Source organism: Adiantum capillus-veneris, chromosome 30, assembly GCF_014529385.1.
Source record: "Adiantum capillus-veneris isolate H3 chromosome 30, ASM1452938v2, whole genome shotgun sequence".
NCBI classification, from domain to species: domain Eukaryota; kingdom Viridiplantae; phylum Streptophyta; class Polypodiopsida; order Polypodiales; family Pteridaceae; genus Adiantum; species Adiantum capillus-veneris.
The window spans coordinates 73,384,635-73,456,723 of record NC_140960.1 but is presented as its reverse complement, the minus strand read 5'-3'; the positions used below and the strand labels follow the sequence as shown (position 1 = coordinate 73,456,723).

Sequence of the window (72,089 nt, the reverse complement as noted above, 5' to 3'; positions counted from 1 at the left end):
AATGTTGTTGGTTCGATTCCACTATTAAATGTTGTCGTTTTGGGTGAAGTTATTGGCACACCGTAAATATGGACATCACATGTAATATTGAATCTAAAGGAGAATACATGAATAATATCAAGCGCAATACCAATAGATGATGTGTGGCTATTTAATACTTGGGTCAAAATGGAAGAATCATGTCTATTGGAAGCCAAATGCGCCAAAGAAGGTGTCACCATTGGTGTTTGTTCCAACGATACTTTCACCGCGTCTAGCATGATATTGTTAATTTTTTGCAATGACGAGCGTGACTTTATTATTTTATTGAGCACGAGGAAAACATTATCATTCCATGAGTGACTAGCTAGGAAAGCACTATCGATATCATTCTAAATGAGTTGCTCAAAAGATGCATTTTGGTTGCTTGAGGAACCCATGTACATGCAGTTTTTCCCCCCCTTGGGCTATGGGGGGGAGGAAGACAAGTAAATAAAACACACACACATTGAGAGAGAGAGAGAGAGAGACAGATGGGAATTTACAAGATGAGCGATGGAAGAAAACAATATAATATAAAGAGTGTTTTTCTGTGTGGAGGTGATGGAGCTTCAATGTTCTAGAGAAGGAGCGCTACTTTGTCTCTTTGACAAAAGATGTGACAAGGCCTAACTTGTTGACGGTGAATTTGCTAGTTCGGACAAGGGAGGCTAGCAACTACCGTGCATCCTGTACATCAGAAGCATATAAGTCAACAAAGTTTTTGTCAAGATGCAATGCGTTGTCAACTACGTCACCAGCTAAGGAAACGTCAATTGGGGAAGCTTTGTTGGTTGAAATCTTTCCTTCGAGCTTGGGCACCAAAACAACAATTGTAGATTTTGAGCAAATAGAGCAAAAGTCTGCCTCTTGTTGGTGATGAATATATGTAGATTTGCATTGACTGCAAAACGTTCCACCAAAATTGAGTTCACATTCACAAAGTGAAATGTGCCAATCACCTATGTATAGCCACTTGACGAGTTAGAGCTTTCTTGAGCTATTACCGTGAAAAAGGAAAAGAAAGATCAATACTTACTTCTTGATTGTGACCAACATCAAGAATATGGACCTTATATGCTTCCTCCAAACAATGCTTGAGACGACGAGAACTTTTGACGCATGCTAGGATAGTGATATCCAAGACTGAGAGTGTATTGCTTCGGCATGTGAAGGAACCTCTGTTTCGTGCAATAAACATAGGATGCACATCGATCTCAAGAGCACGAAAGATAGCGTGGTAATCGTCTTTGCGTGCAATCACGAAGCTAAGCTATGATGGCAACAGAGGAAAAATATTAGAAAGCAACAAATCTATAGAAGGGCAAAGGTTACAGTGGCACGGTCCATCCGCAACAACAAGATCACTTTGGGAAAGACCAGTTTTTGAAGTGCTAGCATGGCCCTGTATAACAACAAAGGCTATAGTTCCAAAGTGCGTACGAGTGCCCTATGCATGCAAGGGCTGTGCCTCATCCAAAAATTGACACACTTTGCTCTCTGGGTAGAAACTAAGGTTGACTTCAAAAGGCTTTGTCTTTTCTACAACCGTGGAAGCGTTGAAGAATAGTACATAAGGAGATGTGCAACCGTCTGACTTAGTTTTTTTTTTCACATTCACATTCTCAATGTGCACGACGTCTCCTATAGCAAGAGTGTCAATAAATTGCGAAATAAATTGATTGCTATTAGCACAAGTGATGGTGTCAGTGTTGAGTGGGTCAACTAGGTCTGCCTTAAGGTAGCGCATATACTTAACGACTTCTGGGCTTTGTTTGTAAGTCCCATATCGATGCAGTATGCACCCCTCAAATGCAAAACGAGGGAAAGTCTCAGTGATATCAACAATGCGCAATAGAGGGATTTTAGTGGGAATATAAGGCACAAGGTAAGATGAACTAGCGGGAATCACATCCTCATGGTAACACTCAGTAGTAGTATGTTCATCTAGGTTGGCACCCTCTGTAATGCTCTCAGTTTTTGCAAGTGCAGGCACTGGACCCTCTAGAAAAGGTTTGGCTGCCACAACAAAAAACAAAACTCTTAAGGGTTGGACACAACAATAGAATATCTATGGGGTGCAAGCAAGCCTTACTTGGTGCCGTTGTCGCCTCGCAAGTCTTGAAAAGTGTACGTGCCACCGTACCACTTTGATTCACACGCTTGAGGGATTTGGGCCCAACGCCAAGAGAAGAAGGAACATCAAGCTTAGGCAGACTCGAAGCGCTCCTCATGCGGAGTGGAGGCACATGATCAAGAATGAGGCTACTATCGGGCTCCAAGAATGACGCAGCCGTATCACAGTGCACTATCTTGTTTAACTCTGAAAAAATAGAAAGCAAAATCGCATTATTGCCAAGCATACATCAAGCATTTTCTATAAGTTATCAATCTATTGAGTCACCATCTTCAAACTCCATCGAGCGAACATCACTAGATTCATCGCACATAGGTTCTGCGTTGTCATCATAGCCAACTAATGTCCATCGAGTGGATTCCGCAAGGACAAAGAGGCAGCCATATTAAGAAAGGTGGTAAATAATATCCACGCAACTATTACTTGGCGTGTCCAAAAGAAGCAAAGAAAAGAACATTCTTCAGCTAAAGGATAAATAAGCTCATAGAAACAATACTTCACACAGTCACAGAGGGATCTTAGGATCAATAAGGGAAAGGGATAGTCTTGAACAAATTTTTGCAGCAGCAACACTACTTATATACTACAATCTTGCCTTCTCTTTCTCAACGTTCACTAAGTCTTAATGCTAACCTACTATCAGATCTATTAAATAAATTTGACACATATTTAAACACATGCAAGAGAACATCAAATTCAAAGGCATTAATGAACTAGTGGACAAAGGTACACCAATCAAAAAGGGTACCCCCACTTTATCCATTCATACTCTTCTTGTCCATAGATGATAGACTGTGCAATTTCAGGTGGCAAGTTGAGTTAGATCCAAGAGTATGTGTTGGTGGTCTAGGGTTCCCACCATGCTCATGCGTTGAGCACCATAGAAACAGCAAAAGGACAAGCCTAAAATTTCCTCTTGGCAAACTCAGCGGAAAGAAGTTTGCATGCTTGGGGAGATGAATTTTCCCGAGCACTTGGAGGAAAAGGATTTTTGAAAAAGCAACGTTCGTGGGGAATTGTGCCTCGACTTAATAGCGTGCCGGTTTCAATCTTGAAAATGCCGGTTAAGGGCACAACAGTGGTTGGAAACAAGGCACAACCTTTGGACTCAGTTATTGTTTTTTTTCAATAAGAAAAGGCTTATTGAATGAGTACTTGAAAGGAAAACAAGCGCTAACATCGAAGGTGACTCAAATTTCAATTTTCAAAAAGCTCAAAACCTTCTAATGTGCCTACTTAATACGTTTTGAAATAAATTTTATTTTTTTGAGATAGGGGGGACCTAATGCGCTTGTAATTTCCATTAGGGAGAATTGTTGGGAAATCTTTCCTGGTTCACCCCTTGGAACTGAGAAAACGATCATACTCAAACACACAAACTCTTGGGTGAATGCCAAAGGTTCATGCTCTGTGACATAAACTCTACAAGAAAAGCCATCATGTGTGCTCGTCTTCCTTGCTCACATGCCTGCCGCACTACCCAATCTCCCGACCTCGCCTGAGCACTCACATCGCATTTGTAACTTATGGGGCGGTGCCACCATGGCATTCCTCACCATTGGTTACCCGCCTGCCACTTGCCTCCATCACCTACCACCCACCATCGATCCACCTTGCACATGCGTGTTCACGCCATTTGCCACCTTAATTGTCCGCTCTGAGCGCTGAAATTTTCTATAGTCCCCCACTCCCCCCCCCCATTAAAAAAAAAGCTTTCAAAATCGTACCCCAATAATTTAATTATTTGTGGCCATTTGTTGTATTGTCTTAATTTTTTTGCAGTTAGCTGATGGAAGTTAGCTTCATTGGTTGAGTACTTGTCCTCCTTCACCCGAGTGCGGCCGTGTGACGCTAAGAAAAGCCCGTCGACACACTTTATATCACCTGCCACTAGATGTGTGGGCATTGCTACCAAAGAAAAAAGCTTCCTATAGTTAGCGGACTTTGTTGTAATTTTGACTATCATGGCACGAATATTGCTTGCGATGAACAATGTTACTACTTAGGCTCCATCACATCTCGGCTGCAGCGCTGCTTATGGGACTCGCGAGGCGGACATGTATGCAGCACGACATTGTGGCAGTGTGGAGATTCGATAAGGCGTGCACGTTACCTCTGTCCTGCGCTTGGCCTTCAGCCAAATCCCTCAAAAGATGATGGCGGTCTACATGGACGGCATCCTTCAAAGTACGCCCAACCCAACACAGCTCTAAGGCCTTTCCTTAGCAGGTCAAAAACCCAAAAAGTAAACCTAACTTTCTAAATTTCCTCTTGGAAAATTCAAGAAAGAGATTTTTGTATGTTTGGAGAAATGATGTTTCCCGAACACTGCATCTCTCTTTTTCTCTCTCTCACACACAGGCGTGTGGATCCATTGGATTCGATGATGCACGACATCTCTGTATGTCCTCTCACAGATGTGAGGCAGTCTTGGTAGTAGTTGGTACCATGATTCACTGTTCGGGAAAAATGTATCTCAACTTAATATCGTGCGGTTTCAATTTGAAAAATGGCCGTTGAGAGCAAGGAGAAAAGGAGAAATGCAGTCCCAAAATAGAGAAAAATAGTGTAAAAACCTGGAAAATTAATGTGATTTTTGAAAATTTCCTCTTGCCAAATTCAATGAAAGGAATTTTGTACGTTTGGAAAAAGGATTTTTCCCAAACACTGCTGGCATGATCTCTCTCTCTCTCTCTCTCTCTCTCTCTCTCTCTCTCTCTCTCTCTCTCTCTCTCTCTCTCTGTGAGTCAGAGGCAATTGACTCATCCGACTGTGTCACCAACCATGTACGAACCCTTGCGGAGCGCCGTGTAGCTGTAGCCAGTTACTGTGAAGAGGGTACTCGTAGAGAGAGAGCTCGAAGACCTCATGTTCAAGCTCTGCAGCCGTGATGTCGACAACCAGAAAGAGGCCTCCCTCGCGCTCCGCAACCTCGCAAAGACCAGTCACCAGCGTCGTCCACCGCTTCTGCATCGACTATCGAGCCGAAGCTGGATGCAGTCGTCGAGTACAGCTGCAGTAGTAGACTCGCTTCTGCATCGACTATCGAGCCGAAGCTGGATGCAGTCGCCGAGTACAGCTGCAACAGTAGACTCGCACACGCACACGAACTTCTAAGGCTCTATTATCCAAGGAGAACTCCGCACGCAACTCCGAGAAAAATCGCACGCCGTCCTCGCTTCTGCAGCCCTTGCTGTACAAACTTGTTGGCCGTCCACGTGGACGCCAGCGGTACAAGTACGCCCAAGGAAAGCCCAGCACTAAGGCCTTTCCTTAGCAGGCCAAAAACTCTTTTGTAATCCACTTGACACACACACACACGCGCACACACAGACACACACCGCCCCCTAAAGATGGAAAATGGTTAAGTACAATAATGAAGCCCAAAATTTTATGATCAAGCAGCAACTTGAAGGCAAAAACAAAGAAGCTTTGAGAGGTGCAATTAAATATAGAAGAAAACATTGTGATTTCAATGTTTAATGGCGTTATGGAATGGTGTCGGGAAGAGCCTTGCACACACACAAATTGCACAAGGCACCGATGTCTATAATGGGAATAGCGGTGCGATAAACGAAGCCAAGATGAACACAAAAACACACAAAATTATGCACACACACAATGTTAAATGCAAAATTCCTCTTCACCTAATCACCAAAGGGTAGTGGAGCATGCTCGTTCTCAAATGGTGATTGGGGATTGGGATTATTAAGCTAAATGCAAAATAAGATTAGTCAATACTAATTGACGAATGCTAATCACTAACACAAAAGCATAACAACGAATCTAGCTAGCATAACCTGGACCTCTAATACCACTTGATGGGAATGGGATCGTGGTAGCTAGGGTGGATGAAAGAGAAACATCATGCACACAAGTGAGTGTGTGTTGGCTAGATTATCAATCAAGCGAATTAGGTTCCAAGATCAATTAACTTGGACTCATAAACACGATATTGAGTATTTTCTAAGCCATCACAAGCTCACCATAAACAAAGGAGATGTAATACAAAATGGAATTGGTTTATTATTCATGAAATGAGCTTTAAGTAGCTCTACCGCCTTGCAACAATACATGTGGGATAATTCCACCTCTTCTCTCCTTGACTCACACTCTAGTGACTCTAGGTCAAAGCTCACACCTTACATGATTGGTCCTCCTCAAGTTGTGTACAAATGATGCCTAAGGTTTGTATTGGCTCTCCTCAAGTTGTGTACAATTGCATCTGAAAAAAATCTTGTTTTCCAACTCTGCATCATCGGTTTTGACAATCGACTTGTAAGCTCATCATTCAAGCTATCATCTTTACCTAACTCCCAAAAGTTGGAGCTTGTATCATCACGTCATCACCATAGGCCGATTCAGCGTGGGCATCTTCATCTTCTAGCCTTGTACATCATCTTCTTTTGCTTTAAGAACCTTGGCATTTGCAATCTGTCTACATCCTGCTACCTTTGCATGCATTAAATTCATCAGAATAGGCTCTTTTACTTCGTTATAATGTCTTTCTGGCTTCAAGTCCACTTCCTTAATAGCCTCTAGCAATGGCATGGTTGCCTTGACCTCATCTATTGTATGATTGACTTCACTCTTTGCCACCTTCAAATATGCATATGTTATCTTCTTCCCATGCACACCCTCTTTGATAAGACCCTTACCTTTGTTGATGAGGTCATCTACGTTGGATATAGATGCATAACATAATGGCAGCACCAATAGTATAGAATCTAAGATAACTCTTACCCATGTACGCTCTACATGTCAGTAACTTGGAATCACCTTCGGTTGCACCACATGTTGCGTTGTTGTTGAAATAGGAAAATGACTTGCAAGCTTCAACAAGCCCACCTTCGACTTTCCCTTTACCTTTTGGCTCTTCACTTTGGCCAAATATAGTGCATCTACATAGCTTCTGCACCAAATTCTACACTCTCTCTAATCCTCAAATGTAGACAATCCAAGCAATTTGACACTTTGACAATTGGTTTACTTGAAACTTAGTAACTGCCAACCGTCTCCAAAGACTTTCAAATTCATAAAGAAAACTGTGAAGTCTTTACTTATGTCTTGAGTCCGCAATTCCTGCCATGTACTTCTATCGCCACTCTCCAAATTATCAAGCCAAGCCTTTGCTCTACCATGCATCAGCAATGGCACCATCTACAACTTCGCCTCGTCAATTGTCATGTGCATCGGCAACATCCAGAGCTCAAAATTTGCTACCCGATCCTTAAGATCTTCAACTCATGTGAAAATTGGATCGATTCTTAGCATCATCATCTTTGTCAACTCTTGAATTGACCACTGGACATTTTATTAAGAAATTAGATATTCTCCCCTATGGTGGCACCAGAAGATGGAGCGGGGAAATCGTTGATAACACCCGACAAAAATTGGATGGCCTCTCTACATCTCGGAGCATACACAACACCCCAAACCACTCAAAATTCTGAGTCAAAAATTCTAAAAGATTGTTGATCTATTCATGGCTCTTTTACTTTCCTTAGAACACAAATTTTGAGAGCTTGATAAATCCATGAGGAGAGGAGCAACAACGGTGTTATCCTAGCTCTCAATATAGAATAGGAGATAGCTCTTACCCATGTATGCTCTACATGTTGGCAACATGGAACTGCCTTTGATTGCACTGCGTGTTTCATTGCTATTGGAATAGGCTACAAGCTTCAACAAGCCCAACTCCAACTTTCCCTTTGATTTTTTGCTCTTCACCTTGGACAAATAGACTGCATCTACATAGCTATTCGCACCAAATCCTACCTTCTCTCTAATCCTCGGATGTAGACAATTTAAGTATCTCAACTCTGAAATATTAGGTGCCTCAAAATCAAGTAGCAACATCCAATTGTCTTTAACGACTTTCAACTTTCTCAAGAAAAACTATGAAATATTTACGTACATCTTGAGTCTAAAAATCTTTACTTACATCTTGAGCCTGCAAAACCTACCATTTGCTTCAATCTCCACTCTTCATACCATCACACTAGGCATTTAAGTGCACAGCAGCAATGGCACAATCTATAATTTTGCCTCGTCTGTCCAATCAGCAACATCCATAGCTCAATATCTGCTACCCAATCCTCACGATCTTCAACTCCTATGAAAATCAGACTAGTTGTTAGCATCATCAAATTCATCAAATCTTGATTCCACCAACGAAAACTTTATTGAGCAATCAAGAATCCTTCCCTATGGGGGCAATAGAAGATAGAGAGGGAGAACCATTGATAACACCCAACAACAAATGGATGGCCTCTCTACAGCTCAAGGCATACACAGCACACCCAGACCACTCAAAATATGATTCAAAAATACTTTACACTTCAAATTGCAACCAAAATTGCATGCACAAACAACCACATTTACAATCGCACATCAATTTTTACTCTCTCTCTCTCTCTCTCTCTCTCTCTATATATATATATATATATATATATATATATATATATATATATATATATACACACACACACACACACACACACACACACACACACACACACACACACACAAATACACATACAAAACAGCTTGAGAAATGTATAATTGCTCATGACCCACCACACATAGCAAAGCAAATTGAAGAGCACGACGAGACGATTGCACATATAAAAATTGGTTTTGATTTGGACTCCAGGAGCTCTAGGTCTCCATTAAAAATTGCACACAATAGAGGTCTTCTTAATCTTCTCCTTCCTCAGCTCCCCAAAAAACAGCCCTTACAATCCTTTTTTCCTTTTAAAAATACAAAATTTGATTTTTGGGTGGTTCGTCTAATTTCAGACTCATACTATGCATGTAGGTCCTCTTAGATCTATTTTTGGACTTCCTTTTACTTTTTAAGGAACTCAAGTTTTGAGAGCATCTTTTGATTAAGATAGTGTCCGTCCTTGCTCTCTCTTTGATATTTTTACTTTCAACTAGAAAGGAACTTGACCCATTTGGAACTCAATCGTTTGCATGTAAATGCGCCCCATATGAGGGTTGCCTCATGAGCCACCCGCCGCCTAAAACCACCAATGGAGCAACCCACACATAGCCACTTGCCACCCATGCATGGGAGCAGGGGAATACTCCATAGTGAGGGAGCTCTCTCTATCTTCTCGTGTGACAAATGAGAGGGGTCTTCATTCTTTATATATAACACGATTTTAAGCTTTCCCTCTTTGCATATGGGAATTTTGTGTGCCCCATAGCATGGCCTCAAGGATTCCCCAAAATGCAAAGCCAATTCCCTTTAATTCCAAAGCTTTTCCCTTTTTTTGTAAAACTTCATGATGACCATACTTCTTGCCCAATGATCCGATTGTCAAGCTGCAAAGACAGGGTAAAAACCTTCATATGGAGCTTCACGTTTGAGCACACGCCTCACCTCTGGAGATTTCCACCCATTTGTACTAACTCTGCCAAGATTGACAAAAATCAAAGTTTCCACCTTTCCTCGTGCACTACCAAAGTTCAACCATGAATATGTCTGTGCTCATACCTCCAATCACCAATCCATCACTTTTGTATGTTGTATAAATTGCATACCATCTCCAAAAACCTTGGTGAAATGAAGAAAATTTTTCGGATGTATGCACTCCAAGGAAAGTAGAAGTGGTGCAGACCCCTGAACTCTGATTCGAGATCCAAGAAGACCGGCATGGAAAGAAAATTTCACACTTTGAATCCATATCTTCATATATCATTCGAGCCATGATCGCATGTGTACTGTCCGATATAGATATGAAACACCTTGACATTCAACTAGTAATATCTTGCACAACAAGGCTCCAATTGACAACCTATTTGGACAAGCTTGGAACGCACTTCAAAAATCACAATATTCACCTTCACTTTCTTCAGCATCAAGCATCCATTCTCTAATGGATTGAAAATATCAAAACATGGAACCAGTTTTTTCATGTTTGTTGTTTTAGTACTTTTGTATTATGCACAAAGTTGTCAACGGTGAAAGTATTTTTTATGTTTTTGAAGTAATCCATGGCTATTTGTGAATGTAAAGGTCCATGGGGACCTAACAAAAGATTCCCTTAGCAACACCAATGAGCATGGTTATATGGTCTTTGATGAGATGTTAATAGAATGGAAAAAACATAACTTTTTTTTAACCTTATTCTTTGTCTCAAAACAAAATTGGTGAGGCTAAAAGAATAATATGAATGATCAATAACTCATTGAATTTTATGGGGAAAATTCTTTTAGAAAAATTCTCAACCTTCTTGGTATGCAAATGATTACAAAAATTGTTGTTTGGAGTAAAATACTATGGTACATCCACTTTGGAGGCTTACCGTGACCAAATAATGAGGAATTCTCAAAGTTGTTCATTTTTCCCATGAGTAATGGTATCTTAACTTGAGGCACAAGAGGGATTTTTAAAAAGAATGGAACTTGTATAAATTTGGAGGTTTTTTCAAGACCTTGAAAGGACACTTTTATGTCATGTTAGGTTACCAACCTAGTGTTAAAGACCATTCTCATCATCTCCCCCCCGCCCCGCCGGTGGGTTTAGGCTATGAAACATAGTTACAACTCATTAGTGTCAAGATGGCCCATAAATTTCCATGTGTCAAAGATAGCCTATATCATAGTTGCCATGTCCAAGATGCCTCGTGTTATGATTGCCATGTCAAGGATGGTTCATATTATAGATGCCAAATAAATGGTTCATAAGTGCCTAAAGGGTTCATAATCATAATGTCATGATGATTCATAAAAATCCTCCCCTCAAAATGATGCTCACAACCAAGATCAAGCACTCTCAAGGTTATCTCAAAAGTGATACAGTAAATAGGTAATCATATGTGATCTACAAAACGTTTGAGATCAAAGGAGACAATGATGTACACCATTGATTTTCTTCTTCATGTCCTCAGGCCTTCTGAAACATTTGTCAGTTTTCTCTCTTCGATGTATGCATAGTGATCTTTATAAGGGAAGCAATTGGTTTTGTACTATTATTCTAAAGGTACTTTCCAATAGGGCCTATCAAAGGTGGTTGGTCAAAGGGTTTTCAAGTGCTAAAATGGAAGTGCCAAGTGTGGTCCTTGAATTGTTCTCCAAGCTGGTTTACACGGTTCTTCAATTGGAGCCACGAGGTGCAAGTTATTGCAATTTGAAGGTGGAGGTGGTTTGCTAATCCCCGCCGGGGTAGACAAGTGTGGCAAAGCATTGAAATCTATGCGAGTGGCTAGATCTAAAGTGTTTGATTTATGGAGTATGTCAGTCATTTTGAATCGACAATCGGAGTCCAAACGACCAAGTTATAAATGGATGAAGTTTTGTCGAGGGTAAGTTCTATGTCACTTTGGTCGCCTCGCTAAGTGTGCCATCATGAAATATCTTGAGCTCACCAAGGTTTGCAGAGTTGGTATGTTGCATATGGAGCTAGCCGGAAGTGACAGGACGTCAATCGAAGCTATGAGTGGCAAGCTATACCCAATTGAAGTTGGTGGAAAGTAGCGATGTTGAGGTGTTTGATGACTTTTTGCCACTCCACGGCTCGTTGTTGGAGGGCACAAAAAATTGAAATGCGGCGGAATTCTTGGGACTCGAAGTCAACAAGGCAAATTTTCAACGGAGCTTTACAAGGGAGTCAACCCATTCAGGAAAACCAAAATTTACTATTCCAATGTGGCATTAAAAGCAAGGATTTTCTTGAAGTTTCATGGGGTCTTTTAGCTCTGGAAGGGGTGGAGGCACTGCGAACTACCACGTGGCAGAGTATTATCCCACATGAGGAATGCGTACACCAGGGCCATTTGTAACCAAGAGAGGGAGAGGGAGGAGCTCCCACGGATCCCCTCGCGTTTGTGCATGGCCTTGGCACTGGCACCGCTTGGCCACATTGTTGGCATCCGTCGGTGGTGTGGTGGTGCGACCACGCTATCGTGGCATTGGTTGGCAGTCTTGATGCACGCCCGTAGGTGCCGGTTCACATGGGTGTGGCCGCCCCCCCCCCCCCCCCCTCTCTTATTGGAGGCAACTATGGACTTGTGCTTGGGGCCAGTGGTGTCGGGAGCCATTGCTGGAAATAGAAGGCCCTTCCCACATGTGAAGAAGTAGTTGAAAAGTCGGTTAAAGTGGATTCTCATATGCATATATGCTAAGAACACTACCGACCAATAGAGGAACAAGTCACTAAAAAAATAAAGAACGCCCTATACTTGGAAATTTTCTGCACGTTTTAAAGGATTTTTGCCTAGCAACTAGTAGGGGAACCATAAGAATTGTAAGAGCATGTGTATAATGTGGTGATAAAAGAACTCCATAGCTTCTTCTTTTTCATGTCTCTTCCCCGTCCCCTTCTCTCCTTCATCTGTTTTGTGTTATGGTGACGGTGTGTGAGCATGTGTGCCTCCCAAGCCTTTTGTGGTGTGCAGAGTGAAAGAGAGGTTTTTTGTGCCGCGATGATGTGTGGGATTGAAGCATTGAGAACGGCATATGGATGTTGATTTCGGTAAAGGTGTGCATGAGTTCATCATTGTGCAACCGAGCGTGTGTTTTATTGGGAAGTGTTTAGTGATTTTGAGTGGGTTGGGGTGTTGTGAGTACCTTGGGCTATAGAGAGATATTTTTGATGTGTGTCAAGGTGTGTTCCCATTCCCCCTCTCCAATGTAGTAATAGGCGTTTTTCTTTGTGCTCAACTTCAATCAGTGCACACAATTCAAAATAGGCAAACAATATCTCCCCCTTTTCCTTCTAATGGCATTAAACCTAGCTCAAAGTCCACCCAATGGAGCATGATATCTTTAAGCAAGGCTAAAGTGAATTCTTATAGCGTTAAATCCAACTGAATGGCTTCCCATGTCACAAAAAGGACATACTCAACCATTGATGTGCTATTAGTATCTATCTTTTTTTACAATGAGCAACACAATTTCAAAGTCAAGTCTGTGAAAGCTGGACAATTTGATTGAGTAATGCTAGATTAATACAAAACAAGTTCAATAGAGCAAGCAAAACGTTTGACATTCCAACAACAAATGTAGCTTATCAAAATCACCAAAGCTACAGAAATTAGTAAACAAGCTCCAAACTGAACTATGTAAGGCATCATATTTTTAGACACCTAGTCGTAAGCTTAAACATTGTGGCAACAATCTCTATTTATCAAACCACACCAACCAGCATAATTTCAAATAGCAACAGAGTGAAAAGTTGGGGCTGAAGTAGGCTACAAACATTGCTTGCCATAACCAAGTTTTTTTTTTATCTTTAATTTTTTTTAAGCAATGAGTATGAAGCATAGAAATTTCAATAACATAGCATGCTGATGTGGCTACAAATCACCAATTGAATTTCTCATAGAGTTTAAATGCATTGGTTAGTTTGGGAAGTGTCACTAATTATTGGTCCTCATGTAATTAGTCAATATTGATTGAATTGTCACTAAAAAAACTATTAAAACATGCTTGAACATTCTCATGCTTGTGGAGATTTTTTTAAAATATTATTTTGAAGGCATCTTGTGTCTTATCATATCGGTCTTCTCTTTTGGCCTGACTGATAGTAGCAACACTTCATCGACCCATTGCAAGTCTTTGTAGCTCTTTTTGCAATTCATATACCTCTCGTATACAATCCACAGGAGTGCTATGCTCCAACCTGGGAGATTGAATGTTTCTTGGAGATTGGATAGTTGATAGCACATTTCGGTTGCCCTGCTTGTAGCATAAGAAAACACTTGTTGGATGGGATTCAATTTCAAAGTCAAGCCGGACACCAAACCCATTACGAAAACACTTGTTAACGAATTGTATGATATTGCAAATTATAGTTTGAAACGTAGACCATTTAAATTTTGAATTTATTGTCAACATAAACCCAAAAGAATGCATTGATATTCTATAAGTATTTGTTATCATTACATGAGTGCGAATAGGGGGTCATTCAAACTTAACCCTGGATAAATTTCACTTTCACTAATATGCAACCCATAGGCTATCTTGAGAGAGAGTGACCCTAAACAACATCTATGCATGCGAGCACACGTTCGTTAGTTGAATGATGGCTACATGGCAATCTTGCCTTCCCTTTTCTTTTTCTTTTTTTGCAAAACTCACAATTGTGAGTGGATGTATTAAAATGTCACTAAGAAAAATACAAATCAACCTCAAGCTCATGTCGAGCCTGGAGGGACAAAGGTTACATCAAAGCTTAGTCAAAAGTACCTAGTCACGCATTGTTACCAAATGTCCAATCCTTTACACGGCGAGGCTTGACCAAATGGCGAGGGTTGCCCTAAGCCAATCCTTGATGTTATACCTTTTCTCTACCACATAAATTAACTCCTTACTTCCTTTCACAATCTCCGAGAAGCTAGCCACAGAGAGGTCGCTATCAAAGATATGGCAGTTCCTCGCCTTCCATATATTACTAAAGAAACAGTATCTAACAATTTGAGTACAGATTAGGAGCGCAGAACTTTGAAATTGTTTCCCCCCAAGGCACAAATCCTTCTTGAAAAACTCTATCTTCCACGTTCTTTGTGTCCATTTGCACATTTTGCCTGCAAGGCCTCTAATAGTCGAGCATTCCATAAAAAGGTGGATGAGGTCTTCATTAGCCAATCTGCATCCTAAACATCTATCAGACCCGATACCACGTGCATGGATCTTGACACTTGTCGGCAAGGCCCCCCATAGAACTTTCCACAAAAAAATCTTCATAAACTAAGGGCACTATGGATTCCAAATGTTCTTCATGACGTCAACCCATCTAGCCTCCGTCCATTGCTTCTTCCACTACTTGTTCAAAGGTGCAAACCAATCAGTCTCATGTATTAACGCTTGCTAAATCCCCTTGGCATGAGGTTTAAAGAATTGACTACTCAAACGCCATTTCCAAGCTTTCCACTCAAAAGTAGATTCACAGATCGGCATCGGAATATTGTCCACGCCTTCTACAACTCTGTTAACAAGAAGCTTTTCAGTGCCATTGAGTTGAAATTGGCTGCCACCTGGTCGGAGGATTTCCAACACTTGCTATTTCTATCCCAGAAGTGGCTCAACCGCAGCAGACCTTCATTGTTCATTCTTCTTGCAGTTCCTCTCCAGTAAGGGTTCCGAATTCCACCTGCATCTCTAGACAGCCAAGGGGACCAGTGCGAAATAGAGTTCCGGAAGTATCTAGTTAATTCACCCCATTCCAGTACCCATGTTGCTCTATTGCACTTTCACACCAGCTCTCCCATGATGCCACCCAGTCTCAGAGTAGACCACCTCGCGGCTAATAGTTTGTTATGCACCTCGATCCCTTTCCATTGACCACCTTTAAGGCAAATTTTTGCCTTGTCTATCATATCCTTGGTCATGACCGCCAAAGACTGGTCTTGTTTTGCGATTGAAACCACAAACTTGGCACTCAGGGCCTCAACATGAACAATAGGGTTGAGAATTCCAAGGCCACCTTGGACCAATAGTCGAGTAATACCTTCCCACTTTGCCCATTGCCATGACGCCGAGGCTTTAGTATTGTTCCTCCATAAGAGTCATTTGACAGGTTTCCAAAACTCCTTCCAGTTACATTTGGCAATTTTGAGGAGCGGGCTAGTGAAGGCAATATATGGAAGCATAAATGAGTTGATCACTCTGATCCGACTCTGGAAAGGAAGTAACACATACTCCACCTTCTCATTTTTTTCTAGACCTTCTCTTGGACCCACTAAAATATTTGTTTGTGAGTAACGTCCACCCCTAAGGGAACGCCCAGATGTAAAAAAATCCTTTCTTTTGACACTATCTTCCCTGACCATACCGATGGGTCAAATGAGTCGTTTTTCGTCAAGGAGATCAATCTAGACTTCTTACTACTTCACTTTAACCCCGAAGCCACAACAAATGTCTGCACAATCTCTAGGGCCTTCCTAAGTACTTGAGGGCGGGCTTTCAAAAAGAGGAGGGAGTCGTCTGCAAACATCTTGGCCAGAAGCTGGTCATTACCAGGCAGAGTTAAACCTTGAATTTCCCCCCCGCACAGCAGCAGCTTCGAGCATCGTTATTAGAGGATGCGACCCAATAGCAAATAGAAGAGGGACAAGGAGGCATCCTTGCTTGATAGATCTTTTGGCTTCAAAGGAGCCCACAATTCTATTATTGAATAAGATCTCAGCTTGACTGCTTGTGCCCAGAGTGTGTACAAGTCGACAAAGGCGAGGCCCAAAGCCCAGTGATTTCATGGCATCTTCAATGAAGGACCATATAATCCTATCATAAGCCTTGTCCAAGTCTAGCTGAAGTAGAATGCACTCCTGCTTCGTGAAGGCTGCATACTCAATGCCAACCATTGCCGTCAAGATGTCATATATTGACCTTCCTTTGATAAAGCCGTGTTGATGAGGGGAGATGACTCTGTCCAACAGTGGGGCAATTCTAAGAGAGACTGCCTTGGCTATGATTTTGTAAACCACATCATGATTATGGGACGCCAATGCTTAAGATGCGAGCAGCACACCTGTTTCAGGATAGGCTTGATAAGCCCTCTTTTTACACTAGGATCCATTGATAAAGGCTCGGTTAGCCATAGTCATGACTAGGGCCTTGAGGTCATCCCAAAATTCTCTAAAGAATTCAGTGGTCAGACCATCCCAGCCAAGGGACTTCTCCTTGCCAAGAGCGTGCAGCTGCAATCTTGCCTTCCTTCAAAAGAGAGGCATTTTCTTTGGGACGTACGATGGTGTAATGGTGCAAAAAAAAAGTGTATTTTTGGCCTGCATGATCAAACCTATGATTGAAAACCATCAAAGACAAACGCCACGACATCTTTTGATGAGAGAAATGCTTCATAGAGAAACGATACTTCATAAATACCTTGTATGTTTGGACCATGGATTTAATTTTCACATCGGTAGATCATTTCATCCTTTAGCTTATAACTTAGTTTTTTTTCTTTTAGATGAGAGATTTTTTATTCATTTTCTTCGACACTCCAGACGGCCCACAGAGGGAGGTGCTTATCCCTTCCAAATATTAGCCATGTTACATGGTCGGGCAAGGGCCGTGTACCATCGGGCAAGAGCCACACGTAGGCATCACCATGGCCACCTAATTGATGCACCACATGCTCGGAACGACGGAGAGAACTCGTAGCAACCAGCTAGGAACCTCCTCCTCGAGAGACCCACCCGATGAGGAGGATGCACTCAAGTGTCCAAGGGCAAGAGCCCTAGCAACGTGAACACCGAGTGAGCACAAGGTGTCCCTTTAGAGTGTGACCCAACGGGGGATTTGAACCCACAGCCTGTAGGTTGAGAGGCCAAAGCCTTACTGTTAGACCAACTCTTTGGGGACTTTAGATGAGAGATTTGCTTCATTATATGTACTAATTTAGTTTCATAGGTCACATTGGCTTTTTAGAGACGTTAATATACTCTCTCTCTCTCTCTCTCTCTCTCTCTCTCTCTCTCTCTCTCTCTCTCTCTCTCTCTCTCTATTATGATAGGGCACACATTGGCACGGTTGTATGCATCCATTCTTGAACAGCAACTGAGTAAATGGGCAGAAAATGAGGGCATACGAGCAGCAGGACAGGCTGGATTCAGGAGGGGTTTCTCCACGTTGGACCATATTCTTACACTCAGAGCCATTATTGAGGAGGGTCGGGCACATGGGAGATGTATGTATTGTTGCTTTGTGGACTTCCGCAAGGCATTTGACACAGTGCCAAGGGCCAGATTGATGCACAAGCTACTGAAGTTGGGAGTACCCACAGAGATCATATGGGGGATCATGGCTTTATATGGCTCAGTGACTGGCCAGGTACGCACTCTTGAGGGGATTTCTGACATTGTTCATTCCACTATTGGAGTGAAACAGGGGTGTCCTTTGTCCCCTACACTTTTTGGTATGTATGTAGATGAGGTCTCTCACTACATTGACAGAGAGGGTGACAGAGGCGCTCAGCTGGCAGGGACATGGATCCCTTTATTATTATATGCTGATGATATTGTGTTAATGTAGGAGTCACCGGAGGGCATGCAAAGACATTTGGATGCATTGCACAACTTTGCAGAGGATAGTGGACTGTCTGTGAACCTTGGTAAAACCAAGGTTATGGTGTTTAACACCACACCACGGTGGGTCAAGAGATCGGCACCTACACTCATATATAGCTAGGACACTGTGGAGTACACAGATGAATATACATATCTGGGGGTGGTATTCACGGGACCGAGGTTTACCCTGAGGAGAGCAGCACAGACTAGACTATCCAGAGCCTATGCGGCATTAGGAGGGCTAGAGAGGATGTGTTCGCAGGTTCAGTTTCAAGAACCACGAACAAAACTATGGCTCTTTGATACTTTGGTTGCTTCAGCTATGCTTTATGGGGTCCAAGTTTGGGGACCATCTGTGAATCATGACAGTTGGAGGAACATGGAGAGACCGTTGGTATTTATGATATCCCGGATGATTAGAGCCAAGGCCTCTGTACCACATGCGATTATTCGAGCGGAGGTAGCCGCCCCTCCTATAGAGATTGAGGCTCTTACCAGATCAATGTCCTTTATGCACAGTCTATGGGATACACATAGAGGCAGATATACTAGACTGGCTCTTGAGTCCTCTAGACAGTTAGCGATACAAGGAGATGCATCATGTTGGTATGCACAGATGACCTCATGGTTTCAGAGGCATGGTCTCAGCATGGATAGATTGCCTCTCTTTCAGTATTCCCTGGATGCACCCTCCCTGCCAGTCACACGGACGGAGATCACTAGACTCATTCGACAGGATCTTATACAGTTGGACACCAGGAGGACATGGGTAGAGCCGATACAAGAGTTGGGCACGAAGATGGCTTTCTACAAAGAGCACCTTCTCCAACTTTCAGGGGATGGGTTTGTGACTCGTCCGAGCTACATGGACACTCATTTATCTCATGATCTGCGATGTGCTATTGGTCAGATTCGCACATCCTCACACCAGTTGGAGATTGAGATGGGTAGATTCAGAGGGATACCACCAGAGTCTAGGATATGTCAACTATGCGGTAGAGAGCCAGAGACAGAGCTACACTACATATCCCACTGCACTGTGTATTATGAGATACGAGGGCGCTTCCATTGCTTATTCAGGGAGGGTTTTGGACCCCTAGATAGAGTCATGAGGTATCAGGACCAGAGATGCCTTGGCTTATATCTACTTGAGCTACACGGACATAGAGACAGTCTGTTGGGGAGACATGGAGTACGACAGTCGCAGAGACAGATCACAGACTTCTTTGGATCGAGGGAGCCAAGAGACCAACCACCGGCACAGGGTTGTCGGCACAGGGTTGTACCCACATTCATACCAGAGGCACCCTCATTGACAGGGCAATTGAGCTCGGGAGATCGAGACGACCACGACCGAGACACAGGAGCACACTACATCGACGGAGACTCCAGCAGAAGATCAAAGGCATTCTAGCACGACACCCAGAGTGTCATTGAGGGCCTATTCTACATTTTCACATTTCACATTTCACACTTCATTTTCAGTTTTTCATTTTTACTTTCAGTACTTTTTGTACTTGTACTTCAGACATTGTATTAGATTCACCACTTTGTATCTGATGGTCTCATAGGTCATTTTGGCCTTTTGAAGACGTTAATATATCATTTCATTTCTCTCTCTCTCTCTCTCTCTCTCTCTCTCTCTCTCTCTCTCTCTCTCTCTCTCTCTCTCTTCATGAGAGGATTCTCTATGTTGGAGACTTGTATCATACGAAGATGGTGTAATTTTCTAGTTCATAAAAGTCTTTTAGGCTTTTTGAAGACGTAAAGATTCATTTCTCTCTCTCTCTCTCTCTCTCTCTCTCTCTCTCTCTCTCTCTCTCTCTCTCTCTCTCTCTCTCTCTCTCTCTCTCTCCAGTGATTACTTCACCTCATGTGTGGGGCCAATATGTGACATTGTTATATACGGTACCTGGACAAGAACCCCTTCCAGACCCTACAGAGCCATGCCCAGCTACGAGCACCTTCTATACCACTGAGATGGTACAAAGGGCCATTGACTGGATGAGGATCGGGAGGGCATACGATCATGACGTTCTGTAGCGGAGCAATTTCTACATGCTATGGATATGTTGATGGAGGTTCTTGCAGTGTTGTTCAATTGTGCCATGTGTGAGGGGTTACCTGAGACTTGGAGGTTGTCTACTATTGTGCCTATCTTCAAGGCAGGTGATCCTACAGAGCCTGGGAACTACCGCACTATTGGACACACATTGGCATGGTTGTATGCATCCATTCTTGAGCAGCACTTGAGTAATTGGGCAGAGGGTGAGGGTGTACGAGCAAACGGTCAGGCCGGTTTCAGGAGGGGTTTCTCCACTTGATCATATTCTCACACTCAGAGCCATCATTAAGGAGGGCAGGTTACATGGGAGAGATTTATTGTAGCTTTGTGGATTTCTACAAAGCATTTGACATGGTACCAAGAGCACTATTGATGCGCAGACTACAGGAGATTGGGATGCCCATAGAGTTGATTGGGGGGATTATGGTTTTGTATAGATCAGTGATGGGACATGTACGCACTCCGGAAGGGGTATCTGATTTAGTTCACTCTACTATTGGGGTGAAACAGGGCTGCCCATTGTCTCCTACTCTATTTGGTATGTATGTTGATGAGGTGTCTAATTACATTGACAGAGAGGGTGACAGAGGTGCCTAGCTGGCAGGGACGTGGATCCCATTGTTGTTATATGCTGATGAAATTGTGTTGATATCTGACTCACCAGAGGGTATGCAACGACATTTGGATTCACTACACAGTTTTACAGAGGGTAGTGGATTGTGTGTAAACCTTGGTAAAACCAAGGTTATGGTGTTTAACACCACACCACAATGGATCGGGAGATCAGCACCTACTTTCACATATGCTTAGGAGATTGTGGAGTATACAGATGCATACACTTACCTGGGGGTAGTCTTTATTGGGCCGAGATTTTCTTTGAGAAGAGCAACATAGACTCGACTAACTAGAGCTTATGCGGCTTTGGGAGGATTGGAGAGGATGTGTTCGCAGCTTCAGTTCTAGGAACCTAGGACAAAGTTATGGCTCTTTGATACTTTGGTTGCCTCTACTATGCTATATGGGGTGCAGGTGTGGGACCTTCTGTAGGCCAGGATGGTTGGAGACGTATGGAGAGGCCCTTGGTGTCTATGATCTCTCGGTTGATTAGAGCCAAGGCTTCCATACCGCATGATATCATTCAAATTTCAAGCGGAGATTAGTTGCCCCCCCATGGAGATTTAGGCACTTACCAGATCAGTCTCCTTTATACACAGCCTATGGGATACTACCAAAGATAGATATGCCAGGTTGGCCCTAGAGTCCTCCAGACAGCTAGCTCTACAAGGGGGTACATCATGCTAATATGCACAGATGACATCATGGTTTCCGACACATGGTTTCACCATGGACAGGTTGCCTCCTTTTCAGTACTCTCTACAGGCACCCTTGATGTCTTTGACACAGGTGGAGATCACTAGACTCATTCGTCAGGATCTAATCCAGCTGGACACGAGGAGGACATGGATAGAGCCTGTACAGGAGTTGGGCACGAAGATGGCTTTCTATAGAGAGCATCCTCCCCACCTCACAGGGGATGGGTTTGTGATTCCACCTATCTATATGGACACACATCTTTCTCATGGTTTGCGTTGTGCCATTGGCCACATATGCACATCCTCACATCAGCTCGAGATTGAGATTGGCAGATTCAGTGGGATACCAGCAAATAGCAAGATATGCCGCTTATGTCATCTAGAGCCAGAGACAGAGTTACATTACAAATGTCATTGCACGGTGTACTATGAGATACGAGGCCGTTTTCATTGTCAATTCAGAGAGGGGTTTGGGCCTCTATCTAGGGTCATGAGTTATGAGGATCAGAGATGTCTTGGACTGTATCTACTTGAGTTACACAGGCATAGAGACACTTTACTGAGGAGAGCTGGAGAGAGATAGTCCCAGGGACAGATTACAGATTTCTTTACACTAGATATTGGACACCTAGAGGAGCAGCCACCATTGCAGATCTCTGCCCGCACTCATACTACCACTACTGGCATCCTCATAGACCGAGCATTGGAGCTAGGGAGATCTAGACGACCGCGATTGAGGAGAGGAGCTACACAGTATTGACGGAGACTACACAGAGGATTCGAGCCATACTTTCTCGACGTCCAAAGTGCAGATGAGGATGGATCTCTAGCATTCCCCCCCCCCCCCCCCGCCCGCCCGCCCCCTTCTTTAATTGTACTACACATTGTACTGGGCACCTTTTGTATTAGCTGGCACGTCCATACAGTCCTAGCTTGTAGTAGTTGTGTTTTTTGTTTCGGTTCTTTTTTGTTCCGGACATGGTATCAGATTCACTATGTTGTAACAGCTTGGTCTCAAAGGTTATTTTGGCCTTTTGAAGACGTTAATATATCATTTCATTTCTTTTCATTTCTCTCTCTCGCTAGAGATTGAGGCAAGGAGGGCAACATACATCCCAAGGGCCAAGAGGATTTGCCGCCTATGCACTGAGGAGATAGAGAGCAAGGAGCAGTATGTATGCAGATGCAGCGATAGTTTGGCCACTTTCTCCTTGAGATACAGTTGCACCAAGAGTCATTACTGCAAAACTCCCCCCCCCCCCCCCCCCCCCCCCCCCCCCCCCAAACGAGGGATGGCAGACAGACACATCTAATGGATTTTGGGACATGCCCACACCACAGCTCACTCTATGGCAAGGAGTTATTCTGCAGTAGAGAGAATACGGGCCCGTTGACATCCACGCACTCATGGTACTAGGCATCACGGGATCCAAACGCATTACTACAGATCTATTGAGGAGAGGCGATCTCAGGCCTTTGCAAATCCCATTGCCGTACTCTAGGTGCTCTTCATACCATACCCGCCCATGCACCATGTACTACACCCTGATTTTGGTACTGGATGGAGCTAGATTATTCTTTGCATATGGCATGATTGTACTACCCTCAACCTGTAGGATCTGCATTTCTCCCTAGTGATGGAGCTCCATCCCCTCCACTCTCATGTATCACCCCCCACTCCTAGTCACCATATACTACAGGTTTTGTACCATTTCTTTTTGTATCTTTTGTCCTTCTCATAGATACATGGAGGACACACACCCATGTACTTTGAATTGTCTCATAGGCCTACTTTGGCCTCTAATAGACGTTAAAAAATATTTCTTTCTTTCTCTCTCTCTGTTGAGACTAGCCCTTGTTTCTCACTTCTTGAACTTGTTTAACAAAAGATCAAATGCAATTTGAGCTAACAAAGTAAAATGGTATATGCATTGACACAAAGAGAGAGAGAGAGATGCACCACTTGGCCTTCTTTCTTTAACAACTCTCGAGGTGCATTCTCCATTATCCTTCCTAGAACCGCCTCAAATTGCTCAACCTAGTCCACATACGTTGTTAGTGCATCAAGCAAGAAGGCCTTCTGGTTTGATCAGTGAAATAAAGTTTGTGAGATAGGTTCAACAAAACGAGCTACAAAGCGTCTTACCTGCAAAAGTTGTCTGTGATTTCCCTTGATGGGGGCCGTCTACACAAACACACAAAAGCAATTGTGAGCATCATATCTTTATTTATAGAAAAATTATATTTGTTTACATGTATATATTTAATTTTAAATTTATATGTGTGTGTATGTGTGTGTGTTTCTAGGTGCAATCTGCCCAGCAATATCAATTCTAACTGGCCGCTTGAAGCCCATGACCTCATTTGCACTGGCTATTTGCATACATGGCAAAGCGGTGCACTTGGCCTGGTTTTTTGCGGCACCTTAACCGCCTCACTTGATAGAAATCAACTCAAACTTCTAAAGTATGGGATGGATAAGAATCATCATCAAGTGAAGATCACATTTTGTCACGACTTTATGAATGCACTTTGGTTTGAATGCAGCGACTCTTTTTCCCACGCGAAATGCCTGTTGAGCAAGATGTTGCATAATGGATAGACAACTTATTTGATACATGGTAGGTGCACATCTAACCCTATGTGCATGTGGACAAGCTTACTCCTACTTCTCGGGTTTAGGACAGCCTAGGAAGTGTTCTGGCACCCTCATGAGCCTATACACAGGACCTGCATGTCCAGTTGCATACCCTCTGATTGCACATGAGCACAACCAGTGCAGGTGTAGGCACTGGGGAGTGTTCACATAGTCTAGCATCAATATCCTAGCCAAGGTATTTACCTACATGTGAAGCACCTGTTATAATGAATTTATAACTTATTATGAAGTGACATTCTCAGCCAGCATATTTAAAAGTTGTGGGGGTTTTTCCAGGCATTGCTCAACCCAGCCTTCTACCTATATAGGTCACCCTGGGGATCACCTCTCCAACCAAGTAAGTACCTGCAGTACAAGTAGTCAGCAGCACTAGCGTTTTCCATCGACCACTACCAGCGTTTTCCAGTCATCAACCTATCACCAGCAATAGTAGCAAATTCAGAGAGCGTACAATCATCACGAGTACCCTCTTGCAGATCAACTAGCGTTTTCCATGAACAGATCAGCCCACGGTTCTCCAATATCCTGTAGCTTCATCGCTTGCAGATCTCAGCCATTACCATCAACGTTTTCAGTTTTCAGTCCATCCTCGACATTGGCCTTGCAAGATCATCCCATAGCCTTGTCGTCAGTTGCAGATAGTTGCAGATCCCATCAATTCCACTAGTGTTAACGTCAGTTGCAGATCTCAGCCATTAGCATCAACGTTTTCAGTTCTCCTCGACATCGGCTTTGCAAGATCATCCCATGGCCTTGTCGACAATTGCAAATCCCATCAATTCCACTAGCGTTTTGCATATTCACTCGCAGATCCAAGCACCTACAGCAAGATCCCATCAGCATCTCAACCATTGTATCAGCATTTGTGCAATCTAAAGCAAAAAAGTCTCTAGCGATAAGAGGGGGGGGCCCTTGGAAGGGGGTTTGGGACCCCATCTGGTGTTAGTCTTCTTCTCTCTATCACTCACAAAACCATCACTCACAGTATCATTCTCTCTTCACTCTCTAGTCTATTGCACAATTCTCGTGAAGTGAAAGGAACCTTGAGTATGCACTAAGTACTCAACCTGAGTTATCACAATAAATCACTTCCGCTGCACATTTCAATTGTTTTCTTTGGTTAAGGGAATTTTATGAGGTGCTCCAAAACGACATAAGAGGCTCATAATCAACTGCTAGAAGCATCTACATTAACAAAGGATTATCAAAGTCTTATCAAATGTAAATGTCATGTTTGGGTACTGAAAGTGGACACACTTTTGGAAATATCCACTTCTGGGAAAAGTTCTGTCCACAAAAGCTGCCAATACCAGTAGGTTTTGCATGAAGATAGCAAATGTGCCAATCCATTTACTATCTACACTAGTTTGGTGATCCTCTCTAAAGAAGCGTCCTTTTGGAGTCAAATGGGAAAAGTTGGTTGGTGCATGTTTTACAGTCACTACACTCGTTCCCCAATCTGAACCTCTTGCATTGCTAAAAATGTTGTCAAACACCCATATACATGTCGAAGTGAGACACTCCGCTCCTATGATTATTGAGCCAGCTTTGCCAGACAAGGGCAAGAAAACAAGTTGTCCACTTGCCACAATCCATCTTTGACTACACCCAAAGGCAAGACTCTGAGTCAGGCATGAGACAACCAGAATTGTTGGCAACAATCTAGAAAGCGCATAATGTACTTATAGTAGCATCAGCCGCTGGTCTCTAGAAATTTTGGTCCACCTTTCCAAGATGGCAAATTGACAATTGTTGAGACCTGGAAAAAAATGGTCTCCATCTTATGCAACAGTGTCTCATTCTAATGGTTCTGCTTTTGACAGCAGTTTTTGATGATAGTAATGTGCATGGACACCATACTTTTTCATACTACCTACTTGTGAATCTTTATACTAGAAACATAGCATAGCTATGTACATATCACTCTATAGATGTATGGTGTTCTGAAAGTCATGGCATATAATGTGGAAGATTTTATGTAGCACACACAAGTGGCACCTTCTTTGGCACTTTTGACATACTGAAGGGCAATGTTGCGATGCCCTCTAGCATAAATATGTTCGTCGTTCTTCCTATTCCTCTTGGTTTGAACTATCTGGTACCTTTTGTGGCGTTGCAATGTTTGCCAGGTTTGAACCGAATGAAAGTATTGCTCAGAATTTCCAGCTTGTAAAGTAGTTCATCACTTAGTCCATCGTGACATGTAAAATTGCAGGTCTCTGCGCACATACAACATTTAAGGACCCTTTTAGAAAGTTTTATACACCCCTGGTCCAGTCTGGTTGGGATGCATGGGTTAGGTACCCTGTTGAGCACTCCATCTCTTTGATAGGGCAGGGCATGGGCATGACGAGTAGCAGTAAGATGAGCCAGCACATAGAAGTAAGCCGAGTTTGATGATTGGTATCAGCCAAAGTTGAGGACCCTGATGCATGCTCAAACGAAACTTTACCTGAAAGTTGAAAGCAGAACTTCGTTTGGAATTGCAGTTACAGTTGGGGTCTCGTGGTTAATCAAAACTTTCTGACCTTGAGCATCACAGTGGAGTGCCCACCCAAGACTCAGAGTTTTGCCAAAGTGGTGATGGGTAACCGAAGCACCGATTTCCCCCAGATTCAGTGCCACCTAGGACTCTCGACATCATGGAGAGTCTGATACTTATCCATAGGCGCCCTCACCCAGGGCCCAGCACATGAAGGCTTCTACTCATTATTAGCATCTGGTGCCTGAAGTGTGAGCAAATCATGAATCCTCCATGTTTCCCAGACTCAGCATTGGGTATATGGGTGGGGTGTGTACTGTTTATGCTAGTCCTAGGAATGCTGCCCCCTCTCATCCTTGTCGGCACCTTTTCTTTTATCAATTCTGCCCCTTATTGAATAGTCCTCTAAATGCATACTTGAGTATTTTATTCAGCATTACGGCACCTTATTGAATATGTCCCCCCCCCCTCTTTTTGCTTCCAATTTGCAATGTCCGATCACCGAAGTGTAACTCTACTAACAATGTTGATGCCTCATGCTTGCACAGATATTGTCTTTTCATCACACACCTAAAAGAGGCCTTTGATCATCTGCAGCAAAGGTGAATAATAATTCCTAAATGCCATCCCATGTAAAATGATTTGGTTTCCTGCAGCCAAAAAGGTAGATAACCGACCTTCTTCAAAGATCGCAACCAAGTCCGAAGTGATGGGATCAGCTTCACAAGCTGTTCTGGCTCATAGTTTTTCGCTTTTGACCTCTGTAATGCCACCTGCAACTCGTGCAGACGAGCTTTTGCTTCCTTCTCTTTCAACTGACACTCCACCATTTCTTCGTCTTTCTTTACTAACTTCCTGCATTACTAACTATGCATAATGCAATAATTTGTAACTCCAGAAAGTACAGCAACTCCAAACAAGTACGCAAACCTTTGAAGATTGTTCACACGCCGCATCAAGTCGTCCATGTTTCTTCTCTGCAGTTCAAACTTCCTGCATTCTGGAGCGGACTCTTTAACGTAGTGAATTGTGCATGGATGTGGGGCTAAGCTTGTTTTTCTTCTCATTTCAACAAACAAAAATAGATGAAACGAGCGCCTTGCCCTGACCTTTGCTTCTTCCTGAAGTCCACTAACTCCTTTGTAAGAGAATCTCTCTGATCCTGCAGCCTATTCATCTTTTTCCTGCATGTATCCAGTCTTTGAGCAAGCATTTTCTCCAATCGGCCTGACATTGCTGGCAGCTCTGGCTATATTTAAGGACAAGAGAAGCCAAGCATTAGCCATTGCATTGCAGGGGACAGCACTGCATTTATACAATTCATTGGATCTCATGCTGTCCCTCTGGACATGTTTTTGATACAAACCTCAACAGCTTGAATGTACGAAGTTTCACGATAAGTTTCAAAAAGCTCCAGCAGCACCACTCATAAAGCAATGCTATGCTCAGATATTGGTATTTCAACGTTTCCCAAGACCTCTTGCCCCTCTCGTACCTGTTGAGGACTGGTTTGTTGGGAGCCTTGATCTATCTTTAGTCCAACAGCTGGATCCTCGCTGGTAGAGCGCATCTGCACCATCTTCATCTTCATCTCAAGTATCTGTTAACAAGCCTAAGAAAGGTTAAATCATTTAAGATAGCCTGCCTTTAATGAATGAGCAAAAGGAACAAAAGAAAATATTTTATTAACTGTCTATCGAAGGAGTGTTTGTGTAATGTCACACAGAAATGAAATGAAATGAAATGTTATATTAACGTCTTCAAAAAGGCCAGAGTGACCTATGAGACCAAACTGATACAAAAGTGGTACAATGTCTGAAAAGTGTGAAAGTGTGAAAATAAATGCGAAAAAAACTAAATACAAAGTATTAGATAAACTTCTTAGGAGCATTCTGGGTGTCTGGCTAGAATGCTTCTAATCCTTTGTTGTAGTCTCCTCCGGTGAAGTGTGCTTCTGCATCTCGGTCGTGGTCGTCTCGATTTCCTAAGCTCAATCGCCCTGTCCATGAGGGTGCCTTTGGTATGAATGTGGGTACTCCTTTGTGCTCGCTGCTGGCCTCTTGCTTCTCCTTCCATTCCTGCTTCTCTCGATCCGAAGAAATCTGTGATCTGCCTCTGAGGCTGTAGTGCTCTTTGTCTTCTCATTAGATTATCCCTGTGCCGGTGTAGTTCCAGTAGGTACAGGACTAAGCACCTTTGATCTTGGTATTGCATGACTCTATCTAGAGGTCCAAATCCTTCTTTGAATAGGCAATGGAAACGCCCACGTATCTCATAGTATACGGTGCAATGGCATATGTAGTGTAATTCTGTCTCCGGCTCCATTCCGCATAACTTGCAAATTCTGCTCTTAGGTGGGATTCCCCTAAATCTGCCAAATTCAATTTCCAGCTGGTGTGAGGATGTACGAATCTAACCAATAGCACATCTCAAACCATGAGACAGGTGGGTATCCATGTAGCTCGGGCGAATCACAAAACCATCTTCAAATAGCTGTAGGAAGTTTTCTTTGTAGTCGGCCATCTTCCTGCCCAATTCTTGTGTAGGGTCTACCCATGTCCTCTTAGTGTCCAACTGTATAAGATCCTGGCGGATGATTTTATTAATCTCCGTTCGTGTGATTGCCAGTGATGGAGCCTCAAGAGAGTATTGGAAGGGGGGTAATCTTTCCATACTGAACCCGTGTCTCTAAAACCACGAGGACAGTTGCGCATACCAGCATGATGTATCTCCTTTCATTGCTAATTGTCGAGAGGATTTGAGGACCAATTTAGTATATCGGCAATTATTTGTATCCCATAAACCATGTATAAAGGACATTGATCTGGTAAGAGCTTCAATTTCTATCGGAGGGGCAGCTAGTTCCGCTCGGGTAATCGTGTGTGGTACGGAGGCCTTGGCTCTAATCATTCGGGAAATCATAGATACCAAAGGTCTCTCCATTGACTTCCAATTATCCTGATCCACAGATGGTCCCCAAATCTGGACCCCATAAAGCATAGCCGAAGCCACCACAGTATCAAAGAGCCAAAGTTTTGTTCCTGGTTCCTGAAACTGCACTTGTGAACACATCCTCTCCAACCCTCCCAAGGCCACAGAGACTCTCGACAATCTAGCATCCGCTGCTTTCTTAAGAGTAAACTTCGGTCCTGCAAATACCACACCAAGGTATGTGTATGCATCTGTGTGCTCTACTGTATCTTGGCCATATGCAAATGTAGGTGCCAATCTCCTAACCCACTGCGGTGTGGTGTTAAACACCATAACTTTGGTTTTACCCAAGTTTACCGACAGTCCACTGTCCTCCACGAATTTATGTAATGCATCTAGCTGCCTCTGCATTCCGTCTGGTGATTCTGCTATCAATACAATATCATCTGCATACAACAACAAAGGGATCCATGACCCTGCAAGCTGAGCACCTCTGTCACGCTCTCTATCAACGTAATCTGATACCTCATCTATGTACATACCAAATAAAGTAGGGGACAGTGGGCATCCCTGCTTTACTCCAACGGTGGAATGAACAATGTCGGAATCCCCTTCTGGAGTACGTACATAACCAGTTACTGACCCGTATAAGGCCATGATCCCCCAAATAATCTTTTTGGGGACCCCTAACTCTTGCATCCTGCGCATCAATCTGGCCCTTGGTACTGTATCAAAAGCTTTCCCAAAATCCACAAAGCAACAATACATCCTTCTCCCGCTTGCTCTTCCTTCCTCAATAATGGTTCTGAGCGTAAGAATATGATCTAAAGTGGAATAACCCCTCCTGAATCTAGCTTGTCCTGTTGCCCTTATGCCCTCATTCTCTGCCCATCTACTCAATTTTTGTTCCAGAATGGATGCGTACAGTCGGGTCAATGTGTGTCCCACCATAATGGTACGGTAGTTTCCCGGTATCATAGGATCCCTTGACTTGAAAATAGGTACGATAGTAGATAATTTCCAAGATTCAGGTAATCCTTCACACATGACCCGATTAAACAGACGAGCGAGGACTTCTGAAAGTAGATCCCTTGCATGGGTCAGATGTTCTGCTACTAGACCCTCATGATCATATGCTCTTCTTGTCTTCATCTTATCAATGGCTTTTTCCACCATTTCCGTAGTAAAGAAAATACTAGTAGCAGGGCATGGCTCTAGCGAATCTGGTAATGGAGGCTGTCCAGATACCGTATATAATGATGTTACATATTGACCCCAAACCTCAGGAGAAGTAATTGTCGGAGGCGATGAGTGCTCGTGAAATAAACGCCAGGCCTCATGTGAGTCCTGACTCAAGAAGAGCTGATATAAATCCTTCTCCAGTTTGGATAAAAATGCCCTTTTCTTGCGACGTACTATACGCCGAAGAGCAATCCGAGACTGCTTATATGTGATGATCCCAAGTGTAAGCTCTTTCTGAACCTGGGTTCTCGTCTCTCTGCATTCCTCGTCGTACCAACTGTTTTGAGGCATGTTCCCAGGTCCTCTCTTCTGGTCAGGCTGAGTATGTGGGTATGCCTCTTGTGCTGCTCCATGTAGTATCTCTGTTAGCTGAGAAGTAATCTCCTCTACAGTATATACTGGCTCGGCTGACCACATCCTATTATAGATCTTTTCCACATAGACTGAATCGGTCTCTGGCGTGAAAGTATATCTTGTGTGTGTCTTCTTCCTTTGTACTTGAGAGGCATTGTTCTGGAAGGAGATTGATAAGGTCAAGAGAGCATGATCCACTGCAATCCCAACCGGTCTGGGTCCCACCTTAAAGTCCTCGATACTAGAAATAAAGCTTGGTGAAGTCATGACATAATCCATTGTATTGGCCCCATGCCTGTGCGGGAAGCATGTGAACCCCCCAGATAAAGGGAAATTCTCTAGACCATTAAGTATGGCCAAACCATGTGTAGTTGCCATTTCCATGAGATGTCTCCCATATTCAGTGTGTTCTTTATCCTGTGAGTTTCTAGTAAGCCCCTCCTGTGATAAATCCACTTCTCTGAGCATTTCCTCAGAAGTATCATAGAATACTGCTTGAGAGTTGGCCGTTCTGGCATTAAAGTCTCCTAAGAGAACGATGTCTCCATCTCTAGAGAACAGAGAGAGAAGAAGAACAAGACGAGAGAGAAAGAGAGAGAGAGAGAGAGAGAGAGAGAGAGAGAGAAATGAAATGAAATGAAATGATATATTAGCGTCTTCAAAAGGCCAAAATGACCAATGAGACCATCAGATACAAAGTGGTGAGTCTAATACAATGTCTGAAGTACAAGTACAAAAAGTATTGAAAGTAAAAAATGAAAACTGAAAATGAAGTGTGAAATGTGAAAATGTAGAATAGGCCCTCAGTGACAATCTGGGTGTCGTGCTAGAATGCCTCTGATCCTCTGCTGGAGTCTCCACCGATAGAGTGTGCTCCTGTGTCTCGGTCGTGGTCGCCTCGATCTCCCGAGCTCAATCGCCCTATCAATGAGGGTGCCTCTAGTGTGAATGCGGGTACCACCCTGTGCTGGTGGTTGGTCTCCTGGCTCCCTCGATCCAAATAAGTCTGTGATCTGTCTCTGTGACTATCGTACTCCATGTCTTCTCAACAGACTATCTCTATGTCGGTGTAACTCAAGTAGATATTAGCCAAGGCATCTCTGATCCTGGTACCTCATGACTCTAGCTAGGGTCCAAAACCCTCCCTGAATAAGCAATGGAAGCGCCCTCGTATCTCATAATACACAATGCAGTGGCATATGTAGTGTAGCTCTGTCTCTTGCTCTCTACCGCATAGTTGGCATATCCTAGACTCCGGTGGTATCCCTCTGAATCTACCCGTCTCAATCTCCAGCTGGTGTGAGGATGTGCGAATCTGACCAATAGCACATCGTAAACCATAAGACAAATGAGTGTCCATGTAGCTCGGACGAGTCACAAACCCATCTCCCGAAAGTTGGAGAAGATGCTCTTTGTAGAAAGCCATCTTCGTGCCCAACTCCTGCATCGGCTCTACCCATGTCCTCCTGGTGTCCAACTGTGTAAGATCCTGACGAATGAGTCTAGTGATCTCCGTCCGAGTGACTGGCAGGGAGGGTGCATCCAGGGAATACTGAAAAGGAGGCAATCTATCCATGCTGAGACCATGCCTCTGAAACCATGAGGTCATCTGCGCATACCAACATGATGCGTCTCCCTGCATCGCTAACTATCTAGAGGACTCAAGAGCCAATCTAGTATATCTGCCTCTATGTGTATCCCATAGACTGTGCATAAAGGACACTGATCTGGTAAGAGCCTCAATCTCTATAGGAGGGGCAGCTACCTCCGCTCGAATAATTGCATGTGGTACGGAGAGAGAGAGAGAGAGAGAGAGAGAGAGAGAGAGAGAAATGAAATGAAATGAAATGATATATTAATGTCTACAAGAGGCCAAAATGACCTATGAGACCAACTGATTACAATGATGAGTCTAGTACCAAGTCTGGGTACAAACAAGAAAACTACAAACAAAGAACTGATAAGAGTGCTACCGACTCCTATGGGTGGCTGGTAGGCTGAGCAATGGTATCATGCCATAAAGGTACAAAGTGGGGATAAGTGTCACCATGATACAATATAGCAGTAGCATGAAGCCTATCCCGATCGACATTCTGGGTGTCGTGCTAGAATCCTGTGGATCCTCTGCCGCAATCTCCGCCGGTGCTGCGTGGCTCCCCTCCTCAGTCGCGGTCGTCTCGATCTCCCTAACTCTATAGCTCGATCAATGAGAGTACCGCTGATGTGTGTATGGTGGTGGTGTCCCCTCTGACTCTGTGGTACTCAGACTGAGAGAGAGAGAGAGAGAGAGAGAGAGAGAGAGAGAGAGATAGAGAGAAATGAAATGAAACGAAATGTTATATTAACGTCTTCAAAAGGCCAGAATGACCTATGAGACCAAACTGATACAAAAGTGGTGACTCTGTTACAATGTCAAGATACCTTAGTACTAAAGTACTAAGTGTGAAAAGTGTGAAAGTGTGAAAATAAATGTGAAAAACTAAATACAGAGTATTAAATAAACTTCTTAGGAGCATTCTGTGTGTCTGGCTAGAATGCTTCTAATCCTTTGTTGTAGTCTCCTCCGGTGAAGTGTGCTTATGCATCTCGATCATGGTCGTCTCGATTTCCTAAGCTCAATCGCCATGTCAATTAGGGTGCCTTTGGTATGAATGTGGGTACTCCTTTGTGCTGGCTGCTGGCCTCTTGCTTCTCCTTCCACTCCTGCTTCTCTCGATCCGAAGAAATCTGTGATCTGCCTCTGAGGCTGTAGTGCTCTTTGTCTTCTCATTGAATTATCCCTGTGCCGATGTAGTTCCAGTAGGTACAAGCCTAAGAATCTTTGATCTTGGTATTGCATGACTCTATCTAGAGGTCCAAAGCCTTCTTTAGATAGGCAATGGAAATGCTCACGTATCTCATAGTATATGGTGCAATGGCATATGTAGTGTAATTCTGTCTCCGGCTCCATTCCACATAACTTGCAAATTCTGCTCTTAGGTGGGATTCCCCTAAATTTGCCAAATTCAATTTCCAACTGGTGTGAGGATGTACGAATCTGACCAATAGCACATCTCAAACCATGAGACAGGTGGGTATCCATTTAGCTCGGGCGAATCACAAATCCATCTTCATATCGTTGTAGGAAGTTTTCTTTGTAGTCGGCCATCTTCGTGCCCAATTCTTGTGTAGGGTCTACCCATGTCCTCTTAGTATCCAGGTGTATAAGATCCTGGCGGATGATTTTATTAATCTCCGTTCGTGTAATTGCCAGTGATGGAACCTCAAGAGAGTATTGGAAGGGGGGTAATCTTTCCATACTGAACCCGTGTCTCTGAAACCACGAGGACAGTTGCGCATACCAGCATGATGTATCTCCTTTCATTGCTAATTGTCGAGAGGATTTGAGGGCCAATTTAGTATATCGGCAATTATTTGTATCCCATAAACCATGTATAAAGGACATTGATCTGGTAAGAGCTTCAATTTCTATCGGAGGGGCAGCTAGTTCCGCTCGGGTAATCGTGTGTGGTACGGAGGCCTTGGCTCTAATCATTCGGGAAATCATAGATACCAAAGGTCTCTCCATTGACTTCCAATTATCCTGATCCACAGATGGTCCCCAAATCTGGACCCCATAAAGCATAGCCGAAGCCACCACAGTATCAAAGAGCCAAAGTTTTGTTCCTGGTTCCTGAAACTGCACTTGTGAACACATCCTCTCCAACCCTCCCAAGGCCACAGAGGCTCTCGACAATCTAGCATCCGCTGCTTTCTTAAGAGTAAACTTCGGTCCTGCAAATACCACACCAAGGTATGTGTATGCATCTGTGTGCTCTACTGTATCTTGGCCATATGCAAATGTAGGTGCCAATCTCCTAACCCACTGCGGTGTGGTGTTAAACACCATAACTTTGGTTTTACCCAAGTTTACCGACAGTCCACTGTCCTCCACGAATTTATGTAATGCATCTAGCTGCCTCTGCATTCCGTCTGGTGATTCTGCTATCAATACAATATCATCTGCATACAACAACAAAGGGATCCATGACCCTGCAAGCTGAGCACCTCTGTCACGCTCTCTATCAACGTAATCTGATACCTCATCTATGTACATACCAAATAAAGTAGGGGACAGTGGGCATCCCTGCTTTACTCCAACGGTGGAATGAACAATGTCGGAATCCCCTTCTGGAGTACGTACATAACCAGTTACTGACCCGTATAAGGCCATGATCCCCCAAATAATCGTTTTGGGGACCCCTAACTCTTGCATCCTGCGCATCAATCTGGCCCTTGGTACTGTATCAAAAGCTTTCCGAAAATCCACAAAGCAACAATACATCCTTCTCCCGCTTGCTCTTCCTTCCTCAATAATGGCTCTGAGCGTAAGAATATGATCTAAAGTGGAATAACCCCTCCTGAATCCAGCTTGTCCTGTTGCCCTTATGCCCTCATTCTCTGCCCATCTACTCAATTTTTGTTCAAGAATGGATGCGAACAGTCGGGTCAATGTGTGACCTACCATAATGGTATGGTAGTTCTCGGGTATCATAGGATCCCTTGACTTGAAAATAGGTACGATAATAGATAATTTCGAAGATTCACGTAATCCTTCACACATGACCCGATTAAACAGACGAGCAAGGACTTCTGAAAGTAGATCCCTGGCATGGATCAGATGTTCTGCTACTAAACCATCATGATCATATGCTCTTCTTGTCTTCATCTTATCAATGGCTTTTTTCACCATTTCCGTAGTAAAGAAAGTACTAGTAGCAGGGCATGGCTCTAGCGGATCTGGTAATGGAGGCTGTCCAGAAACCATATATAATGATGTTACATATTGACCCCAAATCTCAGGAGAAGTAATCGTCGGAGGCGGTGAGTGCTCGTGAAATAAACGCCGGGCCTCATGTGATATAAATCCTTCTCCAGTTTGGCTAAAAATGCCCTTTTCTTGCGACGTACTATACGCCGAAGAGCAATCCGAGACTGCTTATATGTGATGATCCCAAGTGTAAGCTCTTTCTGGACCTGGGTTCTCGTCTCTCTGCATTCCTCGTCATACCAACTGTTTTGAGGCATGTTCCCAGATCCTCTCTTCTGATCAGGTTGAGTATGTGGGTATGCCTCTTGTGCTGCTCCATGTAGTATCTCTGTTAACTGAGAAGTAATCTCCTCTACAATATATACTGGCTCGGCTGCCCACATCCTATTATAGATCTTTTCCACATAGACTAAATCAGTCTCTGGCGTGAAAGTATATCTTGTGTGTGTCTTCTTCCTTTGTACTTGAGAGGCATTGTATTGGAAGGAGATTGATAAGGAAATGTGATACTAACGTCTTTGAAAGGCCAAAATGACCTATGAGACCAAAAGTTACACCCATATCAGATGTGCTACAATCATCTAAAATAAAGCATAAAAGGATAGAAGTAATTCCTCCTAACAAGTCCCGAACTTGGAAGGCACCACCCGTTACATTTCACTTGAACCCGAATCGGTTCTCGATAAAAAGGGTTCCGCAAGCCTTGTGAGACTTCGTACCCCGAGTATTTGATCAAGTGCAAGCATCGTCCTAAATCCCAAGCTACTTGGGAATCAGTTAGATCGTTAAGGATTCGCTTTCCTGATTTCATAACCGAGGATATTGCTGAGGACAGCAATTGAAAATAAGGGGGGAAGTGTTACGTCCCCAGACATTAGGATGGGCGCCTGCAATTATGTCCAGCCAGTGTGAACCTGCCCTTTAGTTATGAAGTCCTATAAATAGGACTTCAGACTCATTTGAGACATCTTCTGTGATCACCGCACATGGACTCTAGGCCCGTGGTAGCTCTGCTCGCACACCCATATTGGTGTAGACTTGGTGGTATGGGACACCGGCCCTTGTGGCAGGGGCTAGCCCGCTTGGCTGCAAGCTCCAAGGCTCGAGGGTGAGCTCGTATTGGCTCTATGGCTAGGAGATGAGCCTGATGTCCGCTCACTATGTGTCTAGGTGTGAGTTTGGCTTGTGTCATGTCATGTGTGCAGGATGGATCCGGCGAGGGGCTAACAACAGGGCACAAGAAAAGAACGGAAAGGTAAGCTAGGTCCACCAGATAATTTGGTCAAGGGTACTTTTTGGCCCTCGATGCAAAGTAAATGGAGGAAGAGAACATCGCAAATTCTCTTCAAAGAGAGTTGTACCTTGAAGCTTTTGGAATATTAGCTATGTATGCCAAATGTTACCAATCAACGGGTTGAATCTTGTGCGGTGTGGACTAAACAAGAGGGGAGCCACTCCACTCCTTTGTCACAGATTGCCTAGATTGAATAAAGTCACTAATTTCTCTTTGAGATTTTAGAGATACTAACAAGCCGATAGTATTTTGCGGGATGACTTTATGAATATATGTACATTGAATTGGAAATTTCATTCATTGAACTGAAGACATGTGCTCTTTCATGTGTGTATCGTTAGAGACATGTAGAAGAAGAAGAAGACAGTTTTAACGTCGTAGAGAAACATGAAATGTTTGTAGCATTTTATCAGATGAATGATTTGAAGTTAGTGCATCTAGACATCTGTTAGAGATCAGCGAGCTTTGGATGTGATAGCTAAGTGAAACGAGAATTGAATGATAGCTAAGTGAAACGAGAATTGAATGTGAACTGAATGAGATTCTAGTGCATCAAGATGTCCATCTGCATGAGATGACTGGATACTGTTGTGAGTGCATCTAGAGTTCCATAAGGATGAGATGGCTGCACAGTTATCTAGATGCATCAAGAGTTCTAGACAGAATGGGATGGCTAGATTGAATGATTGAAACACATTGTTAAGTGCGAACTAAGTGTATGATTTTGTGAATTGCCTGCTATGTGGATGTACTTTCTTATGGGGTTCGACATGGGCATGGTTTGCTTGATTGAAATGTGAAAAGAAAGGATATGAATCTGATAGTAACAAGATTTAATAGATCAAGACATCCATGAAAAGATCAGCACGGTCCGATGTGATTGCTAATAGGCTACAATGATCATGATTTGTATTTGAGACCCCCGACAAAAATGTGATTGATCAGAGACTGATGTCTGTATAAAAGTACTCGATTGGTGGAGTTTGGTGCATGGGTACATAGAGTCAATGTCTAATGAAGAAGGGGTTTAGTGCTTTTGGGTGTGAAATTGAGAATGCTTTTGGGCTCTGCTTTTGGGCATCCCATGTAAGTTTATAAGTGTCCAGAGGGCCACTTCTCAAAGAGCATCTAGACACAGAGTCTCAGAGACAATTGGACCCTCGAAAGTTGTACTTTGTGACAAGCAATAATAAAGCAATACTAAAAGGGACACAAATCTTTGGGGCCAATGCATCTTGGCTCGGAACTGCACCGTGCCGTGTCGACTCTCCTCTCTCTCTGTTTAAGTTCAGCAATTTTGCAGTTTCTATTTGTGTGTTGCTATTGATTTCTTGCTTGGAGTGTCCAAGCTTGTAACAATATCACTCTCAAAAGAGCTCACACCACGTAAAGTGTAGTCTAATATGTATAGATCAACGAACAAACGCTCTCTAGAAATGCAAAACCTATATCTAGCAAACCTGAAAGGCTTGTGTCTGTCTGAAGCCCGGAGATAAGTGCATGCGTCAAGTGTGACCACAATAGGCATACATAAGTCTCATACAAAATCAAAAGCAAGAAAACGCTCTATGGCAAGCACTATGCCTATCAATGTGTCTAGCTACAAAAGTAAACGCATGCGTGCTCACCCCATGTAAGCCAGTGAGTAGAAGATCTGTAGATGTCGGTCCATCTACCTATACCTAGGTCCTATGAACCTGTCAAAAAATCTACTCACCGACACGGCTATGCTCACTACGAGAGAAAATCAATCTCTGAAAGCACGTGGTTGAAGGTAGGCTGGGTGGGACCGCCAATGTTGCTGAGTTCATGCCATCTTCCGCCGCCGGACGAGAGTGTCGAGCCTCGATGTCGATGTCAGGATCGCCAATGCTCAAAGTCGTCGAGATGCAGAGCCATGCAGAGACTCTCTCTCTCTCTCTCTCTCTCTCTCTCTCTCTCTCTCTCTCTCTCTCTCTCTCTCTCTCTCTCTCTCTCTCTCTCTCTCTCTCATGAGCTTGCTCCTGCTACTGATGACGAGCTGCTCCTGCTGGTGATGAGCTGGCTGAAGCAGTCCCTCTCGCTGACTGAGCAAGTCCCCCTCTCGTCATATTGGTAACAAGTCCCCCCGCCCCCCCCCACACCTCGTGGTGGCTGAACAGCCCCCCCCCCCCCCCCCCCCCCCCCCCCTTTTTCCGGTCTCCATCACTCCCGGTGATGGATGTACCTATTGATCCCCCGGATGACAGCACCTACCATACTCCGCCAAAAGCCAAAAACACCTTTCGAAGGAGGTTACGAGAAAGCACACTGTCCCCAGGATCATCTAGAGTAGGAAAATTATCCAAGATCAAGGACGAACTCATGTACAAGAAAGCCCAGGTGATGATTAAGGCTGAGTTCAGCCTTATGAGGAAGGAGATTGAAAGCAAGATGCATGCAGCTATGGAGGTTCACAAAGCTGAGATGTATGAAAAAATGAGGACAAATGTTCAGGCAAAGATTCTCAATGTGACTCAGGCTGAAATGTACATGGGCCTAAAAGCAGAAATGCAGGGCTTTGTAAAGGCAGAGGTCAATGTAATGGAGTGTATAATGCAAGGGAAACTAGACAGCATGCTTGCCACTTTTGAATCGTGGAAACTAGAAGTAGAAAAGCGCCTGAGTGCAAAGGACGCACTGATTGAGGAACTCAAGGGACAGCTCGCAGCATGCAAAGGCAAATTGGATGCGAGTGATGCATGCCAAATTGGTAGAGCTGACCCACATTTACATGAGGAGGTAAAAGAGCTGAAATCATATGTAGAGAACGGCATGAAGGCATGGACCAACGTAGTCAAACAACACGAGGAGAACACAAAATGGATTGAGGTGACAAAGAAGCAAAAGGCCAACCCAACACCCTCTTCCCCAAGTATCATAAATGATACATTGGAGGAAGAGAAGAGGAGGAAGGTACGAGCTTTGAATGTTCGTGTCATGGGTTGGAAAGAAGACAAGACCCCACAACTTTGGGTCCATAACATAAAGTCCTAAGTACATGAGTAAGATGGGGATACATTGACGCACTCGTTGTTGTTGCCGCGGTGACAGGGAGCATTGGAAAGAAGTATCCGACTATCCGGGAACGAACATCTCTGATGCGTCATAGGATGGGTGACATAGAGCATCGTGAAGGAGATTGTACCGTAAGTTCGGTAGGAAAGGACTAGGTGATGGGTATTCCTGATGCGTCACAAGGTGGGTGACGGGTGCATCGGAAAGGGGATATCCATAGTCGCGAGGAAATCCGAACTGGAAAGAGGAATACGCGTAAAGACGCAAGCACAAGAATAAAGATGGGTTCTGAGAAGCTTTTCTTAAAAAGCGGAATATTTTAACGAGTTTTCCGGGAAGATCAGACGCTTTCCCGCGAGGAATCTATGTCTGCATTCCATTTGTGCAAGTGGTTGCATCCAGGGACGCCTGGGAAGTGTTGTGAAAAGCATTGTTTTTAACTTATAAGGTTTTATTGAGTTTTTGGGCAGATTCTGACTATTTTTAAAATACGTCGGCCGCCCATTTAATAAGTGGGCAGCCATCTGATAAATAAGGCAACAGATCGGCCAGCGAATTCTCTCTCCCTATTTCAGGTAGAACAGAAAAAAAAAAAAAAAACGACCACGATCTCTATGCGAGCAACTATTTGTGCCGTGGTCAAGGAGCTATAAAAGCACCACATGCCCTCACTAAAAGGAGGTCACCAACGCCAGCAAGAGAAGACTTTGCCGCCAGATAACGCAAGAGATCGCGATACTACGAAGCACGGAAGTCGCTTTTCCCGGGCAAGAGCGACAGGTATCTATTGTGGATTCGCCATACAAATTGTTGTCGTGTGTTTGCATGTGTGTTTGTAGGTACTTCATCGCGAAGGAGAAGCGAGAAGGCTTCGGCCTACGCTTCGGAATTCCGGAAACGGAATTCAGAAATTGTCTGCGGAGTCTCAACTCCGAGTACAGACGGAAAAAGGATTGAGCGCTTGTCTCTCGGATTTCCCTTACGGGAAGGAACGACCATCGAGTCAAAGATTTAGAACGGAGGGGTTTTCTCCGGTTCTTGTGCTTGTAAAAAGATTCTCCCTAATAAAGAATTCTCTTTAAGGGGGGGGACCAGCCCATCTTCTAGTCCCCAATACTGTGTCGATCTTCTCACTCTCTCTCTCTCACTATCTATTTCTCTCTATATCCTTTGGTTTCATTATTAAGTGATAAATTCTATTTATCCGAGTATATTTTATATTGTTATGCGCTCCCGTTTGTGACAGTGGTATCAGAGCATGGTCTCCTCTCTTTTTCTGTAAAGGAGGACGACTCTGGGAAGATATGGGAAGAAGCCATGACAAGCCAAGAGAGAAGTAAGCAGGCGGAACCCTAAGCCCTACAGGAAAAGCTCGCAAAGTTGGACTTTTTTTTTTCTATCTGCAAGAAGTCGACACAAGACTTGGGATTCTCTGAGAAGGCGACAAGAGCATGATGCTCAAGAACCTAGAGAATCCAACAAGCGAAATGCTCAAGATCCTTCAGAATCCAGAAAATATCCATGAACATCAATCCATAACCATAGCCAAGAAATCCTGTCATTCTGGGAAGGATATGAAGAAGGTCTTCAGACCTCAAGAACACTCCGGTCAAGTTTGATACTTTTGACGGATGGGAAGATGTCCCAAAAGCTAACGCTTTCATTCGACAGTTTGAAGTTGCCTTTGCAAGCGGCAATTTCTGAAAAGCATCGAAGGTGAGGCATGTGACCAAACACTTCAAAGGGGATTGCAAGTACTTGGTGGTATACCAAAGCTCTACAAGGAACTTACAACAAGACCTAGATTCAATTCAAGGCTGAATTTTTGGACAAATTTTTTTCCTCTACGCTTTGAGGAAGGCATCAAAGAAGATTGGGATCGGTTTGCCTGATAGGAGCACGAGCGAGTCATGGATTATGTGAATGAGTATTTGTTCACTCTTTCCAAGGTGGCTCCATTCTTGAACCTCTTTGAGGAAGAAACGGTAAAGAAGTTAAACGAAGGACTTTTGCTTGAATTTTTTTTAAACGCATCCGCAAGATACTTTGTAGCGGATGGTGGAGTCAGCAGTACAAGCTGAAAGTGTACACCTCAGTGTACATAGAATCTAATCCCCACAGTGGGACAAGAACCATTAAACACAAAAACAACGAATTTTTGTTACCTCTCCTTGAAGGATACATTGCTATCCGGAGAAAGTTTGGAGTAAGGAAATTAAATCTAACTCCTGAGTTCTTGAATAGAAGACCCTTGAACTTTCAGTGAGAGGGCAGGTTTTTAATCAAAGTTACATCTTTGAGGAAATCATAAAGTGCATTATGCTTGTTTGCTCTTTTGCACGAGGTATGGTTGTGTCTAACCAGGACAATCACTCTCGAGTGTTTATGAGAGTAAGGTTGAGTCTGATTATTGTTTATACAATGAACTGCTTTGCTTAACCATCCGGAAGGTCCATGATTGATCTGGTATCCGGTAATTCTCCAACAAATTACCTGCTATTGCGGGTAGGAAATTATGAAGGAACCATTCTGAGTTTTCAAGCAAAGAAAAGCTTTCATGAAGCTTGAGTACTCTTTAAGCCCACACCCCCTACCCGGTAAGGGAAGATATGGTAGTGCTTTTTGCACAAGTGAATGAACACACTCTTTACGAGGGAAGGAACAAGCGACGACTACGGCCTGTGCTTGAGGAATCTAAGGATAAAAATCCTAGATTATGTGATGAGCGGGTTTTGCTCTAAGATCGAGCCAAGTGATCATCAAGTTGAGCATCTTCGCTCTAAGGATCTTACGAAGGGAAGGTAATTTCCAAGGTTCACGAAACTTTTACATAGGTTAAGAATTATGTACACTTTTGAGTACATGGATAACACATGAAGATGCAGACCTATGCTAAGGAACTGGACGAGAGTTTGTTATACTCTCTTGATCGCCTTTATGCGCGCAAGGATATTCCGACACAAGAATCTATTTGAGATGTGTTCGGTAGAAGGAATTTGAGTTTCTCTACGGAGAAGAGGTTTTCTGATGGTCGTTGATCATTGAGTACGCTATGTGCTTTTACCATTACAGTAGCAACTTTTGGTTGCGGTATATGTTTCTCCATGAGCAGGTCAAGTAGCATTTACACGCTGCTGGAATAAATTCGAACTATTCTGTTCGTAAGAATATAATTCGCCAACCGTTTCAAAATGGTAAGAATTACATATGGGAGAACATCCCTGAGAATCAAAGAGGGTTCGCTCTATTGTGAACTAGGTTTGAACGTACGTTCAGAAAATGCTATGGCTAGAATCCTATCTACCTGAGATTTTGCAAGTCGTCATTGATGCTCGCAAGGTAAATCATTTTTGATGATTTTGTAAACAAGAGACGCTAATGGGCGTCGGAAAAACACTGCTGGTGGTAATAACTCGCAGGAGGAAAAGATTGGAAGGAAGTGCCGCCATGCACAAGGAATCTTCGGATTGGAACCGTCCGCCTACGTTGAGCGACGGCCCGAAACAAGAACCTTCTTTAAGGTGATCCAAGACTTTGTGAAAGAAGGACATCAAGCTTAATGCTCTATGACTTGGGCATTCCCTATGTGGGAGGACACAAGAGGTTTAATATCCTCAAGATTAATAGCACAAGGTTATGCGCAAGGACATAGACCTAGATTGATTTCTAGGAGGATTATTCTTCTCCGAATTGAGAAGATGGAATTGAGTTAACAGATTCTCGGATGAGGAAACTTCCAATCTGTTGGAAAGACGCGAATGACGAGAACTTTAATGATTGGTGAAGGATATCCTCGAGGTACTAGAGGAAGGACATGAACGGGTAAGGTAAGTATTGAATTTTTGAATTTTTGTTTAATTTAATTTCTAAGTTCTCTTTTGAGAAAGGACTAGCTCAACTCACCATTGAGCAAGATTTGAAATTTTTCCGGTTTCTCTCTGAGCAGTTCAATTGGACCTCTACAGTTGAGGACAACTGTTTATAAGTGAGAGGGATGTTGCTAAATTGGCTTTATCTGACAGAAAAATAATTCTAAATGAATTATTGGATTTATAAGTGAGAGGGTTTTCTCGCTTGGAATACCAAGGAAAAATAATTGTAAATGAATTATTGGAATTTTAAGTGAGACGGCTTTTCTCACTGGAGACATCCGAGTACAGAGTATTCCTAGTGCGTCATTCAAAGTAATGACGGGAGCACTGAGAACGGGAATATCTGTAAGGCCACCAGGAACAGGTACTTCTAATGCGTCACATCGGATGGGTGACAGGGAGCATCAGAAAGAAGTATCCGACTATCCGGGAACGGACATCTCTGATGCGTCATAGGATGGGTGACATAGAGCATCGTGAAGGAGATTGTACCGTAAGTTCGGTAGGAAAGGACTAGGTGATGGGTATTCCTGATGCGTCACAAGGTGGGTGACGGGTGCATCGGAAAGGGGATATCCATAGTCGAGAGGAAATCCGAACTGGAAAGAGGAATACGCGTAAAGACGCAAGCACAAGAATAAAGATGGGTTCTGAGAAGCTTTTCTTAAAAAGCGGAATATTTTAACGAGTTTTCCGGGAAGATCAGACGCTTTCCCACGAGGAATCTATGTCTGCATTGCATTTGTGCAAGTGGTTGCATCCAGGGACGCCTAGGAAGTGTTGTGAAAAGCATTGTTTTTAACTTATAAGGTTTTATTTAGTTTTTGGGCAGATTCATACTATTTTTAAAATACGTCGGCCGCCCATTTAATAAGTGGGCAACCATCTGATAAATAAGGCAACAGATCAGCCAACGAATTCTCTCTCCCTATTTCGGGTAGAACAGAAAAAAAAAAAAAAAAACGGTCGCGATCTCTACGCGAGCAACTATTTGTGCCGTGGTCAAGGAGCTATAAAAGCACCACATGACCTCACTGAAAGAGGTCACCAACGCCAGCAAGAGAAGACTCTGCCGCCAGATAACGCAAGAGATTGCGATCCTACGAAGCACGGAAGTCGCTTTTCCCGCGCAAGAGCGACATGTATCTATTGTGGATTCGCCATACGAATTGTTGTCGTGTGTTTGCGTGTGTGTTTGTAGGGACTTCATCACGAAGGAGAAGCGAGAAGGCTTCGGCCTACGCTTGGGAATTCCGGAAACGGAATTCGGAAATTGTCTACGGAGTCTCAACTCCGAGTGCAGACGGAAAAAGGATTGAGAGCTTGTCTCTCGGATTTCCCATACGGGAAGGAACGACCATCGAGTTAGAGATTTAGAATGGAGGGGTTTTCTCCGGTTCTTGTGCTTGTAAAAAGATTCTCCCTAATAAAGAATTCTCTTTAAGGGGGGGGACCAGCCAATCTTCTCGTCCCCAGTACTGTGTCGATCTTCTCACTCTCTCTATCTCACTATCTATTTCTCTCTATATCCTTTGGCTTCATTATTAAGTGATAAATTCTATTTATCCGAGTATATTTTATATTGTTATGCGCTCCCGTTTGTGACACCGGCTGCTAGGAAATCTCTTGGCAGCGCCTTTGCCACGAGTCGCTTGGCGAGAGAGGGACAGCCTTTCTTGTGACCCCCTCTACAGATACAGACGTCTCCCTTTGCAATAGTCCCTCCAGGTCTGACGAGCTTTGACATTCGGCGCCGATGGGACTTCTTTGCCTACGACTTTACACGCTTTCTCGGCGACTCCTCATCAGACCTTGAGGAAGCTTGCTTCAGGGTTCATGTTTTGTTCCTTGCAGCCAGGGGGATAGAGGCCTTGGACTCAGCAGTAGGCTTCTCTTTTCCCCTTTGCGGCAGGGACCAGACTAAGTGGACCCTCAACTCAGTGTTGGAGTGGCTGCATACACAAGCCCTAGAGTTCTCTCGCCACATGGGAGACCTAGGAGTTACAGACATGCTTTTGACTCTATGGCCATCGGCCAAGTTTGCGGTGACTCCTCCAGATGCAGCAGGATGTAGACACATTGTGGTTCACTTCTTTGTTGATACTCAGTGCTCGCCATGCTATGTATACATTCATGAGGACTCTTGGACAGAGGAGGTTGCTTTACGTACGGCTCGGGCTACTTGGGCTTGGGCCAGACACTCTTTGCAGTCACGCCTATCTAGAGGACGCTCGGATGCGGATTACTCCCCATCCAAGCCAACCTCAAAGATAGCACGTTTAGCTGCTGCGGCATCATCTGTTCTTTCTTGCTCCCCATGAGGATCGTCTCATGGAACGTGCACGGACTAGGTGGGCCCCAATTTCAGCGTCAGAGGGGCCGACTATGTCAGGAGCTTCAACATTGCCTTGTGGGAGGAGAGATTGATCTCCTTATGCTACAAGAGCATCATCTTTGTGAGAGCCGCATTAGACGTGGTCAGCTCTTGCGTGGACGATATGATACTTTTTGGTCAGCTGCTTTTGGACCTGGAGGCATCTAGGGTGGGGTATGTATGACTACTGCGGATTCTTTGCAACAGGCCATTGTGGGCAGAGGGATTATTGTGCCAGGCACGACTCAGTGGATCGGGACTCAATGTATCATTATGCACGTTCAGGGTTGCCTTGTGGGCTTCCTGAATATATATGCGCCCAATGTGGCGAGCGCACGAGCAAAGTTTTGGTCACAGATTGTTGAGTCTCTTCAGCAGGCATAGCAGTGGTGCATAGGGGGTGACTTCCACATGTTGGAGGACCCTTCTGACAGGATTGGTGGTAGCCATGCTACTGTGCATGGAGTTGAGATGGCAGCTTGGGAGAGGTTTTGTATGACTCTGAGGGTTTCGGATGTGTGGCAGCACTCTAGCTTTGTGAGGCCCCCAGACAGCCTGGGCTTCTCTCGTTCGGACCGCAGAGAGGGAGGAGTGAATCTATTGCGGATAGATCGCTTCTACACTAGTGACCATTTCTGTGACTTGGGTGAGACAGTTGGCATTCTGGCAAGGACTTCCTTCTCGGACCATGCACCAGTGATCCTCACTGTGGCAGATAGACAGAGGAGGGGGAGCACGATGCTTCGCATCCCTAAGAGGGTCTTGCTGGACTCTGCACTCAGAGAGCAAGTAGAGGATCTCTGGACAGAGAGCTTGGACATGCAGGATTCTCCTGCTGACAGAGTGGTCTCGGGACTAGCTCAGCTTAGTCGCTTCTTTCTCCAAGAGTCTCTGGCTTGCCTAGCTACAGCGAGAGAGGAGTAGCAGCATCCAGACAGTCCTTGGTTGGAGGAGCAGTTACAGCAGGCTCGCCAGGAGCTAGTTAGCACAGAGGAGCGGCGCCATGAGTTTGCTTTTCATCGACAGGCATCTCAGTGGATGCAGGTGGGTGACAAAGTGACTGGTGCTTTCTTGGAGGCAGTAGGACCTCGGCATACGCATGCCAAGGTCAGTCAGCTGAGGAGGCCCGACGGGTCCGTTGCTCCTGAGCCAAAGGACATGCGTGCAGTTGCTACTGATTTTTACCGTGAGTTACTATCTGCAGAGCCTCAGTCAGAGCGTCAGGATGCATGCAATACAGACACTTGGGGATAATATGCGACTAGTTTATATACGGTACGAGATCAGCCACCTATATCATTACCTTCGGGGGCCCGTCCTCAGTGTTGTACGCTCTTTACTGAGAGCATGATACATTCAGTCAGTGATAGATTGCATATGAGCAGGGCATCTGATCATGAGGGGTTGGTTGCTGAGCATTTGCGGCATGCTCAAGGTACATTAGCACGTTTGTTGGCAAATATGTTTAACAGAGCTCTAGTGGAGGGCTTTCTTGAGAGTTGGAGTTCTAACATCATTGTGCCGATATTCAAGTCGGGTGACTCTACTCTACCTGGTACCTATCGCACAATCATGATATGCCATACATTGGCTAAGCTTTATGCTCCGGTGCTTGAACACGAGCTCGGTAGCTGGGCAGAGAAAGAGGGTGTAAGAGCACGTGGGCAGGCTGGTTTCAGAAGAGGCTTTGCTACCCTTGATCACATATTTACTCTTCGAGCCGTCATCGAGGAGGGCCGAACACGTGGGCAGCGCATCTTTTGTTGCTTTGTTGACTTCCGGAAAGCTTTTGACACAGTGCCTAGAGCAAGATTGATGCGCAGATTGTACGATCTCGGGGTCCAAGGTGAGATCACATGGGCTATCCTTGCACTATATGAGACTGTGATAGGTAGAGTACGCATACATGAGGGGCTATCAGAGATTATTGCATCTAACATTGGAGTGAAACAGGGCTGTCCACTTTCTCCCACTCTTTTTGGCATGTATATTGACGAGGTTTCAGATTATATTGACAGAGATGGAGACAGAGGCGCATTGTTATCAGGGACTTGGATACCCTTGTTGTTGTATGCAGATGATCTCATGCTCATTTCCGAATTAGCAGAAGGATTACAGAGCTAGCTGGATACATTGGAGAGATATGCACATGATAGAGACTTGTTTGTGAACCTCAGCAAGACCAAGGTGATGAGTTTTAATACCACGGCACAATGGGTGAGGGCATCAGCACCAACGTTTCTCTTCGGCGAGGAAGAGTTGCAGCCGGCTGAGAATTACACTTACTTGGGGGTTGTTTTCACTGGACCCTCCTTCTCCATGAGAGAGGCAGAAACCTCTAGACTTACACGAGGATATGCAGCTCTAGCACGCTTGGAGCAGATGTGTTCACTAGTACAGTTCCAAGAGCCCCGTACTAAGTTGTGGTTGTTTGATACGCTGGTGACATCTACCCTATTGTATGGAGGTCAGATTTGGGGACCGAGTCTTGACCACCGCAAGCGGTCTAGACAAACCTCTGACGGGTGGAGAGGGATGGAGAAACCTCTTGTCACTATGATCTCCAAGCTGATTCAATGCAAGGCAGAAATGCCCTATGAGATTGTTAGGGCAGAACTGGCAGCTATTCCGATGGTGGTTGAGGCACTTACCAGGTCAGTTATGTATGTACATGGATTGTGGGATCTGCCATCTCATCGATATGCTAGATTGGCCCTTGAATCATCCCGCCAACTAGCTTTGGGAGGTGACTCCAAATGCTGGTATGCACAGATGTCAGCATGGTTTCATGATGGACAGGCTGCCACCTTTTCAATACTCCCTTGATGCACCATCGCTCGTACTGACTCGCCCGGAGATCAGCGGGATAGTCAGATAGGATCTCACACAACTCCACACACAGAGGACATGGTTGAGCCCCCCTCAAGAACTGGGAAAGAAGATGGTTTTTTATAGAGAGTAGTTTCTTCACACTTCCGAGGATGGATATGTCTTGCGGCCGCGATACATGGATTCACACCTCTCACATGGACTCCACTCAATGATAGGTTAGCTCCGCACCTCCTCCCATCAGCTACATATGGAGACAGGGGTATACTTCGACTCTTGCAGAGGAGCGGATATGTGAGCTTTGTGACGTAGCGCCAGAGACAGAGGAGCACTATATCTGCCGATGTCCAGTGTATTATGAGATCAGGGGACGCTTCCACTATCTTTTCAGAGATAACTTCGGGCCTTTGTCTAGGGTGATGGATTACATTGATCAGAGGTGCCTCAGGCTCTTCCTGCTCGAACTACAGCGACACAGAGAGGACCTATTACAGAGGGTGAGGTGTTCTAGGCGGGGCCCATCCAGAGGCCAGTTACAGACTACTTCCCGAGCGGCCGCCCCCGAGCAGTAGACTACACGACAGCCCGATCCGCACCACGTGGGATTCTGCTTGAGAGAGCCACAGAGATCAGCAGATCCCGACGCCCACGACCTCCCCGCAGGTCACGCCACCGCTCCATATACCACCAGCGTATTCGGGCTATCATTGAGAGATACAGAGCGACTCCTACGAGGTTCTTCAGAGAGCAGGAGATTGACATCATGCTACAGAGACCCATGAGAGAGTTCATGGGATGACAGAGGACAGAACCAGGCCCAAGAGGACACCCCTACAACAACTGCTTGGAGCTCAGCAGGCTGCTCCTATGCCAGCCCCTCACCCCCCCTCCTTTTCAGATGTTCAGCCTTTACTTTAGTACTTTATTTTTGTATTAGACACTTGGACACACTTAATGAGGATGTGATGTATTGGTCTCATAGGTTTTTTAGGTCTTTTGTAGACGTTAATAAACATTTCTCTCTCTCTCTCTCTCTCTCTCTCTCTCTCTCTCTCTCTCTCTCTCTCTCTCTCTCTCTCTCTCTCTCTCTCAAAATACTCTTCTTCTTCTCTCCGGATGTCGAAATCGAATGGCGGGGTGTGCATCGAAAGCAAAATCCAAAGCCAAAACTCCAGAAAAGTGTCTGAATCCGATGCCGAAAACCAAATGCTGCCATGCTTTCAAGCTTCAGATGCTCCCGAGTTTGAGAAAGAATTTCTAGCCCTGCCCTACAGATCCTCACCCTAGCACTACCTGCTGGACTTATTAAGCGCTACAGACTTGGGTAATTCATTTTTTCTTGAGGTTTGGGTTAATTGCAATGCTGCCCTTGAATTTTCTTGAGATGCTTTTGGGGAAATTCACCTTGGTACTCCAGCGCTACCTTTAAGCTGCTCCTGCCCGATTTCTTGAGCTTCATCTGTGAGATTCTCTCTTGCTATTCTCCCCCAAGATCTGCAGACCTTTGCTTTCCAAGCTTCACAAAATTACGGTCGTTACGTACATGAGGGGAGGGAAGGGTATCACGAAGCTGCCGCTGTCGTGCTTTGATACGAGTTGAAGGGTGTGCGGCAGTGTGCTGGTGCATGCGTGCATGCAGGAAGGGGGAGATGAAGAGAGGAGTGCAATTGGGGGGGCAGTTAAAACACCACACCAGCAATGTGTATGTTTGCCTTTATTAGTATTTGTATGAAGTGTACAAGAGTTAATTGTTAGGGTGTTAGTCATACGGACGGCCACAAGCCTTTGCCCAAACAAAAAAGGCAATTTTTTGCACGCCTTCTTAGTACTACTAGTGAATCCCCCAAGCTTGAGTTGTATGCTAGTGATAGCGGCTTATCAGTGAACCTTGGCAAGACCAAGGTTATGGTGTTCAACACCACACCACAGTGGGTCAGGCAATCTGCACCTACCTTTGCATATGGTCAGGAGACGGTGGAGTATACAGCAAAGGCGAGGGCTACAGCATTAAAAATGCAAATGTTGACTGAAGATAGTGCAAGGCATGGAAGGTGAAAGGCCATCTGAGTGGGCTGCCTGCCACTTGAGGAAGATCGCTCTTCATGGGAGACTCACAAAAGTGATGATGCAAGACAGGAGGCTGAGAACAGCCATGAATGGCCTAGAGATGCGTCCCACACTTTGCCTCTGAATGGTACTCACCCCTGTCTCTTAATAAGAGTAATTGCAACCAGTTGCTTTAAAAATCTAATACCAAAATCAACTCAAAGGATGATGATGTCTCATAAGCAACATTCTATGAGACAACAGCTGAAAGTTTGTCTAAAAAAAAAGCTGTTAGATGCCTCCTGTCGATTAGCTGCACCATGAAGCTATGTGTTCCAGCCTCCAGCAAAAGTTATGCATTTGAAATGTAGTAATTTAACATAACTCAAGACTTCAGATATACCTGGGATTCTGCACCTTCCAGCCTCCAGCAAAAGTTATACAATTGAAATGCGGTAATTTTATATAACTTAACCGAATCGAAAGAATTGACTGCAATGGTAGTTCAAAAATTAATTTTCCAAAGTCACTTGCTAGAAGGCGTGAAGCATCAAGGTGTGGAAAATAACTCTGCATAGGACACATAATGGCCTTGCATGGGAAGACTAATACCAACAACTTCAAGCTTCTGCACAATGTGTCAAGAAATACTACTGACCAACACACTCAGATCCCTAAAGAGGAAGCATGTGTCAATTTCAAGCTATCCCTCACTAAATCATGGAAGATTAGCTGAGGTTAAACTGCCTCCTGGATTCTTCAAAGAGGTACTACCCATGGCAAAGGTGTGTTGAAGAAGCAGTAGCCTAGGGAGGATGCTGCCTTGCAGCCATGGCGTGGAGGATGCAGAGAACGAGAGAGAGAAAGAGAGAGAGAGAGACTTGATACAATATTGCAAAAGAAGAACTCATGCTATTCTTAATTAATTGTGTGTAAAAACGAACCTTACAATATGTATCGCAACTCAAAAAGTTAACTAAAGATTTATCTGCTTATTTGCATGTTGTAAGCGGTGTTCCCACGGGCTTGGAAACCTAACAATCCCCTCCACAAGCCCGAACTAGACAGGTCACTCTCATGATACCTCCAGTTTTTGGTGTACTCGTGAACCATGAGTTTTAGGTTCTCTCACAACCAAGGGTTTTGGTGTATCCATAACCTGGTGCTATGATAGTAAAAACCCCCCCTCGAACAAATGGGTGTAGGTCAAAAATTAGCTACCAATGAGTGGAGTTTTTGGTTCACTGCCAAACCTTGGGTTTAAGGTGTACCCAGTAACCTCATGAGAAGCGGTAACAAAATAGGACTTGAGAACAAAAAACTAATAATTTGGGAGGTCTTACCACTCATGTGTGGCAGTGTCTATAGCCCGTACAATTTATTTTGACTAAAAAACATGAAAAGAGTTGATCTAAAAAGCTTCATTGTCAACAGAATATATTGCATGTTCGATGTCTCCTTCAATCATATGAATTTGATTTTTACCCTTTTGAAAGCATCTGTTTGACGGATGATTTGTTTTACCACAGTGAACACAAGGATTCTTCTTGAAACAGTCTTTTGTCTGATGATTGTTGTGCCCACAAATGGCACAAGATCTGGTACCAATGGATGGCCGAGATGAAGCTAAGGTAGAAGCACAATTAGTGACTGCATAGGCACTGGAAGTATCAGAAGAACTGATGGAGGATACTGCATTGGAGACGGTATATGCACCGGAAAAAATAGTAGAATTGGTACTAGGTACCCTTCGTTCTTCTTCCTGCGATGAATTGATGATACCATCCAAAGAGGGTAGCGGATCTTTCTCCTTTAAAACAGTAACAATCTAATGAAATTTGTCAGGCAAACTTTTTAACAAAACAGCTATGAGATCTTCTTCAGGTACTGGGGCTTCGACATAAACAAGTTGAGTTTTAATACTCTTCAGCCGGTTAACTAAAGATGTAATATTTTCATCAGCACGCATAGTAAGAGAGTACAACTCCATCTTTAGACTCATCATTGAATACTTAGCTTTAGCACCAAAAACCTTCTCTAGTTGTATACAGGCAGCGTTGGCAAATTGCATGTTATCCAAATAATGAATAAAATCATCTTCGAGAGATGTCAGAATAATACCTAATGCTTACCCGTCCTTGCGTTGTTGCTCGGCAGATAATGCTCTAGTGACTACAGTCGATGTGCCAGCTTCGTCAGCTTGATGACGCTCCACAAATTCTTGCGCAGCAGATATCCCTTTACTTTAATTTGCCAAGTGTGGAAGTCGGATCCATTGAATTTATCCACCTTTGATGCCATATTCCATATGCCAATGATAGCTTGGTCCTTCTGCTGTGCTTGCAAAAGCAAGTAATGACCATCGACCTTGATTAATAGAATTTCGACTTACTTCAGCACCGCTTTGAAGAGTCGGCAACAATTGAATTTAATTCAATAGTCAATTTGCAACATCCGAATCATTGAGAGGCAATTTTGATGTCGCCACACCCTTGCTGATATGCTGCAAATCTGAAAGTTTCATAATTTGTTGATCTTGGAGTTGCTAATCGATTATGAGCATCGACGAGCACCGAAAGTGGAAATAGGGTGTGACTATCCACTTGCTTAGAAGGTTAATTTAGGTTGGCCACTATTTCTAAATAGTGTGAACACAAAAGAAATGACGAACACTGTAGCAGACGACAGCGCCGGAGATGGTTTCACTCGCAGCGGGCTCAAGAGGCCGAATTGGCAGGAGCTACAGAGTCGAAAGTTGTCCTTCAGCCCAGAGCGACCAAGTTGATGGTGGGTTTGTGTTGTTTTATGCAGGTCGACAGACGCTCGCTTCCCTTCACAAGTGGCCTATCCCACACGACGTTACGAGCACGGCCCTCAAGGCTCTAATACCAAGTGTTGAAGAAGCAATAGCCTAGAGAGGATGCTGCCCAAGGTTGCATCCGTACAACGTACGGATAGGTCCGTACATTATAGCCATACAGTACAGATCCGTACGTATGGATAGGGATCCGTATGGATGCTTTTTTTCAAAGAAAAAAAATCGTGCATTGTGAGGTTTGCAGAACTTATTAGAGTCAGGACTTCATACTTCAGTCTTGGATTATCATTATGTACTTTTTTTTTATGCTCTTAGTTTTATGAGACCATGACATGAGACATTTGATATTGTTTGGCTGTAGACATTGATCATCTTTGTGTTTTCAATGTTCGGTTAGAGTCGTGGACTGTAGTCTTTATTTGAAGTCTTGGTGAATGCATACGTAAAGGTATGAAGTACTCTCAGTTTTAGGATTTTTGAAAAAAAACAACAAATTTTTATGTACCTAAAAACTCAATCCATTCTGTACTACGTACCGAATTTGTACCGAACACTACGTACCTAGCTACCTTGATGCTGCCTTGCAACCATGGCGTGGAGGATGCAGAGAACGAGAGAGAGAGAGAGAGAGAGAGAGAGAGAGAGAGAGAGAGAGAGAGAGAAATGAAATGAAATGAAATGTAATATTAACGTCTTCAAATGGCCAAAATGACCTACGAGACCAAAAGGTTACATGTGGTGAATCTAATACCACGTCTAGGTACAAAAAGTACAAAGAACGGAAAAGAAAATAGTGGGTAGGGGTGGGGTGAAAGCTGATACAAAGGGAATAGGAAATACAAAGGGTGAGCTGATACAATGGGGCTCTCTGACAGTCGAGGCATCATATACATATACATCAGTATCTGGGACAGCTCCTATGTCGTGTCAGTATGGTATGGATCCTCTGTCGCAAATTGCAATATGCGTCGATATCAAGAGGGCCCCCTCATCCGTGGGCGACGGGACCGCCCCAACTTCAAGCAGTATGCCTCTGGTGCCTCTGGTGTTGTTATGTTGTGGGGGCTGCTCAAACTCCTCTGTTTGTGACTGAAAGAAATCTGTAATCTTCCGCTGTCGCTGGATCTCTAGAGGTCCTCTCTATGTTTGCGAATCTCCAGTAAGTATAATCCGAGGCATCTCTGGTCCTGGTATCTCATGACTCTAGAAAGTAGCCCAAAACCCTCTCTGAATAGATAGTGAAAGCGGCCTCATATCTCATAGTATACTGGGCAGTGACATATGTAATGTAGCTCTGTCTCTGGCTCTATTTGGCACACCTGACAAATCCCGGACTCAGCGGGTACTCCTCTAAATATGCATGTCTCGATCTCTAGATGATGTGAGGATGTGCGTATCTGACCAATAGCACAACATATCCCATGGGATAGATGAGTATCCATGTATCCTCGTCTGATCACAAAACCATCCTCCGTGAGTTGGAGAAGATGCTCTCTATAGAAATTCATCTTCGTACCTAGCTCATGTGTAGGTTGTATCCATGTCCTCTTCGTATCCAACTAAATCAAGTCCTGTCTGATGAGCCTCGTAATATATGCCCTAGTGAGGGAGATGGAGGGTGCATCTAGAGAGTACTGAAATGGGGGTAGCCGGTCCATACTATAGCCATGTAACTGAAACCAAGATGCCATCTCTGCATACCAACATGATCTATCTCCCTACAATGCCAGCTGTCGCGAAGACTCTAGTGCTAATCGAGCATATCTATCTCTAGGGAGAGCCCAAGTGCTATGCATAAATGAAACTGATCGAGTGAGTGCCTCCACTACCGATGGGGGAGCAGCAAGCTCCGCCCTAACAATGTCATGTGGTACTGAAGCCTTGGCCCTAATCATCCGAGAAATCATAGACACCAAGGGCTTCTCCATACATCTCTATCCATCAATACTGCCAGCTCTGCTATGATGATCAACTGAGGGGTCCCATATCTCCACCCCGTACAGCATAGCCGAAGTGACCAAAGTGTCAAAGAGCCGAAGCTTTGTTCAAGGTTCGTGGAACTGAACTTGCGAACATATCCTCTCAAGTCTCCCCAATGCTGCATAGGCTCTGGTCAATCACGTATCTGCTGCACACCTCAGGGAAAATACTTGGCCACTGAAAACCGCCCCAAGATAAGTGTATGTATCTGCATACTCCACAGTCTCTTGACCATATGTAAAAGTGGGGGCGGACCTCCTTACCCACTGCACCGAGGTGTTAAACACCATTACCTTGGTCTTACCAAGGTTCACAAACAATCGATTGTCCCGTGCAAATACATGCAATGCATCCAAATGACGTTGCATCCCCTCTGGAGAATCAGAGATCGGCACAATATCATCAACATATAATGGCAGCGGAATCTAAAACCAGCCTGTGGGGCGGTAGGCGTTGGCTTTCACCCGAAATTCTTTACTTTAAACACACACAGAGATAACGTGCAAAGGAACCCTGCGACGGGAATTAACAATTAAGCACACACACGGCTCGAAAGCTAGACTGCTTCGAGTAGACGCCAACAACCTGTAGGCCCCAAAATTGGCACCCCTTTCGGTATTTTTACTTTGAGAGGGTAAATTACAAAGTAGAGTCCTAGGAATCCTTTAGCTGTATCCCGCTAGATACCACCTCTTTTGGCCAAATTTCGATAGCATAACAGCCCCAAAACTCGCGCAAAACCAATTCTCGTGTTGGACCTCTCTTCCACTCGCATAAGCCCTCCGATTCCTGCCCAAAAACAGTCAATTCAGCACGCTGTACTTACTGGTTTTTGCCCTGTTTTCAGCCCTAAACAGTCTCCGAATTGTCCTCTGTCAGTGGGACACTGTTCCCAATGATTCAGGCGTCCGTATGGCTGAAAAACAGTTAATTTACAGTGCATACGCAGCGCTGAAAACGCACCTGTATGGTGAGGTTACGATCCTCACGGGTGCCTGCTTTGGAGTAGCAGTTAGCTACCCCTGTTCCTGTTCAAGGAGGCTCTTGCCTCAGCACAAAAGCATGAACCCACACAGCTGTACATCAGTCAAATGAAGAGCCCTCTTGTGGGGCATCACAACTGCACGTAGGGGAGAGAGAGCGGTGTGTAGTGTGCAGGGCATCACTCCTAGCACCACACTGTACATAGAGAGAAAAGGAAGCACTCCATAGCTCTTAACCTGTGGGACAGGTTCTCAATAAAGCATCCTCCCAGCATAAATCAAGCGCCCCCCTCTTCTCCGCTTGACCTGTAATGCATCTGTGAACGAATAGATGCAAAAGGGGAAGGTTTCTATGGCTGCCAAAACCTGAGTATCGCTGAAAACGCAGCAAAACAGCCCTGTAAACACGCATTTGATGCCTTCCAATGCTGAAAATGAGCTCCTTGGTCCTAGGTAAAGTTATGGGAAGATCAAAAATGGAGAGAAATGGCTGAAAATCAGAGTTATCAGCCTCCAAAACTGCTCCAAAGAGTCAGTTACGAGTTCTGTTCTCCCAAACTTGGTAAATTGGCCAAAAACTGCCACTTGGCACTCATACATGCAATTTCCCCGCATTGGACTTCCTGCTTAAAAATCTCTCAACTGGTGCATCAGTTGATTTTGTAGCAAAGTAATAAAATGTTCCCCTTGTTATTCTGAAGCTAATGACACGAATAGATTTCATGGCCCAAAATGACAGTTTTCTAAATTTTAGGGGATGCTTTCGTTGGACTCCCATTGGCCATCTGATCATCAATCCCCACTGGGACTGCATCCAAAAATGCAATGTAGCCCAGTTGTCAGATACTTTCCTTTGGTGACCTCACCTTGACATTGTATCTTTATTGAGTTCACTTCCTAGTATCCACCAACTTGCTAAGTGCGGCAGGGGTACCTACATGATCTTGAACTGAGCCTAAACATCCTTTTACTTTACGAGTTCCAGTGCAGACCCACTTCCCGTCTGCGGATGAAACTACTGTTCACATTGGCCATACAATGTCTGACCATTTGCAACTTCAAAATGCAACTTCAAAAAGAGGGTCTCAAAAATTAAACAAAAATCATTGGAAAGAAACCAACAACTAAGGTTAGCAATTGCCATGTCCTCGTGACAGAATCCATGTCTCTGCAAGCTGAGCACCTCTATCACTCTCTGTATGTACATAATCTGAAAACTCATTTACATATATCCCAAAGAGAGTTGGAGATAGGGGACAACCCTGCTTCACCCCAATGGTGGAGTGAACCATGTCGGACATGCCCTAAGTAGTGCATACATGTCCTACCATTGTCTTGTATAAAGCTAAGATCCCCCAGATCAGCTCTGTGGGCACCCCCATGTCTTGTAATCTGCATATGAGTCTCGCTCGTGATACTGTATCAAAGGCTTTGTGGAAATCAACAAAGCTACAATATATCCTGCTGCCATGGTGTCTACCCTCCTCAATAATGGCTCTGAGTGTCAAAATTTGGTCAAGAGTGGAGAAACCTCTCCTGAACCCTGCCTATCTTGCTGCCCATATGCCCTCTCTCTCTCTGCCCATCCACTCAACTCATGCTCAAAAATTGATGCATATAGCCTAGCCAGAGTGTGACCAACCATGACGGTTCGGTAATTCCCGGGAAGCATAGGATCTCCCAACTTGAAGATAGACACAATAGTGGACATACTCCAAGTCTCAGGGAAACCCTCATACATGGCTCTATTAAACATCATAGCAAGAGGCTCTGCAAGCATATCTCTAGCATGGATAAAGTGCTTTGCTACCAGACCATCATGATCATGTGCTCTTCCTGTCTTCATCTTGTCAATGGCTTTCCTTACCCTCTCAGCAGTAAAGAAAGTACATGTTTCTGGACATGCCTCTGGAGGGTCAGGCAAAGGTGGCTGCCCTGATGCTGTATAGAGAGATGTAGCATATTCCCCCCATGTCTCTATGGAAGTGATGGCTGGCGGTGGAGATTGCTCATTGAAAAGCCTCCATACCTCACTAGAGTCCTGACTCATAAACAGCTGATATAGATCACGCTCTAATTGAGATAGGTAAGCCCTCTTCTTTTGTCACACTAGGCGACAGAAGATAATCCGTGATTGTCTATGTGTAGTCGTACCCATGAGCACCTCTCTCTGTAATCTGATCCTCGTCTCTCTACACTCCTCATCATACCAATTGTTCTGAGGCATGCTCCTAGATCGTCTACGTGTAGGTTGGTTGTGGGGATATGCCTCTGATGCTACATGATGCTGCATCATGTAGCGTCTCTGTCAAAATCTGGGTGAGCTCATCTAGTGGTCGTCCAGGCTCCTGAGTGCATAGCTGCCTGTATATCTCATCAGTGTACACGTGATCCGTCTCCCTCGTGGAGGTATACCTGTGGAGGCCTCTCCCAATGGACCTGGGTTGAACTGGAACAATAGAGTGAAAGACGAGATAGCATGATTGACTGCTACCCCAACCGGCCTAGTTCCCACCACGAAATCCTGAAAGGAAGGAATGAATCCTAGCGGAGCCATAACATAATCCACTGTACTAGCGCCATGCCGATGTGGAAAGCATGTAAAACCACCAACTGTGCAAGGAATCTCTGTAGGCCATTCAAAATTTCCAATCCATGTGCAGTCCCCATACTCGATACATTATTGCAAAAGAAGAACTCACGCTATTCTTAATCAACTGTGTGTAAAAACAAACCTGACAATATATATGGCAATACTTCCCATGCAAACTCAAAAAGTTAACTAAAGATTTATCTGCTTATCTGCATGCTGTAAGCGGTGTTCCCACGGGCTTGGAAACCTAACAAGGTGTTTACAAATAAAAAGCAGATAAAACACGTCATAATTAATTCCAAAAGCTACATGTGCTGCCAATAGAGGAGGCAAACCTTGACTTCATACTCCAATGCACACTCCAGCAGATCCAGCTGTAACTCCTCCACTCTTGAAGCATTACCTTGACTAAGCTGGAAGTCCTGACAGTGCAACCAGTCCATCAAATTTGCTCCGCACTTGACTAAAAAGAGCTTCCACTAATTCAAGCCTACACTATTCCCTAAACGATGTAGAGTATTCAAACTGAATACTTAAGTGTATCAATCACAGAACGAAGACCATGAAAGGCCAATGACTGGAAATATGGAGCCTTTCGTTTCTAACCTTTTGATGATTGACCTCCTGATTTAACACAGGAGTTTGCAGGTCAACTGCAGCTTCGTCATCTGCATGCAAAATTTGACAAGTTTAGTAGCAACCTGACATTGGTCATGCTTTTCAAGTGGATTACCTCCAGAGCAAGGCCAGGTCAATACAACAATGAAAGACATTCCAAAATCCATGCATGGACAGCATTGAAGGAAGATTCAAACATTTGTACATGGAAATAGCAGCATTAATGCAAGCCAAACTTACCGTAAAGTATGGATGATCCAGCAGAAGAAACAGAATGTGAACAGCTGATACTAGCATACTTGTTACAGGTGCAATGATCTTCACTACCAGTCGTACTCTCCAATACTGCTTCTTGGAGTGTACCACTGCTTTTTCTTTCGAACTTGTGCCCTTGTAAAGAGCTTGCTGTGCTGGAGCAGTTGTCGAAGCCAAGCCTCGGAACCAAAGAATGCCCTTGAGAGCAACAAGGGCATGATCCAGACGTTTGAGAACAATCTACATCGCCTTTTAGGTCAATGTAATTGTTTGTCAGCTGCAAAACTCCTGTAGATCCAGGAGCATTCGTGTAAAAAATATGTTCCACGTCAAAATTTTGACTATTGGTGATCCCTTGGGTAAGAAGATAGTCTGTGTTCTGCCGGTGTTGAAAAGCCTTAGGTTGCATCTCCTCAACTCAATGTCAGACCTCTGGGTGGTTCTTGGCCAGTTTTTGTGCAATAGCTATAATAGATAACAACCTGCCAGAGCAGCCATCCAACCCTGGAACCCTTCTTGTAACTTCTCCAAAGAAACACCAAAAGGGTACAGCTCTAATGAGTTTTGCAACATTCTCGTGAAGCATGCTTTTGATGCTAGCTTTTATACTGTAACATAATTGATTGGTGACTTTGTTCTCACATAGCTCTCTAATATAAGAGCAGCAACATGCCTCTCTTAACTTTAAAGACGGTACCAGTTGCAAGTCTCCCTGTTTCCCTGAGAAAAACGCAGAGGGTGTTATACAAACTGTCCAAATCTGTCAGTTCTTGTATGTATGAGCATGTATTTACATGCATATCCTTGAAATTACCAAAAAGTTATGCATAAGGTATCCACTATGATCACCAATAACAAGCGACACTTATGGAGGGCAGATCTCAATGAGAATATAAGCCCTTCATGTAGTGAGTTAAGTGGATCCTTGGATAGTTTTCCTTGAATCAAAGGTGGTCTTCAGATTCCCAACCCACAAAAAACAAGCACTGCCAAAATAGATCTCATCAATCTCATCTACCATTACAAGGCTCCACAAGCTTATGGTTTGCCAAGTGGCTTTGATTGCAGCACTCCCCAACAATCACACTCACATCTAGAAATCATTAATCATTAATCATCCATCATCAATCTCATCTACCATTACAAGGCTCCACAAGCTTATGGTTCGCCAATTGGCTTTGATTGCAGCATTTCCCAACAATCACACTCACATCTATCAATCACCAATCACCAATCATCAATCATCAATCACCAATCATCAATCATCAATCATCAATCTCATCTACCATTACAAGGCTCCATAAGCTTATGCTCCACCGATTTGCTTTGATTGCAGCATTCCCCAACAATCATACTCACATCTAGAAATCGGTGGCAACAGAAAATGTGGTCATTGCGTACTCACGTCAGGCTTGTTGTTCTGGTAGCTACGTTGCCATTGCTACAGACATGAGTGGTTTGAGTCGCGTGCTAAAATAAAAGCTTTCGTGCAAATATGGTGTGGATATGTCGGTATCTGTGTGTGTCTGCAGCATGTACATTTAACCTCTAGGAAGGGCACATAGACGAGAAGCGGATAAGAAATATCGAGCTGAGGGCTTACCAGGAGTGAGAAGATGAGCTTTCGTTCAAAAGCTTGCAGAAAACCTTCGTTCGGAGAAGATCGTGGAGTGTCTCGTGACGCTTCACAATTTGCGCGCGAGCTTTAATCTGTTTCAAACGTAATTTTATGGAAACCATCACATTTTTTTGTGGAGATAAAAAACAATCGAAATTTTTGGTTCCGTTTCCTTTTTCTGACCAACAATCTTAATGCGAATTAAGACAATCGAATTAATGCTACTTTGTATAATACGGGTATTATTCGTGATAAATGCAGGGAAAAAAATGTAACATATTGTCCAAATCCTTGTGGAGACTCAATAAAATTAGAGACAATTCAAGTGCAGACAAGAAGATCTGAATACAACTTAACTACTTTGCCTTTGATCATTCATGACATTTACAATTCAAGGTGTAAGTTTCAAGCTTGGCAAGAAAATCCCAATGACCTTGTGACTAGAATGCTGACTAGATGCCTACTTGACACCTCTCCTCAAAAAGGAACCAAGGCAATTGAGCTCCGTTAGAGAGCATTGTGTTGACCAGAGGTGAGATTTCTGAGTAAACTAGGCAAAGGAAGGTTTGGGAGCTAAATTCTCTTTTTGTGTAGTATCACTATTGCACAAGTCTTGAGATTTTTGTTGATTGGAAACACATCAACATTTCTTTATATTCTGGTGAAACTTCCTTCCAATTGACTTCCAAGTGTGCTTGTTATTAGAGTCGAAGAACCAAATGAACCCTTCCACAAAGCCTCTCGGTGCGAGCCAAAAGGTGGCTATTTCCCTATAACCTTAAAAGCATGGAGGTGCTATCCTTGTTTAACACTCATTGATGAGTTATCCACATCAATTGCCACCTTTTGATACCACCCAAACCAATTCATATTTTATTCTTCTTATTTTCCAAACTATCTTTGCTACATAATCCTCTTGGCATGGCTCATGCCCATGCCTAGATGCATTGTGTTTGTCACAAGTCCCACCCTTTGAGGTTGTGACTATATTGTATTTGAGCATGTGGCTATCCTCCTCTAATACAACATTGGCATCAACAAAAAATGGCCTCTGTTTCCTAATACTCTTCTCTCGTGGTATTTTTCTATTCACTTCAAGAGTCATTTCATGCATTGGTGAGTGTGTGAGGTCTACTATTTTTGTTTTGGCAAATGACGGTTGATTCATGAATAAGTCCACTAGGTGTTCGTTGTGTGGACCCGTGGAGCTCCCAACACACTTTGAAACACAAATAAAGCCATGTTTGCACCAATGGCCTCATACAAGCTTATGTGCTCCTTATAACCAACAAAGGCACACATACACATTTGGATTTTGACAGCTTTGTAGTGAAAAAAAGATCCCTAATGCATTTTGTGACACAAATCTTTTTCCCAAATAAGGAACTCATTCATCCCATCAGGCTAGCTAGTGAAGCAACGCTGTTGTCCATGGCCATGCTTGCTTTCCAAAATCTCCTAAGCTCTCCATTGTGAATCTTTACCGTATTTTTGATATGCGCACATCTCCATTTGCAGCCTAAAATCTTTTGTTCCCCTTGAAATGCTAGTCAATGTATTTGTTTGCATGTAAAACCTTCATGTGCTCCTAGCGAAAAGCACACAATTTTTCTTTTCTAGAATGCAGTTCATTGCTCCCAACAAAAAAATATGTGCATAACAACCTAGTTGGCATTTGTTCACCTACTAAGGGGATAAAATCTACTCTAGAAAATTAGCGATAATTTTTTACCGCACTTAGGCCCAAAGACTATAATTCTTCTACCCACGAGGTCACAACATGCCCAACAAAAAGGTTGTATTCCTAAGCTTTTGTGTGGAGATTTATAATGTCATCATGGTTTCTAACCATGGTGTAAACCTTGTTGATTGTCATGTCTTGCTGGTTTAAGGCCTATTACACAGCTAGGTATATCCATTTTGATGTATTTATGCCTTTTTCTCATAAATCAATGCACAAAATGAATCATTAGAACTTCTAAATGCAAGATATTCACATAAATGCTATATATGTATGCTTTAACATGTTTTTTCTTTGTGCTAATCTCAAAATCAATAAAAGGAGTTATACATGCCATAATTCCTTAGTATATGCATATTGAAACTTACACATATTGAAATGTTTTTTGAATCATTAAAAGCTCTTTAAAAATATTCCAAAAGCAAATGTGATAGCACCATTGATTGCAAGTTGCCCATGGCTGAGATTTTATTTTTTTTAGCACAAATCAGCTTTTTAGCTTTTCACGAGAAAGACGAGCGCTTCGAGAGCATCAAGGTGACCTACTGGTCCCCCCCCCCAAAAAAAAAACCAACGGAGCCATCAAAATCTCCATCGCAGCAAAGCTACAAAAGATACACTTTTGTCCTCTTTTATGCTAATTTTCTCTTTTAATCCTGGCATACACTCTCTCGATCACGTAGCTCTTGCTCTCTTATCTTTCATATACTTATACTATTGTAATTCATGCTCCATGAGATGAATAAATATGCAAAGTCAAATACTAAATCATCTTGATTGAGGGGGATGGTTGGTACCTAGTATGGTGTCGTGTTTTGTTGTGATTATTCAATCAATCGTTTTGGTGAATATATTTTGATTTGATCAATTGAAGTTGTGTTGAAAGTATTGGAAAGATTTCAAGTAGCCAACAACTACGAGCAAGGCCCAGTGGGAAATTGTTACCATATACATGTGGTAGTGATGTGTGTGAACACACTTAGGATTGTCGGGGAATTTTTTCCCTCACTAGGAGGTTTCCCCCCCCGTGCATTGTATATACGCCTATCACTCTAGGGCTATCTTATCTTTCCATTGCACACTAAGTAATACACTCTCTATTGTGTGCCTTGAGCTTCCTGGATCTTCTCCAAGTTGTGTGTGTTTTCCTGCAACCCTAATTCCAACAATTGGTATCAGAGCAGATTGCATCCTCCCAGGCTTAGTCGCCAACACTAGTTGCAGCACACGCAAGCTCACTTTCTTCGATTTTTGTGAGCTTTTTCGAGCGTTCGCAAGTCGACAAGTATTATGGGTGAGCTTGTAGAGCTTGATTTGCTGAGATTTTTGATTTGAGCTCATTTCGGCCTCCGTTTCCACTACATGCAGTACTATGCAGGCTATTTTGTCATTTTGTGCAAAATTTCTATCAGTGCCGTTTTTTGCATCACAGGTCCGTACAATCTTATACGGTTTGTGCTATATAGCATGTGTTGTTCCCAATCTGTTTCTCCTCTTTTTGAGCAATTTCCACATCACGTGCAACATTCGCCATGGTTGACAACAACACATATGTGTTCAAGATGTCTGTTGTTGAGGATAGGTTGGATGGGACAATGACCCTATGTGGCCTTACATGATGCAACATAACCTTGTGTCAAAGGGCATTCAGAACATTGTGCAAGGCATTGATGTACATCATGGTTCAGAGGATGTAGGCGATGTTGAGGATGTTGCAGGTTTTGGTGGCAGGGTTGCTGCTGCCAGAGCTGTTTTGCCCACGGCTGAGCTAGCTCATTGGGATGTAAAAGATGTGCAGGCTCATGCATTGATTGCATTGTCTATGAAGCATACTATTACTCCTCACATTCGTTCAGCAAAATCTGCAAAATAGGCTTGGGATATTCTAGTTGGTCTTTATGTAAGTCGCAATAAAGCAAAAATTGCATTGTTGTGTAAAGAGCTGGAGTCAAAGATTATGCATGAGGAAGATGGCATGGACACTTTCCTTGCATGTGTCAAGGATATCAATGAGCAACTTATTTCTACAGGTGAAGTCATTTCAGACAGTTCCCTTGTGCAGATTGTTCTTGATGCCTTGCCAGATTCTTACCAAACTTTTGCTAGTACTTGGAGACTTATGACCCAAGGAAATCCTGAATTTGTCAAGTTTGATGCATTATGCACAATGTTGTTGCAAGAGTCACTTTCCAAAAAAAAAAGGACTAGACAGTGTGCAGTTGAGCAGGCCTTTATTGTTGCTCAAAGAAAAGGTGGTAGCAACAATGTAGCCACTTCTCATGGTTCTTTTGTGAGTGGTAGATTGCATGTTCTTAATGCTTCTGTTGGCAGCAATTCGTTTGAAAATTCTGGTGATAAGGGCAAAAAGAAGATGTGTTGCCATTATTGTGAAGCTAATGATCATTTGATCAAGCAGTGTCCTAAGTTGAAGACCAAAGAGGCTAAGAAGAAAGAGGTTGGTTACACTACAAATGCTGGTTCCACCACAAATGCATCTATTGTTGAGTCTTCTGTGAAAGGAGACTATGATGCTGATGTTGATGCAGAATGGGCTTTTAGTGTAGAGTGCACTTATGATCCTAATGTCCATGATGCGTGTTTATCAGTTGCTACAGATGCTCAAGTGTGGTACTTTGATAGTGGTGCTACAAAGCACATTACCTCTCATCGTGACTTGTTTACCTCTCTCAAGGATGTCCCTCATTGGAATTCAGTCACTTGTGCCAACAATGCCTCGTATCCAATCAAGGGAGTTGGAAAGATTGTGCTTACTGCTGCAAATGTTCTTTCACGCTTGTTGATGTGTTGTGTGTACCTGGGATCAAGAAGAACGTTTTGTATGTATTTGCACTTGCTAGACATGGTCTTGTAGTCAAATTTGTGGATGACAGATGTACAATACATGATCTCAGTTTTAGTGATAAAATTGTTGTATCTGGCATTTTATGTCGAGGGTTGTGTAAGCTCGCTTTATATGACAAGTGTGGGCAAAATTTTGCAAATACAGTTGTGGATTCTAAGGCTATTTCAAATGCAAAACTTTGGCATGCACGTTTTGGACATTTGAATTTTACCAATTTGTTGTGTTTTCAAAAATTTGATATGGTTGCTTCTTTGCCACCTATTGAAGCACCTATCAAATATGTTTGTGAAGGCTATATTTTGGGTAAGATGCAGCGTTCAAAATTTCCGAAGGATGGTTTAGTTAGGGCCACATGTAGGTTGCAACTTGTGCATAGTCATGTTTGTGGGCTCATGCAAACTCCGTCCTTAGGCAATTACCTTTACTTTGTGACTTTCATTGATGATTACTCCAGGCATGCATGGGTATATCTACTTAAAGCAAAGTTATCTACTTAAAGCAAAGTTCGAAGTATTTATGTGCTTCAAACAATTTTGTGCTATGGCTGAAAATATCTCAAAATGTACTATGGGCACCCTCCGTTCTGATCAAGGGGGGGAGTATATGTCTCATGAGTTTAATGCATTTCTGGCTAGTCATGGGATAAAACACCAATGTACAATGCCTTATATGCTTCAACAAAATGGTGTTGCTAAGAGGAAAAATAGGTCACTTACGAAAATGGCACGATGTATGGTCAAGGGTCAAGCTTTGCCGCATTCATTTTGGCTTGAGGCCATCATGTGTGCCACTTATGTACTAAACACGTGTCTACGAAAGCTTTGCAGTCTATGACTCCATATGAAGCATGGCATGATAGAAAGCCTTCTATTGAGCACATGCGTGTTTTTGGTTGTTTGGCATATGCTTTGGTGCCACAAACGCAGCGTTTCCAATACTTTTCGTGACAATAAATTGGATGCACCTTTGTCTAGTCGTACTTGTTTAGGTTCTTGCCATGCATCTTGTGCGTCAAATTGTTATGCTTTGGCTGTGTCTAGCTTATATGATTTTGAGGAACCTCTGTCTTTTGACGAAGCACAAAATTCAAAAAATTGGATGGCTACTATGCAATCGGAATATGATGCCCTTATAGAAAATGACACATGGACTTTATATGATTTGCCTCCTAGCCAAAAGGCCATTGGTACAAAGTGGTCTTACAATTTGAAACACAAGCCGGATGGTGACATTGATCGCTATAAGGCTCGACTTGTTGCAAAAGGTTATGCACAACAAGAAGGCATATATTATGAAGAGACTTTTGTTCCCACTTGTCGTATGACTACTATGCGTTTTCTATGTGCATTGGTAGCTCATTTTGGTTGGGATGTACATCAGTCAGACATTGTTACTACTTTCTTGAATGGTGAGGAAGTTTATGTAACAAGCCTCACGGTTTTGTCAAGAAAGGACAAGAGGATAAAGTGTGCAATGTAAGAAAGCTTTGTATGGGTTGAAGAAATCTCCTTGTGCTTGGTATGAGAAGGCTGACACTCATTTGGTGAAACGAGGCTTTCGTAAACAGTCCAACAAAATCACATTGTATGTAAAGTGTGAGGGTGATATACTTCTCATTGTGGTTCTTTATGTAGATGATTTGTTGATCACTGGACCAAATGAGAGACATATTGCTAAATTCAAGCCTGATTTAAATGCTACTTTCAAGATGAAAGATTTGGGGTTGTTTACTTGGGTATACAATTTAAGCAGTATGATGGTGGTATTGCCTTGTGTCAAAAAAGTTACATAGAGAAATTGCTATGTAAGTTTGGACTTGAGGATTGCAAACCTATTGCCACTCCCATGGAAACAGGTTTGAAATTGAGTCTTCATGATGTTGGTGATCTTGCCAATGTCACTCTTTACCAAATTTTTGGCTGCCTCATTTATGTATGCAACATGAGACCGGATATTCAGTTTGTAGTCTCACAGTTTATCAGATTCATGCATAGCCCAGGGTCTAAGCATTGGCAAGCTGTCAAGAGGATTTTTTGCTGCTTGAGTGGTACTTTACATCTTGGCTTGTTTTATCCCAAGGGGGGATCATTGCCGCCAGATTTACATGCTCGGATTGGGCTAGTTGTTTTGACACACAAGTGTCCAAGCGATTTTTATTTCATGCTTGGAAGCTCATGCATATCATGGTTGAGCAAGTTAGCAACCTACTGTGGCCACTTCCAATTGTGAGGCTGAGTATAAGGCAGTCTTCACAGCTACGGTTGAGTGTATATGGCTCAGACGCCTTATGGCTGATTTGGGTGTTGGACAAGACACTGCTAACACTATCTACATTAATAGTCAAAGCGCATTGGCGGTTGCAAGGAACCTAGTTTTTCATGCTCGCACAAAGCACATTGAGGTGCATTACAACTATGTCAGGGAGAGGCTCTTAGCAGTAGAGGTCAGCTTGGCGTATGTGCCAACACACGATAACCTTGCAGATATTTTCACAAAAACATTGTCTCGTGAGAAGTTCGAAGCTTTCCGCAAAGCTTTGGACTTACTCCCCTTTGTGGACTGATCATGTCCTCAGGGCATGGCACTTCCCTATACTCTATGTGTCGGCTCTTGTTCATCACATCACGGGGAAATGGTTACCATATACATGTGGTAGCAATGTGTGTGAATACACTTAGGACCGCTAGGGCATTTTTTCCCTCACTAGGAGTTTTTTCCCCCGTGCATTGTATATACGCCCATCACTATAGGGCTATCTTATTTTTCCATTGCACGCTAAGTAATACACTCTCTGTTGTGTGCCTCGAGCTTCCTTTGTCTTATCCAAGCCGTGTGTGTTTTCTTGCAACCCTAAGTCCAATAGAAATCAATACGGGGGCTTGTCTATAAGTATAGGCAGGGATGGCTATGTGGAGTGTGTGGTTTTCAAGCCCCCTTTGGCCTTTCACTCGTATCAGAGCTGTAATGGAAATGGCGCATGAGCTTGAGAGTATCGGAATTAGGAAAACTAGAGAAAGCATGTTTGTGAGATTACTTTGTGAGCATAGAGGGTGAACTTAATTGATGGTAGCAACATAAACATAGTACTTAGTTAACTTGGCATAAACAATAATTTTGCAAGAGAGATACTTTAGAGAACATGACAACAGTTGAGCTGGATTTATGTGGAGCCGGTAGGCATTTGTATTATAGATTCTCCCATCAAGAGAGACTTGATACAATAAAATCTTTGTGTTCCTTGTGACCTAGGTGATGCAATGAAGATGGAAATCTTCATGCATCATGAGCATAACATAAAATTTACAAAAAGCATTAACTATCCCAAGTCTCAGTCCCAAGGCCTCACACACCTTCAAAGGTGGAGAGAGATAGCGGGAATGAGGGTAGGGAAGAGGAAGAAGAAACATTCCATAGGAGAAAGAAGTAGTTCCTCACTTATCATCACTCTTCTTGCTAGCATGCATAATAGCATAGTAATGAAGATGGAGAAGATGGCAAGCTTAAGCATTGAATCGTGGCTCTTGGTTGGATTTGCATTCCTTAGCCAAGAGTGTTGGTGTAGGCTCTCAATTTCCCTACTAGCTTGGAGAAGGAGATGGAGCTCTCACACTTTGCACTTCCCACAATGAGTGTGTGTGTGTGTGAGTATGTGTGGGAGAATATACCCCCCAAGCTAGCCCCCTTCTTGCTTTGGTCGACCCCCCCCCTTGTAGCTCATGCTTGAAGCTTATTGGACCCCTACAAGCCTGGCCAATCACATGCAGAAAGCATAACAAGCAATAAGGTTAGCCTCGGGACAAGTGTCCCCCTTTCCCCTTTGAGAGAGAGGACTTGATAAATGCAAAAATGATTAATTAAATTAGCTAATATATCATTGGGCCTCTTGGGAGGCCAACCAATAGGCTTTAGGCACACCATGAGGGCAACATGAGGAGGAGCTTGACAAGTGTCCTATTTGCTTTCTTTGCACCAAGCTTGCCTTGTGTGAGGGCGTGTGTGTTCTCTCTCTAGCCCCTTCTTGCAGGGCTCGCCCTCTCCTTGTAGGGATCCTTTTGAATTTGTGGAACACCTTACCCTCAAGCACCTTAGTCAGCAAGCATGACAAAGCACCTTAAGCTTGGGTAGTGTTCCCACAAGCACCTCAAGCTCCCTAGTCGACAAGCATGACAAGCACCTCTAGCATCTTAGTCAGCAAGCTTGACAAGCACCTCAAGCTTGGGCCGGGTTCCCACCTCAATCTCAACCCTAGCTTACCTAAGTTCAAAGGAGTTTTAACACTTGGAGGTATTTAATGAAGCTAACTCTAAGGTCTTTTAAGCTCCATTGGCTAGCCTTGGTCTTTAACAGACCATCTCTCATTTGGATCCCTTTACCATTGGCCCGTGCTGAGATAGATCTGTAAGCACATGTCTATATTCTAGCCCTTGTTCCCGTTTATTCTCCCACATTAAATGATCAGTTTAATATGAGAAAATCATTTGGGGGGTGTTAGATATTAGATTTTATGACATAACCTCTCTCTTCATATAGTCGTGCTCGACTATGAGGTAGAAGAGATAAAGCATTAGTCATTAGTCAATCTTGCTTAGCAAGTAGAGGATCCCTTTTTACCCTACGACATCTTTCCAAGATGGATGACTAATCCATTTGGTGCTTGGGAGACATAGCTGCCGCAAGCATGTCTGCTCTTTAGTCCATTTCATTCTCCCAAGTAGAGTGACAAATTCTACTTGGTGTTTGAGAGACATCGTCGTCACAAACATGATTCTAAGCATGCATACATATTTGAATAAGACAAAAACATTGGTCTTATTTAAAAGAAATTTGTACATTTGCTTACTCTAATGTAGCATTGTAAGCATTGACAAGGTTCATACTATCCTTAAGCTATATTCATTACATCCATCTATCATCTTCAAAAGGATAATTTTTGAACTTAATAAGATACCGTCGGATAATCTTACCATGTCATAGTACCTTGTCTTCATGCCGAAGGATAGCATCGGGTTGTGGCACCTCTTCTTGGTCTTCGATTTTGGGAGGGTCTTCAATAATTGGTTCACTTGGTGGCTCTCCTTTGTAGGGCTTAAGTAGGCTCACATGAAAAGCATTGTGTATGAGCCAATGGCTGGGCAACTT

The 72,089-nt window shown here is 43.6% G+C and overlaps 2 protein-coding genes across 5 annotated transcripts; both read right to left on the bottom strand.

The window, feature by feature from the left end:
* Positions 1-13,369: 13,369 nt before the first annotated feature.
* LOC147418200 (uncharacterized) lies at positions 13,370-61,296 on the bottom strand. Of its 4 annotated transcripts, XR_015187254.1 has the most exons (11): positions 60,714-61,225; positions 60,462-60,523; positions 60,191-60,277; positions 28,189-28,293; positions 27,803-27,942; positions 27,624-27,686; positions 27,371-27,548; positions 24,557-25,031; positions 23,699-23,737; positions 23,513-23,590; positions 13,823-13,843 (listed from the first exon to the last, which is right to left on the bottom strand). XR_015187254.1 is itself a non-coding variant. In XM_086506660.1 (10 exons), the coding sequence occupies exons 1-10, from the start codon at positions 61,135-61,137 to the stop codon at positions 13,703-13,705; spliced, it is 1,308 nt and encodes a 435-aa protein (XP_086362786.1). In that variant the 5' UTR covers positions 61,138-61,296; the 3' UTR covers positions 13,370-13,702. The 4 variants fall into 4 exon arrangements, 3 of the variants coding, with proteins under 3 accessions (XP_086362786.1, XP_086362785.1, XP_086362787.1); XM_086506660.1 differs by lacking the exon at positions 24,557-25,031 and having other exon boundaries at positions 13,370-13,843; positions 60,191-60,268; positions 60,714-61,296; XM_086506659.1 differs by lacking the exon at positions 24,557-25,031 and having other exon boundaries at positions 13,370-13,843; positions 60,714-61,294.
* Positions 61,297-61,310: 14 nt separating this feature from the next.
* LOC147418199 (uncharacterized) lies at positions 61,311-62,472 on the bottom strand. The gene is made up of 2 exons (XM_086506662.1): positions 62,332-62,472; positions 61,311-61,448 (listed from the first exon to the last, which is right to left on the bottom strand). The coding sequence occupies exons 1-2, from the start codon at positions 62,466-62,468 to the stop codon at positions 61,379-61,381; spliced, it is 207 nt and encodes a 68-aa protein (XP_086362788.1). The 5' UTR covers positions 62,469-62,472; the 3' UTR covers positions 61,311-61,378.
* Between the last annotated feature and the right edge of the window lie 9,617 nt (positions 62,473-72,089).

Coding starts and splice junctions, on each gene's coding strand:
- LOC147418200 (XM_086506659.1), bottom strand. CDS start 61,137: ATGCAACCTAAGGCTTTTCAACACCGGCAGAACACAGACTATCTTCTT. Junction 60,278..60,461: donor AGGAGGTCAATCATCAAAAG/GTTAGAAACGAA, acceptor TTGCACTGTCAG/GACTTCCAGCTTAGTCAAGG. Junction 27,687..27,802: donor GACTTCAGGAAGAAGCAAAG/GTCAGGGCAAGG, acceptor TCCAGAATGCAG/GAAGTTTGAACTGCAGAGAA.
- LOC147418199 (XM_086506662.1), bottom strand. CDS start 62,468: ATGGTTTCCATAAAATTACGTTTGAAACAGATTAAAGCTCGCGCGCAA. Junction 61,449..62,331: donor AGCTCATCTTCTCACTCCTG/GTAAGCCCTCAG, acceptor CGTTTTTCTCAG/GGAAACAGGGAGACTTGCAA.